At 44.4% G+C, this 71,027-nt stretch overlaps 3 protein-coding genes and 1 long non-coding RNA gene across 9 annotated transcripts; 3 read left to right on the top strand and 1 right to left on the bottom strand.

The window, feature by feature from the left end:
- The first annotated feature begins 19,864 nt into the window (after nucleotides 1-19,864).
- On the top strand, nucleotides 19,865-38,373 carry LOC144079085 (trafficking protein particle complex subunit 8-like). Its single transcript, XM_077607636.1, has 30 exons — nucleotides 19,865-20,218; nucleotides 21,094-21,324; nucleotides 21,902-21,985; nucleotides 23,577-23,666; nucleotides 23,748-23,922; nucleotides 24,639-24,804; nucleotides 24,904-24,973; nucleotides 25,702-25,883; nucleotides 25,951-26,078; nucleotides 26,871-27,021; nucleotides 27,118-27,218; nucleotides 28,465-28,570; nucleotides 28,645-28,776; nucleotides 28,958-29,182; nucleotides 31,103-31,208; nucleotides 31,294-31,488; nucleotides 32,967-33,133; nucleotides 34,217-34,282; nucleotides 34,404-34,527; nucleotides 34,600-34,757; nucleotides 34,822-35,231; nucleotides 36,560-36,710; nucleotides 36,787-36,883; nucleotides 36,959-37,027; nucleotides 37,103-37,161; nucleotides 37,242-37,433; nucleotides 37,508-37,609; nucleotides 37,740-37,879; nucleotides 37,970-38,059; nucleotides 38,124-38,373. Exons 1-30 carry the CDS (start codon nucleotides 20,062-20,064, stop codon nucleotides 38,371-38,373), a joined length of 4,374 nt encoding a protein of 1,457 aa, XP_077463762.1. The 5' UTR covers nucleotides 19,865-20,061.
- Nucleotides 38,374-40,557: 2,184 nt separating this feature from the next.
- Nucleotides 40,558-41,808, top strand: LOC144079109 (uncharacterized). Its single transcript, XR_013301421.1, has 3 exons — nucleotides 40,558-40,978; nucleotides 41,324-41,453; nucleotides 41,563-41,808. It is a non-coding gene; the product is annotated as an uncharacterized LOC144079109 (long non-coding RNA).
- A 93-nt stretch (nucleotides 41,809-41,901) lies between these two features.
- Nucleotides 41,902-49,709, top strand: LOC144079147 (nuclear factor 1 C-type-like). Of its 6 annotated transcripts, none has more exons than XM_077607717.1 (11): nucleotides 41,902-42,135; nucleotides 43,188-43,535; nucleotides 43,621-43,804; nucleotides 45,186-45,248; nucleotides 45,314-45,388; nucleotides 45,506-45,638; nucleotides 46,182-46,324; nucleotides 47,470-47,735; nucleotides 48,271-48,376; nucleotides 48,440-48,528; nucleotides 48,847-49,709. In XM_077607717.1, the coding sequence occupies exons 1-11, from the start codon at nucleotides 42,133-42,135 to the stop codon at nucleotides 48,865-48,867; spliced, it is 1,431 nt and encodes a 476-aa protein (XP_077463843.1). In that variant the 5' UTR covers nucleotides 41,902-42,132; the 3' UTR covers nucleotides 48,868-49,709. The 6 variants fall into 6 exon arrangements, 4 of the variants coding, with proteins under 4 accessions (XP_077463843.1, XP_077463842.1, XP_077463841.1 ...); XM_077607716.1 differs by having other exon boundaries at nucleotides 48,437-48,528; XM_077607715.1 differs by having other exon boundaries at nucleotides 48,220-48,376.
- A 2,793-nt stretch (nucleotides 49,710-52,502) lies between these two features.
- Nucleotides 52,503-54,728, bottom strand: LOC144079084 (alpha-2-HS-glycoprotein-like). Its single transcript, XM_077607635.1, has 6 exons — nucleotides 54,561-54,728; nucleotides 54,416-54,500; nucleotides 53,962-54,131; nucleotides 53,501-53,623; nucleotides 52,709-52,789; nucleotides 52,503-52,637 (listed from the first exon to the last, which is right to left on the bottom strand). The coding sequence occupies exons 1-6, from the start codon at nucleotides 54,705-54,707 to the stop codon at nucleotides 52,503-52,505; spliced, it is 741 nt and encodes a 246-aa protein (XP_077463761.1). The 5' UTR covers nucleotides 54,708-54,728.
- Between the last annotated feature and the right edge of the window lie 16,299 nt (nucleotides 54,729-71,027).

The raw sequence follows: 71,027 nt of genomic DNA, 5'->3' as shown, positions 1-71,027 counted from the left end.
AGTTAATAGAATGAGAGTGTCTTGGGCCCTGGAAAGTTTCACCTTATTCAACAAAGAGGAACTACCCAGGGGGGCCGACGCCTGTCTGTTCGAGCCATTGTGTGAGAGTTGCAGGAGACTGTAAAGATGTTATCTCGAAGGGGCATATGGTCATGATCAAAGAACCTTTTGTTACTGGGAGAGAACTATCTCTCCTGTGATCAGCTTGAAACTTCCTGTAACTTGGACACTCCCAAAACACAATAAGAGAATAGGCAAGGGGAGATTTTCTTCAGAGTGTTTTGGAGGGCTGTGACAGTGACAGTCTCTGAACCTCTCATTTTTTGAATAAAGTTAACTCAAATTCTCTGTGATTTCCTTCTTTTCAGGTTGGTGAAACAAATGTCTGGTGTTTGAACCCAACAGAAGTCCTCTTGGCAAAGAATGAGGGAAAACAGGAAAGAATGATCCGTGTCATCGGCTAATCTCACAACGAGATCCTTAAAGCAAAAAGAAAAGGTCAATCAATAGACACATTGCTTACAACTCCCATAAAGCCAACACACATTTTATGTCCAAGAAGAATTCTATTTTTATTTGCAAAATGTTTGAGTCATGATTACAAATAAATAATAATGATACAGTACATGGTATTTCCATATGTAACACAAATTTGGCAACAAGACATGGATGGTTTGAGGTTGCATGTATCTGTAATGTCTGTCACTCATTCATTCTCAACTTTGAAGACTTTTCTCATGACACTTATTTAACATGAAGAGAGTAAAGCACAGGATTTTTGATATATTTTTTATAAAAAAAAATGTTGTACTTACGTGTTTTAGAGGAGTACTTGTGCTCGGCTGAAATGCAATGGTGAAGCGGAAAAGTCCTTTTCTGTAAGTATCAAAGACTGTTTTCAGGGTGGATACAGGAATAACTTCTCTCTACTCTCTATCTAAATAGATTGTTGGCTTAAAAATTCAATAGTGCTCTGCGATATAGAAAAGAATCTATTACAATATTATTCCTATTATACATGATATCAAGATGTCATATAGTGTAGTTATACATGTAGTATTTTGAAATTGGCATCGAATTGACCAGCCACAAATGTTAAATGTGTCAGTATTTTGTGTACTCTACTAATACCTTTCTTTGACTAGTGGTTTTGAATTTGAATCCATAAATGAATGGAAAGTGAATGGAAAACATGTCTGCGTTTCACTTTGTTGTGTGAAATGTTTTGTTTGATGTTTGATTAAATCCCTATTCACCTAATGTTCAAATCTATCAATTGGCAATAACACATCCAATTTCAATAAGATTGTACTTACTTCGAAGTGTTACTTTCATGTGTTTCATGTTTGTAGACTAACTGCTTCTACACACATGAAAGTAAGACTTTCCCCAGGGACTATTTGAACGGTTACCGGCCGGCTAATAGCCACCGCCATTACTTAGACACAGAATTCTTAACGGTTAAATAGCCCCGACACAGAATTCTTAACGGTTAAATAGCCCCGACACAGAATTCTTAACGGCTAAATCGCCCCGGGGACTATTTGAACGGTTACCGGTTAATAGCCACCGCCATTACTAATAATCCAAAATCTAAAAGAGATGGACATTAATCACTTTTTAATTCTTTTTGTTTTGTTTTGTTTACGTAAGTGACGACTGAGTTTGTCAAACGGCTGACTGTCCTAAATTGACAGGTCAAAACTTGACTTTCTTTGCTAAAACAACAATAAGGAGCTCAACAAGTAGGCTTTATCCAATTACAGTGGTACCTCGTCATAAGACCGTTCGTCATACGGAATGCTCGTCTTACGGGGGAAATTTCGATCGAATAATTCGCCCGTGATGCGGTCAAAGTTTCGTGATGCGACCAAGCCAGGTTGCCATGGCATTTTTTTTGGCATATCTTTCGTGTATAACAATATTTACGAGCACCGGATGAGCTATTCAGACCAGGAAACGCACAACGCGCATGCGCGGTGAAAAGAGGGCTTTCTGGGTAATGAAGTATACTCGTGCTCGCAAAAGTATCCCCGGTAGCAACTCTATCATAGGCGCCGTTCGATGGGACGCGAACACAGATGCTACAAGCTAAAAAGGAGCCGCTAGCCAGCGCCCCTGTAGCTCCCATGAGAAATCCGACTCGGATCGCTGCCGCCTGTGCGACGAGGAAACAGAGTCGTCTGAACACTTATGGCTCCGCTGTCCGGCCTTAATGACCGAACGCTACCATCGCGGCTTGGGCAACTCCCTGGATGAACTTATCCGTGTTCCAGTGGCAGCCCTAGCGCTGCTGAGGGTAATCCTCAGGCGCCTGAGGTGAAAAAGAAGAAGAAGAAGAAGAAGAAGAAGAAGAAGATGAGCAGCGGGGCGATCGCTGATAAGACTGCTTGCTGCTCGTTGGCAAGTGGTCGTGCGTTCTCCGATTGTGAGGACATTTGTGTGCATCATTTTCGGAATATTTTGAAGGGAATAGTACGACAGCAAACAGCCCATCGATAGCGAACGTGAGGGTGGAGTGTTTGTTCTGTTTACGAGTGCGTTGTGTGGAGGAAAAAAAAAAAAACGAAGCCCCTCTCCCCTCTGCGAAATCCGGCCAATTTTAGTTAGATTAAACACTTTATTTCTATTAAACCACTCGTTATTTATTACTTTGTCAATATATGGCGAATTATAAGAAATAAAACATTTTTTTTCAATCCAATATCCTGTTTCTGGTGTTTTTTTCAGAGAGTTGGAACGAATTAAATTGTTTCCCATTCATTTCAATGGGAAACTTTACCTCGAGTTACGAGTAACTTGTCATACGAGCTCAGTCCCGGAACGGATTAAGCTCGTATCTCGAGGTACCACTGTACTATGAAGACCCGAATAATAGTAGGCACTGGAATAATAGTAGGGAGTGGAAAATTCCAAATGAATTAGTAATAATAGTAGGCACCGGAATAATAGTAGGCAGTGGAAAATTCCAAAAATAATGAATATTAGTAGGCACGAGATCATTAGTGTCTAAACAGATTCGATGCATAGAATTAAAGCTATGATGGAATATTTATTATAAAATCATAACAAGGACAATCATTATTATTTTAATCAACAGTTTACTAGTAGCATGAAACAAAATACCGGTAATATGTTTAAATTCCACAATTAACTACAAATTAAAGTCATGATGATCGATGACATAGGCTACTGTAAAGAAATAATCAACTGTCAAGTAACCCCATTGTACAGTTGGCTGAACAAATGTTTTCCTCTTTGGATCCCATTTCTTTTTTTAATTTAGCCTTCTCCTCAACCTCTTACAGCAGCTCTTTGTATTTTTTCTACCACATCGGCCAATTTCTCTTTCTCCTCTAAAGTGTACTTTTTATATTTTTTCTCCATGCTAATACTAATGCTAGCAAGACAACGGATAATCGTGTTGCAAAGTTGTATTACAGTTGCAAATAATTGCTGCAATGAATTGCGTATAACGTAACTCTCGTATATATTAGGCCTACCAATACATTGTAATGATGTATACGTATTGCAACTCTACCAGTGGCAATTGCACGTTCTTACTAGTACTAGTACGTTAGTAAAAACAGCACGTGTGCTTGACACGTAGAAAGTTAATGACATAGAACAATGTTGCTGCTGCACGGACTTAATTGAGGCAAAAATTAAGAATCGTAGGCACCCGAATAAGAATCGTAGGCATGCGAAAATTTGAGTTGAAAAAATAATCGTAGGCATACGATTATTCGGGTCTTCATAGTACGTACCTTTCGTTGCGGTCTTGACACCTAACGATGACTTCAAGAAGTTCACTAAAATGGTGGCCATGGGATAAGACAGGCTGCTGGTTAGAAGACATTGTGGGGAGCAACTAAGTACGTAGTTCAATCTCCACGGCAGCATTGAATGCCGGTGGAATGCCGGTTGATATTTGAACACATCTTCTTCGTGTATTTTTTCTTCTTCTTCTTCTTCTTCTTCTTCTTCTTCTTCTTCTTCTTCTTTTGAAGTTGGAGGGGAGGTACGGCAGTTCATTCGCCGCCACCCAAGATGGCCCGAGGACGGCCATCTTGGTACAGATCGCCTGAGGGCGGCCATCTTGGTAGGGGCCACCTTCCCATCCATTTCAATGCATTGATGTTCAAACGGTGGCGGGCCGTCAGGGCCTTCAAGGCCTTCTCTGCTGGCCTAAGAAATATCTGAATCATATTCTATTTTGTCCATCAATACGTACTTATTATTCCAAATGGTCTGTTAGCTTCCTTTCATTTCTTTTCCCCCTGGTTGCACTGCTTCCAGATGTGTCTTTTCATATTGAAGCATTTAACCAATCACATTTCAGCCATGATTTGTTGCCAGATCAGATCTGCCTCAAAGCCTGCACAATCAGTTCTTGCGGGCTCTGCTGCATTCAACTAGACTGTTGCTTTTAACCAATCAGATTTCGAGTTGGCAACCCCACAATGATTTTTCATAGGCATTAGCATTTTGCTGGCTGGGACATGTCATTGCTTTCACAAACTATGATTGGCTAGTAGGCGGGCCAAAGCAGTACCGAGGCAGCCGAGATCGCAAACTCCACCCACTATGGCCTGGCCGACAGAAACAAAAACAAATTTCAGATCCGTGTCATCGGCTAATGTAACAAGGAGATCCTTAAAGCAAAAAGAAAAGGTCAATCAATAGACACATTGCTTACCACTCCCAGAAAGCCAACACACATTTTATGTCCAAGAAGAATTCTAATTTTATTTGCAAAATGTTTGAGTAATGATTAAAAATAAATAATAATGATACAGTACAGACGCTCCCCTACTTACGAACATTCGACTTACGAACAACGGTACATACGAACATGTCTGCAAATTGCGTTTATGTTGAAAAATGTTCGCAAGTTCGATTTTGTATTGCGCGCCTTTTTCCGAGTAGTGCTTCTTTCCGCCGCTAATACCGACGACGCCTGGCGCTGAGAGCGCTCGGCTCACCCAGCATCCACCTTCCTCTGCCCAGTTCGTTGCAGTGCGCAAGTTGCGCAAGTGCGTGACGTATCTCCAGTGCGCAAAGAACCTTTTTCATTTTTATCATGAAATATCTCGTGCAGCCATTATTCAATATGGTTGGTGAAAAGCGAAAGGCTTCTAGTGAAGGAGATGCAAGGAAGAGGCAAGCCATTTCATTTGAAACCAGTGGCAATAATTACGAAGCTTGATGCGCGTGAGAAAGTGGTGAGCGTTGCACGGGAATACAACTTGAATCGTTCCACCGACCGTCGGTACCATTTATAAACAGAAAGATGGAGCAGCAGGACCCAAATATGGAACGTTGCACAAAGTTTGCAAATCAATTGAATGATGCCATACAGTGCTACCGCATCATTTATGATGAAAAAAAGAAGAAAACGGTGCAATTGTCGTTAGATCGCTTCTTTCGGCCAGTTTCTAATACATAAATCTCTCTCTCTCTCTCTCTCTCTCTCTATACAGTAGTGTACATATTCTTCCATTTTATTAAATGTTTTTTTTTCAGTACAAACCAATGCGTGTTACTTATACAAGCCTTAAACATACAAATGCACTTATATTTACCTTCAATATACTTATATCGGCCTTAAAGATAAATGATAATACAAAATATAGCACTGAATCAACTTACCAACTAATTCAACTTATGAACAACCGCTCGGAACCTAACTCCTTCGTTTGTAAGTAGGGGAGCGTCTGTACATGCTATTTCCATGTGTAACACAAATTTGGCCACAAGACATGGATGGTTTAAATTGAGGTTGCAATGTCACTCATTCTCAACAATGAAGACTTTTCTCATGGCACTTTTATTTAACATGAAGACAGTAAAGCACAGGATTTTTGATAGATTTGAAAAAAAAATGCTGTACTCACGTGTTTTTGAGGATCACTTGTGCTCGGCTGAAGTCCCATGGTGATGCGGAGGTTTTTTTTTCTGCAAGTATAAAGGACTGTTTTCAGGGTTGATACAAGCAACTTCTGCAGACATGTAGTATTTTGAAATTGGCATCGAATTGACCAGCCACAAATGTTAAATGTGTCAGTATTTTGTTGTCTACTAATACCTTTGACTAGAATTAAACTAGACACAGAATTCTTAACGGTTAAATAGTCCAAGAAATTGAAAGGTTACCGGGTACATACCTGTCAACCTGGGCCAATTCCTCCCCGTATTAATGATTGGAATCCCCCGTATTAAGCAATAGAAAACCGTACAAATGCAACGCGGCACATATTTACTCACATAGGGTGCACGTGTGCAAGTGTTATGGTCGCGCCGCGTTGTCGTGACGCGACCGTGAATGTATTCGGACCCATAGCTGCTTAAATAACGAAACAGGAAATGATTTAATCATTTCCTGTTTCGTGTGAAAGGGGAATGCGTGTGCGCATATCATGCTTAAAGCATGACAATATTAGCAGTTGACGATGGCGTTTTCGTCTGCTACCAGTGACCGAGACGATCCGGATTAGAGCCGAAATGCGTCAAACGAGATCCGTTTTACAAAAAACGTACTTAAAAAAAATCCCGTACAAAAGTTGTTATACGGCGTACACAATTTGAAATGATCAAAAAACGTATAAAATAAGGGGAAAACGTATAAGTTGACAGGTATGCGGGGAATAGTCACCGCCATTACTTAGACACAGAATTCTTAACTTTAAAATAGCCCCGGGGACTAAATTGACAGGTCAAAACTTGACTATCTTTGCTAAAACAACAATAAGGACCTCAAAAAGTAGGCTTTTTCTCAGATTACCTGTCGTTGGAGCCTTCACACTTAACGGTGACTTCAAAAACTTCAGTCAGTCTCAAAGCCATGGCGATAGATAGCGTGACTTATCGCGAAGATTGCCGGGGAAATTTATACGCTTCCACTTCTTCTTCTTCTTCTTCTTCTTCTTCTTCTTCTTCTTCTTCTTCTTCTTCTTCTTCTTCTTCTTCGTGTTTCTCTTCTTCGTCTCCTCCTAGCGGTTTTGTTGGGAGTTTGCAAACAACTTCACAATGTATCACTACGACTAACCAGAATGGATGATTGATCTTGCAATTTAGTCAAATGACATTGAAAAAGTAATACACAATAATACTATGTATTTATTTGTACCATAAAAAAGACAACAATTGAGAAAAGCATTGATGATAATCCGATTTTATTGTTATTACAACATTAATGATAATAATAATCATAAGAATCCAAATGACAAGAAAGACAAGGCACGACTAAAACACTACCTTGATAACGCTAAACCTGAAGAAAGTTTGGCTCTGATCCGGATAGTCTCGGTCGGTCACTGGTAGCAGACAAAAACATGATCGTCGATTGCTAATGGTGTCAGGCTTTGAGCCTGACATGCACCCGCGCGTCAGTCACTACTGCCCTTTTCACTATAGAAATATAGACAGTGTCAGTAAGCAATGTACATAGACAGTAGTCAAGGTGAATAATGTGGTTTTATTTGTGTGTTTTTTGTGTGTGTCGGTCTGTTGTGGTGTGGATCTTTCACTCTCACAGTGGAACATTTTTGCTCCGTGTCTAACTTTTCCGCCAGCCCTTATTTTGAAAATGTGCTGCAGTTTCACTCCAAGCCAGCTTGGATGTCCCGAGCAATGTGTTCATAAACATGTGTGTCAGGCCCCAGACGAGATTGGTGGCTGGTTGCGCCCGCCACCCAACCACAGGTCCTGCCTCTAATGCAGGGCTGTCAAAGTCATTTGGCATGGTGGGCCACATACGGCGGCCTAGGGAGATGTCAAGTGGGCCGGACCATTAAAATGATACCATGCTCTGCTATAAATAACCCAAATATCATGTCTTTCCTTTGTTTTGGTGTAAAGAAGCACAAGAACATTAGGAAAATATTGAAATGGAATGAACTATCCTTTCATGAAACACCTCATATTTCCTTAGATAAATGTGCAATTGACTTTTATCATTCACAAATAGGCATTGCAACGGATCCCACTGATTGTACAAAGGCACAAAACTTGAATTGGTACTGAAAAATATAGTCATGCACTTTAAGATTAAAAGAGACTTTTAATGAAAGGAATTTTTAAACCACTTACACATACGCATATAAAATCAAAATGTAATCTTTGCGTGCACCTTACAAACTAAGGAGAGTGATTTGAAATGTGTAATGAAGAAAGTTTCTGTCTCAGTGATGCAGCTTGTCTTCTACTCTGATGGAAAGAGTGCGCCCCTTAGCGGATAATCCGTGAATTGCAGGGAATTAAGAATATGAATCCCATGTCTTTGATGCATTTTTTTCCACTTTCAAATGATCCTGCGGGCCTGATCGAACCTCCTTGGGGGCCGGTTCCGGCCCGCGGGCCGTATGTTTGACACCCCTGCCTCTAATGACTCGAGGGCTGCCAGGTGTGAGTCATTAGCCAGTGAGGAGTATTTAAGGCCACCAAGAACAGGACCACACTGCGGGATCGTCTGATCTGCTCACAGTGAGGTACGTACCTGCTTGTATTTTCTCGCCTTCCTTCGTTGATTTAAGACCTCTTGTTTTGCTCCCAGGATTCCGACTACGCTCGGCCTCCACGACCACGGATACGCCTAACGACACGCCGACGCCATCCCGACGCCATCCCCTATGGTGCCTGGCCTTTCACTTGGATCATTCTAATCAAGATTGGAGAAGCAGACTCCCACCCTCGCCTGCTTTGGGCTCTTCCACCCCCGATCATAACAGCACGATCCCGCGGGCGCAGGCCAGGCCCCCTCCGACCCAATTTGGCAACATCTTTGCCTTTGTCGGCCATCTTGTTTTTGGACTGGGCGTCGTTCTTCTTCCTGTGGGGCGCCGGGCTGAACAAGGACACGCGAGCGGTCTTCGCCACTTTGGTCTCTTGGGCGGGTGCAGGTGCCGTCTTCTTGCCCTTCTTCCTCTGCAGGTAGTCGTCGATGGACTCCAGCTTGTCAAAATGGGCGTTGTGGAGTTTTTGGAAGTTTGGAGTGACCGCTTTCAGAGCAGTCCCTTTGGAACAGCATACCCAAGCTATTGCGTACCTCTGTTCTAAGGTATCGAGCATGGCTGAGACCCCTGGATGACATACGAGCACTACTCAATTCTTTGCCTCATTCACCAAGTGCACAGCTAACCCCAGCCGCTCCCCTGGTAACACCGATATCGCCGCAACAGGGACCTAAGGCCCCCCTACGGTGGAGATCTCGGCGCATGCCGGCGCTTCCTGGTTCAATGGCAGTTGGTGTTTGAACAACCGAGCCTCACCCACACCTCGGACCGAGCAGCTGTATGCATTGCCGCGGCACACTGCTAGAGAGATGCGCTGTAACAGCCATTGACACTCGCGTGGCTCATTTGAAACAGCCACGAAGTTGTTTGCAAACTGCCAACAAAACCGCTAGGAGAAGACGAAGAAGTGGAAGCGTTTAAATTTCAACCGGCAATCCTCGCAACGAGTCACGCTATCTCCCGCCATGGATGTTAAGCATAATGAAGTTTATGAAGTCATCGTTAGCTCTCAAGGCTGCAACGAAAGGTAATTAAAAAAAAGCCTACTTGTTGAGGTCCTTATTGTTGTTTTAGCAAAGATAGTCAAGTTTTGACCTGTCAATTTAGGTAACCGTTCAGAGAGAAGGTCAGCCAGTTTTACACAGTCACTCAAGTTTCTTTGAGGCTCACAAGGGCCTCCGGCGAGCAAGTCAAGGAATACCTGGGGTACCGTGTGACTTTGCTCCAGGTGATGCGTGATTCAACCGTCTCATCCTCTTTTGGCTCATGCGGGCGGGGGGCAACAGCACCTGCATTGTACCACATGTTCATTAACATTGTTCTTTTTGGTTAAAAGGATCTCGTTGTGACATTAGTGGATGTGACGGATCATTCGTTCATGTTTTCCTGCTGTCTTTGCCAAGAGGACTTCCCGAGGTCTGGCTGGGAAGAATTGACCAGCATTGCATTCCATTCCATTCAGTGTGTCATTTTAAAAACACCTTGATTTGATTTTTGTGTGCAGTTTGAAAGCGAGGTATGGCCTTCAAGCTCAATTCGAGTCATTTCCTGAAGCCCTGATGGAGGTTTTTGGGAAATGTGGGAGCGAGCAGAGTTCCAGCGAGTCCAGGTACCCTAGGTTCTCCTCCTTTTGTTTCATCTCCTAAGGAATGTGCACCCCAACAAGTCTTTTTCTCTTTTGTTTTGTTCCCCAGGTATGACTTGGTGCTCTCGTCCGACTCTCCCTCGCTGGACAGCTCTGCCGAATTGAGCATGGTGGCGACCGACGAGTTTTCCGTCGTCACCAAATTGTCTTTGCCGCTCACACGGGCCCCGGTGGAGCAGGTCAATTCCTACTTGAGCAACAGTCTGTCTTTTCTGTCTGCAGAAGTTGCCTGAAAACAGTCCTTTATACTTACAGAACAAAATACCTCTGCATCACCATTGCAGTTCAGCCGAGCACGAGTGATCCTGGAAAACACAAGTTGTTCTGCACCACCAAATTGTCTTTGCCGCTCACACGGGCCCCGGTCGAGCAAGTCAACGAAGAATACGTGGGGGACCTCGTGACTTTGCTCCAGGTGATGCGTGATTCAACTGTCTCATCCTCTTTTGGCTCATGCGGGCGGGCGGGCAACAGCACCTGCATTGTAGCACATTGTTATGATCGGGGGTCGCGTTCCTCCTCGGACGCTCCAGCGCGACCAATTTGCATGGGTTCTGACGTCACCACAGGAGGGGGAGGCGCAGCCGCTGCGGGGGAACCCGAGCAGGAAAATGGACTAACATTGCATCATTGTCCAATGAAACCATATCGTAACGTACATTTGATGATATACAGGCCGAAATTTTGGAATGACTGGTACTATGAAATGATGAATGCATTTTGAGGGGTATTGGGGGGTCATTGTGGGAGTCGTACTTGTTTATGTTGTTGACAACTTATTATGTTGACTACTTATTATGTTGACTACTTATTTATTGATTATTATTTGATATAATTGATTGATTTTTTTATTCGTTTGTTGTTGTTTTTTTGTGGACTTCATTATACTTGTATCATGACAATAAAAGCGTTCAATTCAATGGAATGGAAAAACCACATTTCAGTGCCTGCCATTAGTGGCGATAGATATTAATATTAATCTTACTTCTGCTAACGTAGACAGGTTTCCCCTTTTTTGCCATAAAAAAAACGTCCATAGCACGCAGTTATTGTTCTTGACATGCTCCATGGCCGTGCCGGTCCTCCACGACCTCCTGAGCCGGTAGGAGCGACAGCGTGGTGTTGGTGGGCGGGGCTGAAGGGCGGAGCAGACGGCGGGCGGGTCTCGTCACCCTCTTCGTCCTCTTGGCCACAGACAGATGTTAGCGAGTTAGCCTAGCCGCGCTGAATATCTGCAGGATACCCAGAGAAAAGCCACAGAGAGAGGGCCGGGGAGAACATGCAAACACCACAGCGAAATGTCTGTCAGCGCCCACCAATGCCTCCCATTTGAAATGGATTGGACCTCTTGTAGACAATGAGATTTAAAAAATCCATTTTTTCCACCCTCTGGCCAAGGTGGACCTTCCCACCAGTGTGTTTATCATTGGTAGACGTCCAAATTCATTTGAAGTGGGAGGTCGGCAGCAAACGAACATTGTTTTTGCCCTCCCACGTCAATTGGATCGGAAGTCTAGCACCCTCTAACCGCATCAAAGAAGCTTGTTATGACTTGATTTGAATGACAATGCATGGGAACGTCGCCCCTACCAAGATGGCCGACCGGAGGGCATTTACTAGGTAGGGGGCAAGAAATGTTTCTTCATATCGAACGGGGTAGGGTGGCCGGTTTTATAAACATGTCATTTATTCCCCGCCGCCCGCCCACGCCCGATGGCTTGGACGTCTCTGGCTGTCAAATGAGTCTTTAGAATGGTTTTTTTTCTGAGAAGAATCCTTCTGCCAATAATAATTGTGTCAAGTCCATTTTTGAAAGGATAAAAAGGAAGAAGGAAAAAGCCCTGATTCGGTGTCATTTAAAAATGGAAACAAGAAGGCAAAAAAATACAAAAAATAAAGTCACCTGAGAAAATGACGCAGACGAGACCAAGCATGATGATCCACGTGAGCGACCAGTCGAGGGATTGACGACGAGCGGGCTTTGTCCTGCTTTAAGTGCAAGAAGAGCGTTTGACACCGCCCCCTCCTTCTCATCATCATCATCATCGGCACAGTGGAGGAGGAGGAGGAAGAGGCCAAACGGGTCCTGTAGCGCCCTCTAACGGATGAGCACCGGAAGTGCCAGCATTAGGTGGACGTGTTTTGATTGACGGCTCGACGGTGGTTTGTTGTTGACACTTTTGGAGAAAAATTTTTTCGTGTTCGAAAGAAAAACGGGGAAGGGGGAAAAACATGTTTTTGGCAAGGAATGGCCAATTTATCTCATAATCATATTTATTTCATAAAGGGGAGCAATTCTTCAGAATCCACACCCAAAAAAAGTTCATGCCCATTACCGTTTTTATTCATTTTTCAGTGTATTTACAGAATGTGCGTGGCTACATACGTGCAGGAGGAAATAGAAAAATCAAGTCTTTTTTGAGCCTTCAAATGCGAGGAGGTCAGGGGGCGGGGCTTCACCGGCACTGTCGGATCTCCTGGTAAGGCGAGCGGTACAGGCAGTAATGCTGAACCACAAAGAGCACGTCGAAGCAAACCGAGAAGAGACCCAAGCCGAACTTGGTGGGGTCGCCGAAGATCAGATGCCATTCGTCTGCGAAAAAAAAAAAAAAAAAAAGACTAAAATCATCCAAAACGGGCAAGCATCTGACTCCAAATTGGACGTCCCACGCCAACATCGGTTGAGAAATGAGTTTGAGTTTGATTGAAGCAGATTTTGATGCAATTTCATGAATGGGAACGTTGCCCCATCCAACATGGCCGTTGGAAGACTTCAGATGAAGTCGTAAGTCGCTCGCTACTCAACTGAACTGACTTGGGCGCCAGGCGTCCAATCAAGCGGTGTCCAATCACATGAGTATTTGACTCGATAAAACAAGGGCATTGTCGTCGTATACAAAAAGTACAGAGGTAGCTAGCACTGGTTATGAAATGAATTGGATCCGGCGGAAGTGGTTTGGCAACTTGAATTTGAAATGAAGGTCTAAGCCAGTGGATTCGAATTCTAATGCTCGACGACATACCTCCTCCTCCGTCCGTGTGCGCCAGTTCGGATTTTACGTTGGTGATGGTCGCCTCCTCTTTGTGCCTTGTTGGTCAGATGGTTGTCCCTCAACCAACTTCAGGCGTTCCGCCATCTGCCTGCCTTGCAGAGCAGCCATCTCGAGCTGACACTCCCTCAATATATCGGCAGCCTGAGAAGGTCAGATGGCGTCACTTTTCCAGTCCATAGTAGGTCATCAATCAAGCAGGGTTCCCACATTCAGACAAATGACAACTAAAAACACGACTAACCTTGTTGGGATCGGGAAATGGTAATGCCAGGCATTGCAGCGCCTGTCTGAGATGCTGGTCCACGGTGTCCATTGCCTGCTCCACCTCCGACCGGTGCTGAGTTTGCTGCTGCAAGCAGCTCTGCGCCTATGACGTGGTCCCAACAGAAGGTTTGTCAGCAATCCACAAGATGGCATCGAGCAGGGCCTTACCACAGCCGAGTGCTCAAATTTAGTCCGCAGCTCGTCGCAATGACGGACGGCTCGCTAATGACCAATAGGACATTTGACTCATTCATTTTGTTGTAGCTGTTTCATTTGGATATAGTATTACCACTGTAGGAGTAAAACTATGGTTGTTAACTCGATGACAATGAACAAAAGGTCTACTGTCTGAGTTTGTTCGACGGGACCAGACGGAGTTAAGGAATTAGGGATAGGTGCTAAAACTGCACGTCTAAGACTAGCGATAGCGAACTGGTTTGACTTCTCGATTCCCAGCGCAGACGCGCCAACTCTTCGGTCTTCTCAGAAAGCCTCTAATGGCACATTAGGACATGGACTAGAAACAAAATCTCATCCTCATCCTCTCTGGGCAATGTTAAAGGTTCATTCCAATTTGGTATCTTGACAGTGGACATAAAAACCCACCTGTTCTAAATCCTCCTGTGTCTTCGCCAATTGAACCTGCAGCCTTTTTTTTTCTGCCTGTGACATAAAGACAACATCATACATGTCAAGTGATACATTTTCCCAGTGTTTTATACCTTTTGTAATCATTTTAAATGGTGTACGCCGTATAACAACTTTTGTACGAGAAAAAAATGTTTTTAAAAAAGGGCCGTTATTTGTAAAAAACGCCAGCCCTTATTTTGAAAATGTGCTGCAGTTTCACTCCAAGCCAGCTAGGGTGTCCCGAGCAATGTGTTCATGAACATGTGGTCCAATGCAGGTGCTGTTGCCCCCCGCCCGCATGAGCCAAAAGAGGATGAGACAGTTGAATCACGCATCACCTGGAGCAAAGTCACACGGTTCCTCAGGTATTTATTGACCTGCTCGACCGTGGCCCGTGTGAGCGGCAAAGACAATCTGGTGACGGTGGCAAACTCGTCGCTCGCCACTATGCTCAATTCGGCTGAGCCGTCCAGCGAGGGAGAGTCAGACGAGAGCACCAAGTCATACCTGTGGAAGAAAACAAAAGAGAAAAAGACTTGTTGGGGTGCACATTCCTTAGGAGATGAAACAAAAGGAGGAGAACCTAGGGTACCTGGACTCGCTGGAACTCTGCGCGCTCCCACATTTCCCAAAAGCCTTCATCAGCGCTTCAGGAAATGAGCCGAATTGAGCTAGAAGGCCATACCTCTCTTTCAAACTGCACACAAAAATCAAATCAAGGTGTTTTAAAATGACACACTGAATGGAATGCAATGCTGGTCAATTCTTCCCAGACAGACCTCGGGAAGTCCTCTTGGCAAAGACGGCAGGCAAACAGGAAAGAACGATCCGTGTCATCGGCTAATGTAACAAGGAGATCCTTAAAGCAAAAAGAAAAGGTCAATCAATAGACACATTGCTTACCACTCCCAGAAAGCCAACACACATTATATGTCCAAGAAGAATTCTAATTTTATTTGCAAAATGTTTGAGTAATGATTAAAAATAAATAATAATGATACAGTACAGACGCTCCCCTACTTACGAACATTCGACTTACGAACAACGGTACATACGAACATGTCTGCAAATTGCGTTTATGTTGAAAAATGTTCGCAAGTTCGATTTTGTATTGCGCGCCTTTTTCCGAGTAGTGCTTCTTTCCGCCGCTAATACCGACGACGCCTGGCGCTGAGAGCGCTCGGCTCACCCAGCATCCACCTTCCTCTGCCCAGTTCGTTGCAGTGCGCAAGTTGCGCAAGTGCGTGACGTATCTCCAGTGCGCAAAGAACCTTTTTCATTTTTATCATGAAATATCTCGTGCAGCCATTATTCAATATGGTTGGTGAAAAGCGAAAGGCTTCTAGTGAAGGAGATGCAAGGAAGAGGCAAGCCATTTCATTTGAAACCAGTGGCAATAATTACGAAGCTTGATGCGCGTGAGAAAGTGGTGAGCGTTGCACGGGAATACAACTTGAATCGTTCCACCGACCGTCGGTACCATTTATAAACAGAAAGATGGAGCAGCAGGACCCAAATATGGAACCTTGCACAAAGTTTGCAAATCAATTGAATGATGCCATACAGTGCTACCGCATCATTTATGATGAAAAAAAGAAGAAAACGGTGCAATTGTCGTTAGATCGCTTCTTTCGGCCACTTTCTAATACATAAATCTCTCTCTCTCTCTCTATATACAGTACTGTACATATTCTCTCCATTTTATTAAATGTTTTTTTTTTTTTTCAGTACAAACCAATGCGTGTTACTTATAAAAGCCTTAAACATACAAATGCACTTATATAAACCTTCAATATACTTATATCGACCTTAAACATAAATTATAATACAAAATATAGCACTGAATCAACTTACAAACAAATTCAACTTATGAACAACCGCTCGGAACCTAACTCCTTCGTAAGTAGGGGAGCGTCTGTACATGGTATTTCCATATTTAACATAAATTTGGCAACAAGACATCGATGGTTGAAATTGAGGTTGCAATGTCACTCATTCTCAACAATGAAGACTTTTCACATGGCACTTTTATTTAACATGAAGACAGTAAAGCACAGGATTTTTGATATATTTAAAAAAAAATGCTGTACTCACGCGTGTCATGTTGCCCGGCTGAAGTGCAATGGTGATGCGGAGGTGTTTTTTTCTGTAAGTATAAAAGACTGTTTTCAGGGTGGATACAGGAATAATTTCTCTCTACTAAGATGTAAATAGATTGTTGGCTTAAAAATTAAATAGTGCTCTGCAATCTAGAAAATAATCTAAATAATATTATTCATATTATACATTATATCAAGATGTCATATAGTGTAGTTTTACATTGGATTGGATTGGATTGGATAACTTTATTCATCCCGTATTCGGGAAATTTCATTGTGACATTAGCAAGAAAAGTTAGCATAGTTATAAGTTAGACAGTACAGTCAAAGGCCACAGAACAACAAAGCAAAAGCACAAAGCACAAAGCAAATCAAAGTCAATGGGATCATTAAGAATCACCAAATCATTATGACAAAAAAGCAGCAAAAACACAAAAACGAGCTGCGAGTTTCTGTAGCAAAAACGGATAGACTCAAAAAGACGTTGTAAAGTTGGACAAAAACTGAAACCACACACAGGAAGTCTTCCACATGATGGGGAACTTCTGCAGACATGTAGTATTTTGAAATTGGCATCGAATTGACCAGCCACAAATGTTAAATGTGTCAGTATTTTGTGTACTCTACTAATACCTTGGACTAGAATTAGACTAGACACAGAATTCTTAACGGTTAAATAGCCCAAGGGACTATTTGAACGGCTACCGGCTAACAGCCACTGCCATTACTAATAATCCCAAATCAAAAAGAGATGGACATTAATCACTTTTTAATTCTTTTTTTGTTTGTTTACGTGAGTGATGACTGAGTTTGTCAAACGGCTGACTGTCCTAAATTGACAGGTCAAAACTTGACTATATTTGCTAAAACAACAATAAGGACCTCAACAAGTAGGCTTTTTTTGATTACCTTTCGTTGCAGCCTTGAGACCTAACGATGACTTCAAAAACGTTAGTAAGAGGGTGCTCATAGGATAAGACAGGCTGCTGCTGCTGCTGCTGCCTAGAAGCCATAGCGGGAGCAACTACTAGTCCAAGTTTTCTGTCGTACCCGCTCCGCGCAAGGTTTTGCAGTTGATATTCGTCAGTACGTCGTAGTGGTTTGTTGTTGACAGCTGCCTTGAACGCTAATGACGTCCGTCGGCCTGTTTCTGCTTCACTCCTGCCGATGGAGACATCATACCTGTCAACTTATACGTTTTTCCCGTATTTTATACGTTTTTTGATCATTTCAAATTGTGTACGCCGTATAACAACTTTTGTACGGGATTTTTTTTAAGTACGTTTTTTGTCAAACGGATATCGTTTGACGCATTTCGCCTCTAATCCGGATCGTCACGGTCACTGGTAGCAGACGAAAACGTCATTGTCAACTGCTAATATTGTCATGCTTTAAGCATACGTTGAGCACGTACGTTACCATCACATTTTAACTTGATGAAAAGCACGCAAATAAATAAACACTGCTGTACGTTTTAAAATGCGATGATGAACTTATTGGCTGCCAATGACGGCGATGGACGTCCAATCCATTTTGACTGAGACAGAGAACTGACGGCTATCATTTGCTACTTTGGCTCTTCGAGTCAAAATGAATTGGACGTCTAGCGCCGTCAATGGCACTGAATTATGGGCATTCCAGGCCAGTAGTTCACAACGCAAGCCAACAAAAGTAACCTAAAACACATACGTGCATTAAAACCAATCGTAGAATAAATACTACATTCATATGACATGATGAAATCACTCGCAAGACTTGAACTAAACAAACAAACTACTTGTTTTTTTAACATCTGTATGTTTGTTGCCAATGGAGCTGTCGACAGACAAATTGAGCGTTACTACTATAATTCGACTTGATATGTTCAAGTTAAAAGATCCCTGAAAGAGCAGCCTTGACTGGTCGTGTATGATAGGGTTAAACCATGTAAATGAGACAAGATAGCGGTCACCATGAGGATACGCCGGGGTTCTTTGTATCGGATGTTGACGGTGGAGCCGTCGGGTCGCAGCATTAAAACCGTGTACAAGCGTTCGTATTTCTGCCGACTGCAGCGAACCACCGACGTCTTGTTGGAGTTGAGGCGATTGGACACTGTTTGCCTCCAGAAAAACCTTTAAAAAAAAAAAAAAAAAACACCATGCGGTCATACATTTGAGGAAAAATGACATATACAGAAAAATACATCAAACATAAAACGTTCATGTTTGCAAAAAAAAGAGACGGATTATTTTTGTAATAAGAACATTCTTTAAAAAACTATAGAATAAAATTGAAAACAATTGCAAAAATGTATTTGCCGAAACAAAATCGCCCGAAATTAGGTATACGTATAAAAATCTCTAACGGGTTATTCCCCTTAAAAACGTAAACAAACGTATAAAAATCTCAAACGGGTTATTCCCCTTAAAAACGTAAACAAACGTATAAAAATCTCTAACGGGTTATTCCCCTTAAAAACGTAAACAAATGAAAATATAACATTTCCTCAATGCAATAAAATCAATGTTTAGAATATAAATTGCAGCGAGGTACAGTGCAATTCGAACCAAAATACTAGTCACATCATATAAGTAAATATTAGCAGCGTTTTTCATACGAATTATAAGTGCATCTGTTGCCCCACAAATAATATGATAGTTCATGACATCCAATTCAAACTGTAACTGTGCAGAAAATTAACTTTAACGACGTCGTCCGGTGACTCTCTCTACATTTAATAAACCAAAAAAAGTATAACCTAACACCATAAAAGTAACCAAAGTCACCTTACCGGGAAAGTAAGCGACCTGTATTGTTTATTAGCGACATGTTCTCGACTATGCTAGCTGCTAGTAGCGTGACCCGGATGTTAAACCACCAGGCAGGGTGTCGATATCAGCGTCGCTCTTCCGGAACAAAAGAAGGTACCTGCATAAGTTCCTGCTTTTTTTTAATAACAACTTGTCATGTGACCGGCATAAATTCAAGGCACACCTACCCTTCGGTAAGTCCAAGCGCGCTTCACTCTTAAACGCCAATTGTTTACGAATTAAAGTCCAATTTCGAAGTTTATTTCAACGCAACCGTGTATGCTAACGATATTTACTTGCTGGTGCGTTTAGGGAACCGAGCGGCGTCCGTTAAATCTAACGCGCCGTCATTCCAAGCAATTTGGACTTTATCGGAATGTCTTTAAGTTTGTTACATCATTTGTATATGGAATACGTGTTTGCCATGTGGCATTTAGAAGACTTTTCTTGTTGTATTCGTCTTTCGTCGGGGCAGCAGCACCCGGGGGAGCCACATCTTGTCGCTACAAGATGTGGCTCCCCCGGGTGCTGCTGTTGTGGCAGCTGGCCAACATAGCAGGTGAATCTGTATCTGTATCTGTGTATCTGTAACATTCATAAAAAAAATGAAATCCTTTTTTAAGCCGTTTGAAAAGCGAGTACTATATAGCTATTTTAAAGTACAGCTCTATAAACCGTATTAATGTGAAGTTTAGCGAATGGCACTGTCTCAAAATGGCCGCAAATGTGATGACAGTCCATCCCGTTTGACTTACGGCGCCTTTTCTATTTATCATGTGTGATTTCTACTGTTGTTTTTTCTTCAGGCGCATTCCGGGACAGCCCCTCGTGCGAGTCACATGACTCGCGCCATCTCCCATAAACAGGAAGAGCGAGCGGCGCGGCTGTCAGTCAGTAGCCGAGTAGGCCGCAAGCACCAGCGGGAGCCCGCCGCAGTTCGCCCCGCCCCGAGTGCAACGGTTCCGCACGATGTGACGGGACGGCCGCCGACCGAGCACCGGAGCTTTCGCCGTCACTCCCCAGTCAGTCTGAAGCAGGACCCAGTCGTTGACACACAGCCCCGCCATGGCCCAGTGCGCGCAGTCCGTCCAAGAGTTCGTCCAGGACTCGTTCGTGCCGATGGTGGCCGTGTTGTGCAGCGACGAGGCGGAGAAGCTCACCCGGAAAAACGGCCTGGACTTCGCCGAGCTGCTCGGCCCTTTCTGCCGCCTCACTTCCGAAGGTACGAGCGAACTTTTGCCCGCATTGCTAGTAGCCTAGCTTCATTAGCCACCCCGTTAGCACCGCGACTAGCTTGCGAGCCTAAGCTTGTGGCTGCTGTTAGCTCTTAGCTCCAGCCGGTCGGGCTCGGGGATACCTGTGCGGCGCTCGTTTGACAGCTAACAGGCCCGCGTTTAAATTGAAACACTCGAGAAAGTTGTCATTTCGAGAACGCCATTGTTTTAAATCAGCTTCGTAAAATTGGACCTAGCCGAACTGCGAATAACTCGTTAGCCTGTGTGTTTTTATTTTGTGGCACTGACTTTGTTTTTCGAGCTATCAACTGTTAAACGACTCTGTTCCAAATTTCTGTTGCACCGGTACAATTGGTTGGACGTTTTTTAAGGAGAAAATGTACTTTCCGCCTGTTTAATGCTAAATGACTGCATACCCGTATATTACTAGTGATAACCTGTTGGTGCGAGGTTAAATATTAACCAGAGGAAGACAGCTTTTCATTTTATTTTGAACTCGCTAGCTGTCATTGACAGCACCAGACGTCCATTCCATTTAAAGTGTGTATTGGCCCGAATATAAGACGACCCCCTCTTTTTCAATCATTTAAATGTGAAAAAAAAGCCAAAATTCTATTTTTAATCCTAAAAATAATGAATTTTTGCCTCATTGAGTGAAGGAATCGACTGTGATAAAACAACAAATCTGGCGCCATCTAGCTGTGTGAATGGGTATAACTTCTAGAGCCCGAATGTATGACGACCGACACATTTGCAGTCATTTTTCAATGCAAAAAAATACCGTCTTATATCCGGGCAACCATAGATTTCTGGGTAGTGTGGCACCGTTGACAAAATGTTGACAATTTTATTTGGCCCGCAGGTCACCTGCGCGACCCCAACAACCAACTCCAAGTGGTCAAGAATCTTCGCATCTGCATCAACAAGGTGACGCCGGGCGCAGCCCCGTCGTCGGGCGTCGCCCCTCCATCGGGCGTCGCCCTCAGCCCCGCCCAGCGGCGTCGTCTCAACCGGGTGGTGCTCTCCTGTCAGCCGCCAGAGGGAGCCGTCACCACCGCCGTGGCGGCCGGAGTCTACGACCTCAGCTTCAACGGTAACTCGCATCCGTGTCGCTCCAGATTTTGGCTTTTGTTCGTTTTCTTGTTCTAATTTAGGTCGTAATTTTGTGCCAGATTCTCACAGTGAGTCAATGTCATCAAATCACCAAAAAACTAGCGCAAAAATTTCAGTCGCCGCCCCAAAAATAAAAAAATGCCCCAAAGAAAAAAAATTCATACTCGGGACACAGAAATAACTCTTAAATGTCTTAAAAATTCACTTCCAACTCTTTTGTTTACTTCCCTCACCCCTCCAAACGGATTCGACTTTTAGCGCCGTCAATGGCAGCCGTTGAGCAAATAGCAAATCGTATGGAAATGAAGCTGTCAGGTAGCTCTGACTAATTGATTTACATTTTTTTTAACGTTGCCCCTACCATCATGGCCGCCCCCGAAGCCATTTTGGGGCCTTTTTTCGCTCTTTTGCCGCCACATAATCGCTCCCATTTTTTTCCTTCGTATTGTCCTTTTTTGAAATCAATCAAAGTCCAAGCGGTGGCTAAAGGGTTAAAAGTGTCTCCCAAATAACGCGTGGTGTTTGAAGTGAGGCTGCTGTTTTGTTCTACCTGTCAGATGAAGCTCTTAAATGTAGCGCCCCCTGGTTCAATTCGTGGAGAGACATGCTGACGGAGGTGCGCTCCTCCGACCTCTTCTCAGGTACAGACCACTGCTGGCTCCTCCCTCCCTCCCTCCCTCCCTCCCTCCCTCCCTCCCTCCCTCCCTCCCTCCCTCCCTCCCTCTCCTCTCCCGCCTTGTTGTCACCTCCCCGTAGACTAGAACCCGTAGACCCCGTCACGCGTAGAAGTGGATTCCGGACCACTTCTGGAGCTTCCACACTTTCCCTTCACATGATTTCCCCCAAATTCTGCACAACAACTTTTAGAATTCCTCCTCCGGGTGGCCTCAAAATCAACCGAAATGTTTTTCCTCACTTCTGGTCCACATTTTTTTTTCCTTTCAAATCAACTCGCGCACCACCATTCCAACACCCGCCGGTCAAACTCGATCGGACGTGATCACTCTGTCTAAAATGTTACGATTAAAATGGATTTGGCTGTCAATGGCAGTGAAAGAGTTACGCTTTTAACAACAAAATCATCCTGAGCTATACATTGCAAAATAGATGAGTGATGACACAATAATCAAGGCATTACAGTCGTCATAAAAAAATAGTCTGTCTAAGAGGGGCGGAGCTTTTACCAAACATCCATGATGAGGCGCCCGACGTCCGGTCGGGGTTGACCGCGGGGACTCCCGTTTCCGCTCGTGACCGGACGATTCGCCAAAAGACGTTTGGCCGACGGACGGACGTTTCGCCGACGGACAGTTCGCGGAACGGACGTTTCGCCGAAACGGGATTCGCGCGCTCGGCCCGCCCCCGGATCGTGTGTGTACAAGTTTTTCAACCTCGGCCCGCGGGCCATATACGGCCCATTACAGATAACATTCATTTAGGAATAACAAGGGCATGTACTGCCCCCCGCTGGACATATTTCTAAAAACAAGTACGTACTACAATGTGCTGGCAATTTTTTCTATTTTTTATTTTATCCTTGCATTTAAAGTAGTAGCCATTTGGACACACAATGTAATTTATCAAAGTTGATGTGAGAAAAAACAACACTAGACTAAGATTCTAAGTGCCTTGGACAGACTAGAGAGAGGGCTTAGAGAACTATACCTGGAAATGCCATGGAACACACTTTAACTTCTAGTTTCATTTGAAATCATTTCCCATTATTTTGGGAAATATATATTCCAAATGATTTGCTGAGAACCTTCATTCAAAGATTAATCTCAACGTTTTCTAAGTTTTCTGGAGTAGGATTTCTGGATTTACAATTTCATGACAGTAGTACTTACTGTTACTACTACTTTATTTTCTCCATTTCTTCTGTCAAGTACTGTTCTGCGTGATCTCCAAATGGCTACTACTTTAAACGCATGGATAAAATAAAAAATATCTAAAATTGGCAGCACATTGTAGTGTAGTACGTACTTGTATTTAGAAATATGTCCAGCGGGGGGCAGTACATGCCCTTGTTATTCCTAAATGAATGTTATCTGTAACGGGCGAGCGCGCGAATCTCGATTCGGCGAAACGTCCGTTCCGCGAACTGTCCGTCGGCGAAACGTCTTTCGGCGAATCGTCCGAGTACCGTTTCCGCTAGCCTAGCTTAGCCTAGCGCCGTCCGCCGCATCACCCCGGCTTGCTTTTTTTGTTTGTTTGTCGTTTTTTTGTGTGTAGCCACCACGCCGTGGTTCGAAGCCTACAGGGAGAACTTCCTTCGCTGGATGCCGGCCTCCGAGCACGAGTTTCTCAACCACTACTTGGCTTGTATCCTTTGGCCCCACGGTCCCGCCCCCTCGGCCCCCACCCGCTTCGGTTTCCCTCGCCGCTTTTCCTTGACTCGTCCAGGCCTGCTGGTGGCGTCGTCGGGGGAGGCGGCGCCGGTGGAGCGCTTGGCGGAGCTGTCGCAGGAGCAGCACCGCATCCAGCACAGCGGCGACTACGCCACGCCCAAGTGGTTTATCCCCAACACGCTCAAGTACTACGTGCTCCTGCACGACGTGGCCCAGGGCGACCGGCAAAGGTAACGCCGTCCGTCAAAATGCAGGAAAATCTATTTTCCCCCCAAATCCCCCCCACACAAAAAAATTCAATGGCCAGCTTAAAAAAAACCGTCTCCTGCACCCCTAATATTCTTTACCCCCTACAGAAATAGAGTCCCCCTCAGAAAAATGTGCGCCCCCCCCCCACCAAGACAAAACGTACTCACCCCAAATCGATTACATTTTTTTTTTCATTCATAACTTTATTCATCCCGTATTCGGGAAATTTGGTTGTCACAGTAGCAAGAAGGAGAGGATGCAGAAATAGGAAAGGCATTTTAGACATAAAGAGATAGGTAAGAAGTAGGTTAATAAATAAATACATGAATAAATATATAGATAGAGATATAGGTAGATAGGTAGATGAATAAATATATAGATGTAGGTGGGTGGGTGGGTGGATTGGATGGGTGGGTGGGTGACTGGGTGGGTGACTGGGTGGGTGGGTGGATGGATGGGTGGGTGGACATGCGCATGCATACGGTAGGTCGTAACACTCAGCTTGTACAGCTTGTTGCTGTTCCTTAATGAATTGGACTAATATTTCTCCATTTTGATGGTGAGGATGTTCTCATTTCCCCCTGTATTTTCCAATTTCTTACAATATCCTTATTTATCTGACGATGAATGCTATTTTGTGCAAACGTACTCATTCTGCCGATTCAATTTTTGGTTTTGTGGCGGCTCCTTTTTTTAGGGCGGAGACACTTTACGAGGACATGAAGCAGCGGTATGGCCCATCGGGCTGCTACCTGCTGAGGATCAACTCCCGGGAGCTCCCCGCCGCCGCCGCCGAGCAGGAGGTGCAGCAGGAGCCCGTCCCCGACCCGTGGAGCCGCTTCCTGCTCCGGCCGCAAAGCCAGGTGGCGCCCGAGCTTGGCGGAAACGCCCCCTCCCGCCCGCCCGTCCGCCCGCCTCCGACGACGACGACGACGCCCATCGTCCCCCTTGTTGTCTTGCAGGACCATGATGACGTTCCCGCCGAAGAAAACCACGTGGGCCCCGCGGAGGATCGGCGTTCGGTGGACACAGGTAGCGTACTCTACCAAGTATTTTTCCTTTAGCGTCGTCGCTAAGTGGGTTGGTACACGGTCAATTGGTCGCCGGTCTTTCGGTCGCCGATCTTTCGGTCGCCGGTCTTTTGGTCACCCGGAAGGTTATTGATAATGACCATTGAAATGGTTGCTCAAATTCCCTAAATACAAACTGCCAATGACTATTTAGTCATACTTAATGCCCTAGTAATTATTAGGCTAAAGAAAAGCTCAAAATTTCCCAGACTTGTATTGTTTTTTTGTTGGAGAACTTGTTAAGACCCTGACGGACTGATGTAGCTTCTTAAAGGGACAGCAACGCATGTACATACAAACTCTTGTACACTCACACGTCGGCTCAGTGAAACGGCTCATGGTCATTGTTGGCTTTTATTCATGCGTAGAACGTGTTGTTTTACCTTGTTTTGGCGCTGGTCTTTTGGTCGCCCGTTGTCGCGGTCGGGGCGACCAAAAGACCGGCGACCAATCGATCCCACACGAAGTGGGTTGATTGCCAGTGGACAGACGGACGTCCAATCCGTTTGAAGCGGGAATCAGCAGTCCAATGCTAGCTGTCAAGGGGGTTTTGGGTTTAACGAGTTTCGGTTGATGAAAAATAGTCTTGATATAATGTCGGAGTGTTTAGTCATCAGATTTTAAGGGCGTTGTGTGTGGCAAGCCATTGAAGCGGCCTTCTCTTCTCTTCTCTTCTCTTTTCTTCTCCAGCCGGTGGCGAAGGTAGCTGCCCGCAAGGGGACAACGTGGACGGCGAGGAGAATAGCACGGGGCCCCGCGGCGCCCACCTGACGCCGGACGACCACGAGCACATCGGCCAGTTCGTCCAGGAGTTCGCCTTCCGGGCCCTGCTGCCTCACATCGAGAAGAACATCCGCCAGCTCAACGACCAGGTCGCCGTCAACCTACAATCTCCTAATGGATTTCCTACCAAAGATTTAATGAATGAATTGTTTTCAGGTGGTGTCCCGAAAAGGTCTGAGTCGCTCCCTGTTCACGGCCACCAAGAAGTGGTTCGGCGGAGGCGGCGGCGGTGGGAAAGCGCCCGAGAAGAGCGTGGGCGAGCCCAAGAGTGGCGGGGGGCTCCTGTGAGTCATTTTTCATTTTGGCCTTTGTTTCATTTGCTTTTCGGGCTTCATATTTTTTTTTAAATGATATATACCGTATTTTCACGACTATACGGCGCATCGTATTTTTAGCCGCAGTGTCAGTAACGAGTGCTATATCTGTATTTGACACACACAAAGGACGCACCGTTTTTATAGACGCAGCCAGGCATGGCAAAACATACACCAGCTTAAACATGCACGCTACACCCTCACGCTAAAAACACGTTTTTAAAAAGGCAACGGAAGCAAAACGGAGTTGGGTTGTACTTTATTTCGCCATTTGACAATGTACTCCCGTCATCATCACCCATAAATCCATCAAAGTCCTCATTTTCTGTGTCCCAATTGAACAATTGTCCAAATGAGGCATCGAAAACGCTAAGTTTTATATGGCCACAATCCATGCGCAAATAGTAGCTAGCGTAACTAGCCCGACGCTGCCTGCCACCCTTTGTAAAGCTGTGTTGATGCCGATCGCCAGGCCAGGCCAGGCCACAATCCATTGGGTGTATTAAGAACTCTATATCCCAGCAGTCATTGTGCAGTAAGTACTTCATCTACGGGAAAATAGTAGAATCGGGGGCTGCTTGCCGTAGTTGTCCTATCGACTGATTTATTTGATTTTATCGTGATAACAATTTTAGTAGTGGTCCATATATAAAGCGCACTGGATTATAAGGCACCCTGGCTATTTTGGAGAAAATTGAACACTTGTGTGCGCCTTATAGTTGTGAAAATACGGTATTATATTTTTGTTTTTGTTTTTGTCAGCTACCCCCCAGAGGCCCCCGAGCTGCAGATCCGCAAGATGGCCGACCTGTGCTTCCTGGTGCAGCACTACGAGCTAGCCTACAGCTGCTACCACACGGCCAAAAAAGACTTCCTGTCCGACCAGGCCTTGCTCTACGCCGCCGGTGCCTTGGTGAGCTAAAAAAAAAAAAAAAAGACAACTTTTTTTCCCTTAGAGTACTCATGAAAATTTGAGTACGGTGACAGCAGCACTTTTTCTCTGGCCCAGGAAATGGCGGCGGTGTCGGCTTTCCTTCAAGCCGGATCGGCGCGACCGTACCCCACGCATTACATGGACACGGCCATCCAGACCTACCGGGACGTCTGCAGGTAGGCCTTTGTCGCCGATGCACTGCGGTTCAAACGTTTTTTTTTTTTTTCAACTGGCTACATCTAGTGTTAAAGATGAGAAACGCAGCTGCCGAATTTAGGATGTACAGTGGAACCTCAACATACGATTGTAATCCGTTCCGAGATCGTATGACGAGATTCTCGTCACTCCAATGGACGTTTCCCATTGAAATGAATGGAAAACAAATGAATTGGTTCCAACCCTCTGAAAAAACACAAAATTTTACTCGTATCTCAAAATGCTTGTATGTCAAGGTACCACTGTATTTCCCATTGTTTTTTGTTGATATTTTCATCATTTGCGGGCCGCACTTTGGACAACCCCGACCGAACGGATTAGACCACAGATGTCAAAGTGGCGGCCTGGGGGCCAAATCTGGCCTGCCACATCATTTTGTGTGGCCCGGAAAAGAAAATAGATGTATATTAAATTTCCTGATCCCCCCCCCCCTTTTAAATCAATAATTGTCATTTTTTAATCCATTTTTTCTGTTTTTAGTTCAAAAATCATTTTGTAAAATCTAAAAAATATATGTTTAAAAAAGCTAAAATAAACATTGTTTCAGATCTATAAAAAACGGAATATTCAGGTCATTTAATCCAGTTCTTTTAATTCATTTATTAAAAAAAAAATCTAAATATATCTAAAATGGTCCGGCCCACGTGAAATCGAGTTGACGTTAAAGCGGCCCGCGAACCAACCCAAGTCTGACACCCTTGCCTTAGGCCACTGCTGTCTAAGTGGTGGCCCGGGGGCCAAATCTGGCCCGCCGCATCATTTTGTGTGGCCCGGGAAAGTCGATGATGAGTGTCGACTTTCTGTTTTAGGATCAAATTCAAATGAAGAGTATAGATGTATATTACATTTCCTGATTTCCCCCTTTTAAATCAATCATTGTCATTTTTTAATCCATTTTTTCTGTGTTTTTAGTTCAAAAATCATTTTGTAAAATCTAAAAATATATTTAAAAAAAGCTCAAATAAACATTGTTTCAGATCTATAAAAACACGGAATATGCAGGGCTTTTAAACCAGTTCTTTTAATCCATTTATTTTAAAAAAATCTAAATATTATATCTAAAATGGTCCGGCCCACATGAAATCAAGTTGACGTCAAAGCGGCCCACGAACCAACCCGAGTCTGACACCCTTGGATTATATGAAAAGGTTTTTGTTTTTTTTTTAAACGGCGCCGTTCATCCCCCCCCCCCAAAAAAAAAAACAGGAACGCGGCACTGGCCCAACGTTGCGCTCTCCTCAGCGCCGAGATCCTCAAGAGTCAGGGCAAGTACTCGGAAGCCGCCACGCTGCTCATCAAAATGACCAGCGAGGTGAGAAGGGGGAGGGACTTGAAATGGTTCTTTTTAGGAATCCAATGGTTAATTTCTTCCCGCCGCCCACGCAGGACTCGGACTTGCGCAGCGCCCTGCTATTGGAGCAAGCGGCGCACTGCTTCATCAACATGCGCACCCGCATGCTACGCAAGTTTGCTTTTCACATGATTCTGGCCGGACACCGCTTTAGCAAAGCCGGACAGGTGGGTAGCTAAAGGACGGACCATGCATTTGAAATGGCGCCACGCCCGTGACCGGACGATTCGCCGAAAGACGTTTGGCCGACGGACAGTTCGCTTCGGCGAACTGTCCGTCGGCCAAATGTCTTTCGGCGAATCGTCCGAGTACCCGCCACGCTAACGGGGTCTTTTTCTCCCGACACAGAAGAGACACGCCCTCCGCTGCTACCGTCAGGCCATGCAGGTGTACAAAGGGCGGTCGTGGTCGCTGGCCGAGGACCACATCAACTTCACCATCGGGCGCCAGTCGTTCACGCTGGGCCAGCCCGAGCGGGCGGCGCAGGCCTTCAAGCACATCCTGACCAACGACGGGCGACAGACTGCCGCCCAACAGGGCGCCTTCCTCAGGGAGTACCTCTACGTTTACAAGGTTACTTCAGCTATTATTTTTTGTCTTTTTGTCAATCGTACAATCTTTGCTCTTTGTCCATCTCTTTTTGTTTTTGAAATGTACAGCATCGTTTAAAAAACAACAACAAAATTCTTTAAAAATACAATTTTCAGTTGAATTCTTTTGATAAAACATGCGTTTCCATTTTCCTAGCTGTTTACATAAAATAAAAACTATCGAAAATTGCCAGCACATTGTAGTACGTACAGTGGTACCTTGAGATACGAGCTTAATCCGTTCCGGAACTGAGCTCGTATGACCAGATTCTCGTCACTCGAGCGGACGTTTTCCATTGAAATGAATGGAAAACAAATGAATTGGTTCCAGCCCTCCCTCTGAAAAAACACCAAAAACAGGATATTGGATTGGAAAAAATGTTTGATTTCTTCTAATTCGCATAACTAGTGTTTTAATAGTAATAAAATGTGTTTAATCTAACTAAAACTGGGCAGATTTCGCCGACGGGAGACAGAGACGTTTGGGGGTGTGGAGGGGTGGTGTTCATTTTTGTTTCCACGACAACGCACTCGTAAACGGAATAAACAAATTTAAATTAACTTGGATTAATATATACAGACACTCAAACATACGTTTAATGTAACTTTACAAAAAACTGAATTCTAATTTTGTTGTAATCTTTTGTTACCTTCGTTCTGGCCGGGTTGGCGGTTTGCCACGCCTCCATCCTCACGTTCGCTATCCATGGACTGTTTGCTGTTGTATTCCCTTCAAAATATTCCCAAAATGATGCACACAAATGTCCTCACAATAGGATAACAACGCACGACCACTTGCCAACGAGAAATAGTCTTTAAGGAACGATGGCGGGACCTTTCCTAAGAAAGAATAACAGGAAATAACATAGCTGAGCTTCCCACGTAGTGATTGTGGGTAATGAAGTTTTATTCTGAGAAAGGTCGCCATTGCCTATGGGTCGGTGTTGTGTGCACGAGTATACTTCATTACCCAGAAAGCCCTCTTTTTGCATGCGCGTTGTGCGTTTCCTAGTCCTAGGAGGAACTCGTCTGAATTATTCGTTCCGTGCTCGTAAATATTGTTATACACGAAAGATATGCAAAAAAGACCTGGCTTGGTCGCATCACGAAATTTTGACCGCATAACGGGCGAATTATTCGATCGAAATTTCCCCCGTAAGACGAGCATTTTGTATGACGAGCAGTCGTATGACGAGGTACCCCTGTACTTGTATTTAGAAATATGTCCAGCAGGGGGCAGTACATGCCCTTGTTATTCCTAAATGAATGTTATCTGTAACGGGCCGTATATGGCACGCGGGCCCAGGTTGAAAAACATGTACACACACGATCCGGAGGCGGGGCGAGCGCTTCGGCGAAACGTCCGTTCGGCGAACTGTCCGTCGGCCAAAGGTCTTTCGCCGGGGGTTCATTTTATTTATTTTTATTATTATTTTCATTAAATGAGGAAAATTTTCATGGGTTATTTTCTGATCTGATGTTCCTTTTTCTCTATTTAAGAAAAATAACTACAAAGCATGTTTACTTTTTTTATACTTTACTCTTATTTATTGATAATGAAATTAATGATGTAAAAAATCCTGACATTGTAAAAAGAAGAAACACATTATTATCAAAAGGTAATTTTTTTTTCTTATAAAATACACATTTCCTTAGGTAATACTTCTGTTTACAAGGTAAATAGGCTTATAGATCTTAAAATTATAGAAATTAAAATAGGCTAGTTTTCCCCTTTGTCTCTCTTTTTCAATTAAAAAATGAAATACAAGAATATTTTCTTGTATTTCATTACCGTTTATTTTTTTTAAATCAACAATATAATAAATGATGTAAAAATGATGAGAAAAAAAAAGTATTATTATTATGATTTTTTAATGTAATTTATTTATTTTTTTGCCCCCAGACGGTGACCAATCAGAGCGGCGCCAGTCTCGCCAACCTGCCGTTGCCGTGCATCCACGCCGCCGCCACACGGGTCTACCTGGGCCACGAGCGAAGGCCGGCCGAGGGTGCGTCCCGACCGACCGACCGACCGACCAACCGACCCGCCCCCTTCGCTCCCCTTCCTCCTTTCTGACGTGTCGCCCTCTACAGGCGACAAGCAGGCCGCCACCCACGTGTCGCTGGACCAGGAGTACGACGGCGAGCAGGCGGCGGTGTGGCGGCGACTGGAGGAGCGGCTGGCGGCCGCCGCCAACGGGGGCGCCCTCCCCGCCAACTTCCGGCCCAGCCAGTGCTACCTGGACGGCCGCACCGACAACCTGCGCCGCCCGCTGGCCGTGGTGGAAGGTGAGCGCCGACCGACAACAACAATGGCACCCAATCGGATACGTCACGTGTCAAAGTGGTGGCCCGGGGGCCAAATCGGGCCCGCCGCATCATTTGGTGTGGCCCGGGAAAGTCAATGATGAGTGGCGACTTTCTGTTTTAGAATCAAATTCAAATGAAGAGTATAGATGTATATTACATTTCCTGATTTTACCCCTTTTAAATCAATCATTGTCATTTTTTTAATCCATTTTTTCTGTGTTTTTAGTTCAAAAATCGTTTTGTAAAATCTTAATATATATATATATATATATATATATATATATATATATATATATATATATATATATATAAAGCTAAAATAAACATGGTTTTAGATCTATAAAAAACTGAATATTCAGGGCTTTTAATCCAGTTCTTTAAATCCATTTATTAAAAAAAAATCTAAATATTATATCTAAAATGGTCCGGCTCACGTGAAATCGAGTTGACGTCAAAGCGGCCCGCAAACCAACCCCAGTCTGACACACTTGGTATAGTATATAGCACTGGTGTCTAAGTGGCGGCCCGGGGGCCAAATCGGGCCCGCCGCATCATTTTGTGTGGCCCGGGAAAGTCAATGATGAGTGGCGACTTTCTGTTTTAGAATCAAATTCAAATGAAGAGTATAGATGTATATTACATTTCCTGATTTTACCCCTTTTAAATCAATCATTGTCATTTTTTTAATCCATTTTTTCTGTGTTTTTAGTTCAAAAATCGTTTTGTAAAATCTTTATATATATATATATATATATATATATATATATATATATATATATATATATATATATATATAAAAAGCTAAAATAAACATGGTTTTAGATCTATAAAAAACTGAATATTCAGGGCTTTTAATCCAGTTCTTTAAATCCATTTATTAAAAAAAAATCTAAATATTATATCTAAAATGGTCCGGCTCACGTGAAATCGAGTTGACGTCAAAGCGGCCCGCAAACCAACCCCAGTCTGACACACTTGGTATAGTATATAGCACTGGTGTCTAAGTGGCGGCCCGGGGGCCAAATCGGGCCCGCCGCATCATTTTGTGTGGCCCGGGAAAGTCAATGATGAGTGGCGACTTTGTGTTTTAGGATCAAATTCAAATGAAGAGTATAGATGTATATTCCATTTCCTGATTGTCCCCCTTTTAAATCAATCATTGTCATTTTTTAATCCATTTTTTTCTGTGTTTTTAGTTCAAAAATCAATTTGTAAAATCTTAAACTATATATAAAAAAGCTCAAATAAACATTGTTTTAGATCTATAAAAAACTGAATATTCAGGGCTTTTAATCCAGTTCTTTTAATCCATTTATTAAAAAAAAGAATGAAATATTATATCTAAAATGGTCCGGCCCACATGAAATGGAGTTGACGTTAACGCGGCCCGCGAACCAACCCGAGTCTGACACCCCTGGGATACGTGAACCGTTTTTTTTTTTTTTGTGCCCTGGCAGAGCCCGTGGTGGTGGAGGTGACCTTCAGGAACCCCTTGAAGGTCCCCCTGGCGCTCTCCCGCCTCTCGTTGCTGTGGAAGGTCGGGCCCGACGAGGACGCCGCCGAAGACAGCGAGGAGGAGGAGGAGGAGGGGGAGGAATCGGCGAGGGACGCCGAGGATCCACGGGTAGCGTCATGCGTTCATTTCCGGCTGGTTGGAGTTGTTTTTCTGTCTGCTCGAGGGTGACTTCCTGTAGATTTGAGGTCGTTTCCTGTGGACCTTGATCACTACGTGAAAAATAGTGGCTCAAAGTACACAAATGGCAATTGGAGAAACTCGCATTGGATTGGCCCAAAAAAAAAGTACCGTATTTTCACGACTATATGGTGCATCATATTTTTTGCCGCTGTGTCAGTAACGAGTGCTATTTCTGTATTTTAAACACACAAAGGACGCACCGTTTTTAAAGACTCATATATATTATATATGAATATCTAACCGCAATTGCGCTGGCTACCGGAAGCAACCTATTTCCGGTTTCCGGTGCGCAGTGACAGCTGGGATATATAGTTCTTGCACGCTACACCCACACGCTAAAAACACGTTTTTAAAAAGGCAACGGAAGCAAAAGTGAGTTGGGTTGTACTTTATTTCGCCATTTTACAACCTTCTCACGTCATCATCACCCACACGTCCATCAAAGTCCTCATTTTGTGTGTCCCAATTGAACAATTGTCCAAACGAGTCATCGAAAACGCTGAGTTTTAGACGTTCGTCCAGGCGGCCACAATCCATTCGTAAATAGTAGCTAGCTTTTAGCTAGCGTAACTTTTCCAACGGTGCTTTCCATGCTTCGTCAAGCTGTATTGATGTCGATGTATACAGGCCACAATCCATTGGGTGTATTGACAAAAGAACTACTACATATCCCAGCAGTCACTGCGCAGTACTTTGTCTACGGGAAAATAGTAGAGTCGGTGTACCCTATCGACTGATTCATTTGATTTTATCGTGATAACAATGTTAGTATTGGTCCATATATAAAGCGCACTGGATTATTAGGCGCACTGGATTATAAAGTACACTGGATTATAAGGCGCACTGGAGTATAAAGCACACTGGATTATAAGGCGCACTGGAGTATAAAGCGCACTGGATTATAAGGCGCCCTGTCTATTTTGGAGAAAATTTAAGACTTAAGTGCGAGTGAAAATACGGTACTGTCATTACCCAAAAAAAAAAAACCTAAAAGTTGTGACTCTTTCGCAGACGGAGCAGCCGGTCACCGCCGAAACCATCCTGGACTTCCACTTGGCGCCGGAGGAAACCAAGACGGTGAGCGTCTCCAAATAGCGTACGAAGTCGGCGCTCGGCGCCCCAACCGAGCACCATGGCGTTCTCCGCGGGGCGTCTGCCCGCCACGCTCAACGTGCGCCGTCTGTCGGAACGAACGCAGGCCCGCCTCGGGCTGCTGCCGCGCCAAACGGGCCGTCTGAGGGTGACGGGCGTGGCCTACGACCTGGCCGCCGCCCCTTGGTGGCCCGAAGCACCGACGACGACGACGGCGGCGGAGGAGGAAGGTGAGGCTCGGGCGCCCTTTTGGCTCCGCCCACCCCGGTCGATTGACGCCCCTCCTCTCCGGCCGGCCACAGGGCCGCAGAAGGCGGAGAGCGTGACGGTGAGCGGGAAGCAGGACCTGAAGATCCGAGGCCCGCGACTGAACCGCAGCAAAGAGGACAAAATGTTGGTGCGCTACGGCGCCGACCGCCGCCTGGAGCCCCTCGTCCTGCCGCCGGCGCCCCTCCTGGAGGTAGGTTGGCCGACGGACCGCTCCAAATTTGCGTGTAAAGCGCTAACCGGGTGCCCCGCGTCAGCTCTTCTTTTTGCAGTTCCCCACGGCGCTGCTGTGTGGCGAGATCCGCAAGTGCCACGCCGAGTTCCGCAACGTCAGCGGCGTGCCCCTGCGCGGCCTGCGCGTGGCGTCCAGTCACCCCGACTTCTTCACCTTCGGCGAGCCCGCCGTCGGCGACTGGCCCGACGCCGACTCGGCGGCCTACGCCACCGTCGCCGGCGAGTCGGGCGAGGCCCGTCTCACGTGGGCCTCGCCCGCCCGCTTCGGTCCCGACGCCCACGTGACGGACGTGCCCCTGGGGGGCGACGGCGAGCTGCGGCCGGGCCGTTCGGCGTGCCTGCCGCTGTGGCTGCGAGGGCCCGACCGCGAAGGCGTCCACCAGATCAGCTTCCTCTTTTACTACCAAAGCCCGGAGAAAGGTCACCCCATCAGGTCAGTCATTGGAGGGGGGGGGTCATGAGTTGGTTGGTTGACGAAATGACGGTTATTTAAAAACCCCCAAAAATTGAAAGGATTATTATTGTATTTACAAAATATGTTTATACAGTGGTACCTCAACATACGATCGTAATCCATTCCGAGACTGAGATTCTCGTCACTCCAGCGGACGTTTCCCATTCAAATGAATGGAAAACAAATGAATTCGTTCCAGCCCTCCCTCTGAAAAAACACCAAAAACAGGATATTGGATTGGAAAAAATGTTTGATTTCTTCTAACAAAGTAACACATAACTAGTGGTTTAATAGTAATAAAATGTGTTTAATAGAAGTAAAATTAGACTCATTTCGCGGAGGGGAAGGCAACGACACATTCGGGGGGGACTTAATCCACGGCACTCGTAAACGAACAAACCAATTTTAATGAACTTGGATTAATATATACAGACACTCAACGTTTAATGTAACTTGACACAAAACTGAATTCTAATTTTGTTTGAATCTTTTTGACCTTGGTTCTACGGGTTGACCCCACCCACCCCGACGTTCCGCCGGAGCCTTCAAAACGAACGCATCAAGAGTTGTTTGGAACTTGCCGCTTCCCCGTGTCTCATTACCCAGTGTACATATATATTCCAGATCTTTTCTTTGCAAAACTCTGCCCATCCATTGTTTACCTGCTATGACCAAAGTGGGGGGGATGCAAAGTCCACCCAGTGCTCGTAGATATATTATTATACACGAAAGAGATGCAAAAAAGACAGTGCCATGGCCACCTGGCTTGGTCGCATCACCAAATTTTGATGGCATCTCGGGCGAATTATTCCATCGAAATTTCCGTCGTAAGACGAGCGGTCGTATGACCAGGTACCACTGTAGATACATTTATCATTAAATACAATGTTAATAAATCTCACTTGCAAAATGCTCTAACCAGTGTTAGAGCTCCAAAAACACTCTAAAGTTATTTTTTTGAGATAGTGTTTAACTTGTATATGTCCAAATCTATTTGACTGGGAACCATGAATGAATGAAAGTTCATTTTTTAAAATGGATTCATTCAACCTTTGATTGAACGGCAATTAGAAAAACTAGACATCAAGTTTAACACATGACCCCAAAAATATGGGGAGCGTGCTTTTCACTTTTCCAACTTCCCGACAGTCTTGAATGCAGCTCAACCTGCTAAAACTCGCTTTCTGCTGGACGTCATTTTTAAAATAAAGTCAATATTGCCGTTCGGCCGAATGAACGACGTTCGGCCGAACGTCCGTCGGCGAATCGTCCGCTCACGCCGTATGTACGTGTGATTTGTTCCGCAGCCACCGGGTGGTGCGTCACTCCGTCTTCATCTGCGCCAGCCGATCTCTGAGCGTGCGGGCGTCGGCCTGCCCCAGCGCCGTCCCTCCCCGGCGGCGGCGGGACGGCGGCGGCGGCGCGCTGGTCTTCGTGGATGTGGAGAACGTCAGCGCGGTGAGCCGGCCGGCCGCCCGGCCCACGCCGCCGTCGTCGTCCCCGCGCCCCGCTTGACGACCCTCCCTCCCCCCAGAGCGAAGGCGGCCCGCGCCACTTCCGCGTCGTCCAAGTGTCCGCCGCCAGTCGAAGTTGGAGCCTCAGCAAATGCGTCAACCCCGCCAAGGAGAAAGGTATCGATCGTCCTCCGCCCGATTCTGACATCCGTCCGTGTCGTCCGTGGCCACCACGGTCCGCTTGACTTCCAGATTGCAACGTGAGCGGCAGAGAACGAGCCAAACTTTGCTTCCGAGCCACGCCGCGCAAACCTCCGCCGGGTACGCCGACCTGCCGCTGACCGATGTCGTCGGATGCACACGGACCTTTTATTTATTTTTGCTCTCCGCTCGCAGACGTTCCGGACGACGCCGACGTCTTCACTTTCTCCGACGTGGGCATGGGCCATGAGATGGTAGGCCGGGGTGGGCGGGTGGGCGGCCATCGTTGGGCGCCGCTGTAGCTCCAATCTTGTTTTGTTTTGGGGTTTTTTAGATCGTCAGTTCGGCCAAGCCCTGCGGCGACTTTTTCTTCCGATGCCGGCGCTCGTCCGAGTCCCGGCGAGCGGACGTCGGCGGCGGCGGCGGCGGCGGCGGCGGTGGTAACCATGGCCAGGCCGGAGAAGAACTGCTGCGCCTGGTGGACGAGTGCGAGCGGCTGGACTTGGACATCGTGGTCATCTGGAAGGCGAGCGCGCAAAAAAAAAAAAATGTGGGGAAAACCCTGAAAATCAAAATAAAAACAACCCTAACTCCATCCAGGCATCGGTGGTGGAGGACAACCGAGAGCTGACCCTGGAAGGTCAACTCCACGTGGCGTTGGAGGCTTTCGGCAAGGAGGCCACGTCCCTGGCGCCCAAGCAGGTCAGGCATGCACGCCATTTTGGCTCTTGGCATCCGCTCCGGAGTCAGACGACACGATCCAACGGAACGGAAAGTGGCGGCCATTCGTAACAAGCCTCCCCGCCGCTGCCGCCGCCGCCGCCTCCATCAGGAACCTCAGGAAATGGTCCTGCTCAAGTTTAAGACGGAGCCGCCTCCCCCGGCCGCCCTGCCGCCGGCGCGACTGGCGCGGCTGGTCAAGAGCGACCTGCACTTCCCGGAGACGCACCGGCACGACTTCTCCGACCACAGGTGGCGACGGCGACGGCGCCACGCGCTCGCCGGCGTCGTGACGGCGGGCTTTTCATTTATTGTTTTTCCCCGCCCGCCCGCCCGCCGCAGCGTCTGCGTGGTTCCCGTGGAATTGACGCTGTCCAACCGCTGCCCGACGGACGTGGACGTCACCGTCGACCTCGGCCTCAAAACCATCAGGTGAGCCATCGACAAAGGGGGGGATTTCCGTCCAATCACGATACGCCGCCGCCCTCCGCCGTAGCCGGGATGGGGACGAGCGTTCCTTCGCCTGGGTGGGCCAGACGCGCCACCGGCTGACCCTGGCGCCCCGCCAAAGCCGCCTCCTGCCACTGCGGGCCTGCTTCGTCCGCCCCGGCGTCTACGACCTCAACACGCCGGCCGTGAGCGCCGCGCCCTCGCCGCCCTTTGCCGCCGCCGCCGGCGACCCCGTGGCCCAGCGCACGGGCGGACCGGCGCTTCTCCTGGTCGCCGACCGCCGGCCTTCTCTTTGAGATCGACGTATATATATATATTGACCACACATATCATGTACATAGAAAATAAATGAGGAATGGTTCTCTGCTGGGTGTCCCTCACGTACGAGTAAGGCGAGGGACGGCAAATTTATTATCCGATGGAATCTGGTGAAAGCGCGTCAGACAACAAACCAACTTGAAAGTGTTACACCCTGCATTTAATCTTAAAACACAGGGAAAAATAATCACAACAGTGATCCATTGGTCTTTCTTCAATCCGACTTTACTGAAATCTTATCAACACAAAAACCCATAACACAATTACACCCATATATATATATATATATATATATATATATATATATATATATATATATATATATATATATATACATACATATGTATATATATACATATATATATATATACATACATATATACATACATATGTCTTCAATCCGACTTTACTGAAATCTTATCAACACAAAAACCCATAACACAATTACACCCATATATATATATATATATATACATATGTATATATATATACACATATGTATATATATATATATGGGTGTAATTGTACATTATTTGGGTTCTAATATATATATATATATAATCTAATATATATATATATATATATATATATATATATATATATATATATATATATATATATATAATCAACACGTTAGAACCCAAAACAATGTACAATTACACCCATACATATATATATATATATATATATATATATATATATATATATATATATATATATATATATATATATATATATATATATATATATATATATATATATATATATATATATATATATATATATATATATATATATATATATATATACACACACACATACAAACTGCATACCTTAAAACACGGAGAAATAATCAGAACAGTGATACGTTGTTGTTTCTTCAATCCAACTTTACTGTAATGACAAAAAATGTCCCGTGCCTGAAGCTATGTGCTAAGACATCAATAATCGAAAACCGATATTCTTTAACATGCCACACACTTGCCACATGGATCAAAGGATCAACAATGGAACACCGATAAACACATCCAATCCAAACTCGTTGTACATTCTCAACATGCAATCGTTAAGAAATCAAACACTCTAGCACAGGGGTAGGGGGAACCTATGGCTTGGGAGCCACATGTGGCTCTTTTGATGGGTTTGCTGGCTCTTCGCTAACCTGTGAGCTAAAATATGGAAATGGCTGGTGACAGAACTGAGATACTATTACATTTAGAACTGCTTTAATCCTCTTCTTTTTTCGCTTTAATCTTCTTCTTTTTTTTGCAGTAGACTCTTCTGGAATGCATCCTCTCATTGATTAGAAACAGCATAAGAATCTTTGAAAAAAATATTCATTTTTTTCCACTTTAAAAGTGGTGAAATTACAACAACAACAAAATGAAAAGTTACTCGTTTTCATGCATGTATTTTGACTTTTAAATTGGTGGTATGGCTCACAAGGAATAACATTGGAAAATATGAACTTTGTTTGTGGCTCTCTTGGTCCAAAAGGTTCCTGACCCCTGCTCTAGCATGTCACAAAAGCGTCCAAAAAAACAACACAAATGTTCGTTTGTGCCTCATTTGTCTTATCTAACCCTTGAAAATAGGAAAAAAGAGTCCATTCTTTTTTGGCCCCCCCTTTCACGGTCATAAAATACACAAAGTGGACACGTTTAACTTGAGGCTTGCTTTAAAAAAAAAAAAAAAAAAAATAGTCCCCCTTGAAATCCTTCCACTTTTATTTTCTTAGGCCAGACCTTTTTGACAGAGAGAGCCATAAACAAATCATATTTTCAAATGTTCTTCCTTGAGAGCCATACTCCAAATTTAGATGTCAAAACACATGAAAATGTGCCCATTTTTTAGTCATTTTACCACTTTTAAAGTACTAAAACACTCTGAATTCTTTTGACAACATTGTTACGCCCTTGCTAATCAATGAGTATCAATGACGGTATGCATGGAGAAGAGTCATAAATAAAGAAGAAGAAGATTAAAATGGCGCTAGAGGTCGTGTCAACGCCACAGTGCCTACTGACCCTCCTATTGGTGCGTTTGGGACTCGGCGCTTTCCAGATTTGAGCTCACGGGTTAGCGGAGAGCCTCGTGTGCCCATTAAAAGAGTCTCATGCGGCCCCCGAGCCATACGTTCCCTACCCCTGTCTTAGACGATCACAATCTTATCCACAGTGCTTTAAAATGCATTTTCATTCTTCACTCATTGGCCGCTATTGAGCGTCCAATCCAATGTTGACCGGGCGGCCGGCCGGTCGGTGGCGAGTTCCTGCTTGAAAAAGGCATTTTAAAAACACCTTTTGTAGGCCATTTTTGATCTTCTCTGACAGTCCAAAAACACGTTATTCAATGGAAATGAACCCGATGCCAATCCAGCCCCACGCAAGGCCATAAAATTGAACACGTGACCACCGCCATAGGAATTTCTCGAACTTTGAACTGCCTCGCCTCGTAAAAGCCCAGACCAGGACCAGGACCAGGACCAGGACCAGGAGACGACCCGATCGTTTACAAGAATGTCCCGGTGGGCTCTCACCTTGGCGTTGACGTTGGCGTTGGCCCGGGCTCCCACGGTCGCAGGTAAGCTTCTTCCATTGCTTTTTAAACAGGGGAAAAGGTACACGGTCGATTGGTCGCCCGGAAGGTAAGTGATAATGACCATTGGAATGGTTGCTCAAATTCCCTAAATACAAAGTGCCAATGACTATTTAGTCATACTTACTACCCTAGTCATTATTAGACAAAAGAAAAGCTCCAAATTTCCCGGACTTTGATGCCATTGCAGGGGTGGAACTTAGGGTGGCGCCCTCTTGTGGGGCTCCCTTTTAGGCCCTAAAGAGCAATGAAAAGTAGAATTTCAAATCACTTCCTTTTCCAAGACAGAGCCGTCATGTAACTCCCGTTGTTTTTTTTATTTTGTGAGAGGCTCCGCCTCCGCATCGTCGGGGCTTCGGCCGGGGCTTCGGCCGTGGTTGACGGGCCTGAGCGCCGTGGTGGGCTTCCTCTTGGTGGTCTTTGTCTTGGTCCTCCTCAAACGACTCTTGGGGAAGCAAAGGTCAGAAACAATGTGTGCAAAGTTGTTGTTTTTTTAATTCATCCATTGACACCCTCCAAAAAGGTTTAGACACCCCATTCCCAGATGAAAGACATTTGTTACTTTACAGAGAAGAAGATGAAGGCGAGGATGAGGAAGAAGAGGAGAAAGTGGAACGCTTTTGATGGACAGCACCCAAATGATGTCGTGTAACGGAGACGGACGGCTACCACTAACGACGTCAAGTCGTCAAAGTCTCATTAAAAATTGTTTATGGAAGAAAAAAATGGGTTAACCCCCCTTTTTGAATGCTCTTTTCCAGGGGTGTCATGAAAAACGGCGAACGTGGCGACTATCCTGCTCTGCCGCAGCCTACCGGGAGAGGGAGGGGGTGAGCGTTGCCGGTAGAGTGGAGGGGGAGGAGGGGGGGGGGGGGGGGAGGGAGGAGAAGGAGGAGGGGGGTGCGCTGGGCATGGGGGGGGGGCTGGCCGGCCGGGGCCCTGTTCGCGGGACGGCGAGGTGCTGCTTTTACTGGATTTGCCCCCTTACTGCCGCGGTTCCGGTGTCGGCCCCGACCATGGAATGAGAAGGAAGCCAAGGCGGCTGGCTAGCTGGCTAGCTGGCTGGACGGCTGCACCGACCAACCGACTGACGACGACGACGACGACGGACATGGGCCGCCGTTGACTTCGGTTCGGACATGGTAGGACAATAACAAGACGGAGACAGAGAGAGGGAGGGCGGTTTAGGCAGACTGATGGAGCGAGAGGGAGGGAGGGAGAGAGAGAGAGAGAGAGAGAGAAAGCAGTTCCTGTACCGAAACGCTCGTTAAACATTCGTTACAAATAGCCCTTTTTCAAAAAATGTTACTTTGGAAGCCCCTCGCTTGGGACTCGTGACGTTGGCCAGTCCGTCCGTCCGTCCGTCCCTCCGTCGCCAAACTTTATTGAAAATAGCACCGGTTTCACGGCATGTGCCCATGGGCGGACACCTGGACTTTTTACAGCCTGGCGGCCAGTCCATTGGCACATTTGACACTCTCGACTAGCGTTCGGGCTTAGAAAGGACAGCGAAGCGCGAGTTTTTGCCCTTTGAAATGCCAAAATTTTCCACTTGAGTCGCTGTCAACGGCTTCCGTCCAACGGTCCAGCCAGGGCGGAAGTCGTCGTCGGCGGCGGCGGCGGCGGGCGCCGGTGCTCCAAACCGACACCCAATCCACGCGGAACACGGCGTAGTTATCTGAGCTAATGACGATTGAGCCAGAATGGCGGTTTTCGGAAGGCCACTTCGGCTCGTCGCTCGCACGGACGCTTCCGGCATTGGCCGGGCTCCGGAGGCTCGCCCGGTGTTGACAGGCCGCTCGAGCCAACTTCAACTTTCTCCCGGCCGAGCCCGCTCACTCGGAAGAAAATGGCCGCGGTGGGAGACGGCCGCCTGGCCCGGCCGGGCCGGGCCGGGCGACCAAAAGACCGGCGACCAATTGACCGTGTACCGTCCGGCCCACGTGAAATCAAGTTGACGTTAAAGCGGCCCGCGAACCAAGCCGAGTCTGACACCCTTGAATTAGAGTCACCAGTGGCATTTTGAATCCATTGCTGCGCCAATGAAATGACAATTGATTATATGAATTGTTTCCCACCGCTGGGGATAGTCGTCGTCGAAGGGGGCGTGCTCGATGGGGTCCCGCTGGGGCTGGGGCTTTGGGGTCCGGTTCCGACTCCGGCCGTTGGTTGAGCGTCCGTCTCTTTTGTCCAGGACGAGTTCCACCCGTTCATCGAGGCGCTGCTGCCGCAAGTGCGCGCCTTCGCCTACGCCTGGTTCAACCTGCAGGCCCGCAAGAGGAAGTACTTCAAGAAGCACGAGAAGCGCATGTCCAAGGAGGAGGAGCGGGCGGCCAAGGACGAGCTGCTGGGCGAGAAGGCCGAGGTCAAGCAGAAGTGGGCCTCGCGCCTGCTGGCCAAGCTGCGCAAGGACATCCGCCCCGAATTCCGCCAGGATTTTGTGCTCTCCGTCACGGGCAAGAAGGCGCCCTGCTGCGTCCTCTCCAACCCGGACCAGAAGGGAAAGATGCGCCGCATCGATTGTTTGCGACAGGCCGATAAGGTGAGTGAGTGAGTGGGGCGCCGCCGGTTGCCACTGGCCACGCCCACCGTCCGGAAAGGAAACCACCTAACCTCCACTTTGTCAGGTCTGGCGCCTGGACCTGGTCATGGTCATCCTCTTCAAGGGCGTCCCGCTGGAAAGCACGGACGGCGAGCGACTGGTCAAGGGCGTCCAGTGCGCCCAGCCGCTGCTGTGCGTGCAGCCTCGCCACATCTCCGTCTCCGTCAAGGAGCTGGACCTCTACCTGGCCTACCACGTCCACCTCAAAGGTCAGGCCCCCGTCCGTCCGTCCATTCCCCCCTCCCTTTCTTTCCGCGTCCCGTGACCGAACGACCGATGGCGGCGGCGGCGGCCCATCCGCCAGCTCTTTTAGTTCCAATTTGGATTGGCGATGGCGAGCATATGGCGCTGAGTCCTTGCGCCCAAATTCCATGAAATGGACTGGCGACCAATCCTAGTTTTTTTTTGTTTTTCCAGAATGTCCTGATGTGGACTGGACACCAAACGGTGGCGGCTTTTTGACCTGACATTGATGGGTCATCCAATTCCAATTTGTCCTCGTCTCAATGTGGATTGGCGACCGATCCGGTACACGGTCGATTGGTCGCCCGGAAGGTTATTGATAATTACCATTGGTATGATTGTCATACGCAGTTTCTGGGTGTGATGACAAGTAGGCTTTTTTGTTGTTGATAATGACGACAGGGCCTATGTCCAATTATTATTATTATTATAATGACCATTGAAATGGTTGCTCAAATTCCCTAAATACAAACCGCGAATGACTATTTAGTCATACTTCATGCCCTAGTTATTATTAGGCTAAAGAAAAGCTCCAAATTTCCTGGACTTTGATTGTTTTTTGTTGGAGAACTTGTTAAGACCGACTGACTGACGTCGCTTCTTAAAGGGACAGCAACGCATGTACATACAAACTCTTGTACACTCACACTTGGGCTCAGTGAAACGGCTCATGGCCATTGTTGCCTTTTATTCATGCGTAGACCGTCTTGTTTTACCTTGTTTTGTCGCCGGTCTTTTGGTCGCCGATCTTTTGAGCACCGGTCTTTTGGTCGCCCGGAAGGTTATTGATAATTACCATTTAAATCGTTGCTGAAATTCCCTAAATACAAACTGCGAACGACTATTTAGTCCTACTTAATGTCCTAGTTATTATTAGGCTAAAGAAAAGCTCCAAATTTCCTGGACTTGTATTGTTTTTTGTTGGAGAACTTGTTAAGACCCTGACTGACTGACGGAGCTTCTTAAAGGGACAGCAACGCATGTACATACAAACTCTCAACAACACTCACACGTGGGCTCAGTGAAACGGCTCATGGCTATTGTTGGCTTTTATTCATGCGTAGACCGTCTTGTTTTACCTTGTTTTGTCGCCGGTCTTTTGGTCGCCCATTGTTGCGGTCCGGGCGACCAAAAGACCGCAACCAAAAGACCGCGACCAAAAGACCGGCAACCAAAAGTCCGGCGACCAATCGACTGCACACGACCGATCCGTGACTGCTCAGACACGGACCGACCGGCATCCGTTCCGTGTCTGACTCACGAGCAGCCCAAAGCTCATTTGCACGCCGGCCGGTGGACATTCGGCGACCAATCTGGGGCAATGACATCCGCTCCTCCTCTGCGCAGAAGCCGAAGAGAGCGGGAGTCCCGGTCGGCCGGCGTCCGAGCAAGAGGACGGCGCGATAACGGGTAACGTGACGGCGTCTGGGCGTTCTCCGAGCGACCGATCCGAGCGTCCGCCTTCCGCTTGACAGACGAGGCCGAGTTTCACGAAGCCTTCGCCACGTCGGGGGTCTTTGGCGTGGACGAGCTGGTGCGGGTGTCCAGGAGTAAGTTGCTCAAAGAGCGTCCGTCCCTCCGTCCGTCCCTCCGTCCGTCCCTCCGTCCGTCCCTCCGTCCGTGGGACGTCCCTGAAGGCGGTGGCGTGCACGTGCGTCTGTGCGCAGCACCCGTGGTGTCGGGGGCGGGGCCCGCTTTCTCCATCGGCGAGCTTCACGGACACCTGGCCTACGACCTCAACCAGACGCTCCAGCAGCCCGTCAACATGCGACGCGCCCTGCTCGCCGCCCACGCCGGCGGGTAAAAAATAAGTTTTTTCCCCATTTCCTTTAGGCAGCGGTGTCAAAGCCAGTTTGGTTGGCGGGCCACATTCATGGTCCGGCCCACATCTCATGTGGGCCGGACCATTTTAGATATAATTTTTAGATATTTTTTTTCATAAATGGATTAAAAGAACTGGATTCAAAGCCCTGAATATTCCGTTTTTTATAGATCTAAACCAATGTTTATTTGAGCTTTTTTTAAATATATTTTTAGATTTTACAAAATGATTGTTGAACTAAAAACACAGAAAAAAATGGATTAAAAAATGACAATAATTTATTTAAAAGAGGGAAAATCAGGAAATGTAATATACATCTATAATCTTCATTTGAATTTGATCCTAAAACAGAAAGTCACAAGGCACTCAACATTTACTTTCCCGGGCCACACCAAATGATGCGGCGGGCCCGATTTGGCCCCCGGGCCGCCACTTTGACATATGTGCCTTAAGGGATAGAATAGTCCCCGCCCCTAAAACGTCAGGTGGACTAAACCGGTCCAAAAAAAATGTCCGCGCAGGAGCAAGCGTCACAAGTCCGGCTCGGCGGACGAGGAGGCGGCGGCGGCGGCGGCGGCGGCGGGCAGTCCGGCGACCGACTATTACCACTCGCCGTCCTCTCCGGCCAGCGGCTCCCGAAACTGGGCGGACGACGTGGAAGGAGGTAGGGGCCCGTCTTGTCCCTAAACGCGGCCACGTGGAAGCAAACCGTGGCGTGGTCTACCAAATCCAAGACTTTGAAAACAGACCGTGACCAAAGTCGCCAATTTCTAATTGATAGGTTCATTAATAGTTATACTTTCATAAAAGAAAGACATCGGAGCACATCATCCAGCGTTATCTTGCAAGTCCCCGTCACAGATGGTTCTAAAGAAAGACATCCTCTCCTGTCTGTCCATTTAGTTGCATTAGAATCAAAACAATTAAGCTTATCTTCTTTCAAACAATTGCATAACCGTTTAACCCAGGGGTGGGGTCGGGAACCTTTTTGATGGAAAGAGCCATAAACAATTCCTATTTTTTTTTCCACGACAACGCACTCGTAAACAGAACAAACAAATTTAAATGAACTTGGATACAGACACTCAAACATACGTTTAATGTAACTTTACACAAAACTGAATTCTAATTTTGTTGTAATCTTTTGTTACCTTCGTTCTGGCCGGGTTGGCGGTTTGCCACGCCTCCACCCTCACGTTCGCTATCCATGGACTGTTTGCTGTTGTACTACGTATTCCCTTCAAAATATTCCCAAAATGATGCACACAAATGTCCTCCTCACAATAGGATAACAACGCACGACGACCACTTGCCAACGAGAAATCGTCTTTAAAGAACGATGGCGGGAGGGAGCTTCTTTCCTTAGAAAGAATAACAGGAAATACAATAGTTGAGCTTACCCACGTTTTATTCTGAGAAAGGTTGCCATTGCCTATCGATCGGTGTTGTGTGCACGAGTATACTTCATTACCCAGAAAGCCCTCTTTTTGCCCGCGCATGCGCGTTGTGCGTTTCCTGGTCCTAGGAGGAACTCGTCTGAATTAATCGTTCCGTGCTCGTAAATATTGTTATACACGAAAGATATGCAAAAAAAAGACAGTGCCATGGCCACCTGGCTTGGTCGCATCACGACATTTTGATCACATGACGGGCGAATTATCCGATGGAAATTTCCATCGTAAGACGAGAATTTTGTATGACGAGGTGCCGCTGTATAATAATATCCCAGAATAACCCCAACACTAACTAACTAACTAACTAACTAACTAACTAGACGGCAGTGATCCAATCCCCTTCCCGTTTGGACAGGAGCGTCCCCTCCGGCAAAGAAGGCGGACGGCAGCCCCTCGGCCCGGGGGGGAGGGGACTCGCCCGGGCCGGGCTCCTTCACCCAGCACCACCGGCCCGTGATCGCCGTGCACGGCGGGCTTCCCCGTCCTCACCAGTCGCCGTCCTTGCACTTCCCGTCCTCGTCCTACTTCCCGCACGGGGCCATCCGGTACCCTCCGCACCTGGGCCAGGACCCCATCAAGGACCTGGTCTCCCTGGCCTGCGACCCGGCCAACCAGAGCTCGGTGAGCTACTTCCTCTTGCCTTTTATTTTGGAAACTCTATTCCCGCTTCCCGTTGATTTCTTTTTTTTCACGTGGGGCCGCATTGGCTCACTTTTGGGGCCGTTTGAGGTCACTTCCTGTTGATTCGGGGTCACATTCTATCGAGTTTGGGCAATTCTGGGTCACTTCCTGTTGATTTGATGTCAGTTTCTATTCATTTCATTCAGTTTGGGAGGTAGTTGTATCAAGAAGGGGCCACCCTGGGTCACTTTTTGTTGATTTTTGCGCACTTTCTGTAAAGTTGTGGCCATTTTGAGTGAACACTTTCTTCCGATTTCATGTCACTTTCTATTGACGTTGGGCCACATCTGGGTCACTTGCTGTCAGTTTCCGGGTCATTGGCTCATTTTCTGTGAATTTTGGGGCACTTCCTGTTGATTTTCTGCCACTTCCTGTCAACTCGGGGCAACGGCAGTGGTTGAATTGTCAACGTTTGCGTCTGCAGCTAAACGGCAGCAACCAGTTGAAGGCCGGCGGCCATTACCTCTCCTCTCAGATGCTGGCCCCCTCCCTGGGGCTGCCCCGGCCCACCCTGCCGGCGGCGGACGTCAAGCCCCCCAGCACCTCCTCCGACGGGGCCGCCGACTCCCCCGCGTCGCCCAGTAAGTGCCCGGCCGGCCCGTCGAGCGCCCGACGGTCCGCTGACGCTGCCGTCGCCGCAGCAGCGTACTCGGCCCCCGGCACCCCCCCCGGCGGCCGCTCCTCCTTTGTGGGCATCGCCAATCGAGACCCCGCTGGACTCTACCAAGCCCAGGTACGTGCGCTTATCATATAGGTATGCCTACCTCTATGGAAGTATCATTTCAATAAGAACAAATGAATGACATTTGGCAAGTCAGCGTAAATTGGGCTTCATCTGCTGGCCAATATTTGAATTACATCAACAAGTCTATTTCCAGCCCTGTTGATAGTAAGCATGTGAAATCCAAAATAAGGTAGTTTGTTCCTTTTTTTTTCTCCCTTGTGTGTGTTCACCACTTGGCGGGGGTGCTGGAGCCAATCCCAGCTGACTGTGGGTTCAAGTCGTATCTATTTGTTTAATCACGTGACCTAACGCCTGCGTACGTTTCAGTCTTGGTACCTCGGCAACTGAAACACTACGCCATCCCATCCGAACGGCTGTGAAGATTGGTCGCCCGGAGGAATTCCCAGAAAGGACTTCAATCAAGCCTTTAACCCCGCCCCCTTGCAGGTGCTGCTTCTCATATATGCAAATAAGGCTCGCTTTTTTTTTTCCGGACTCACTTCGAGAGAGGACGAGACTCGTCTTTTCATTCAAATTGGAACTTTTTGCCCCCCTAAGCCCCGCCCCCAAGCCCCGCCCACTCTCTTCCCACCGCCCCAAGAGAAAAAATACTGAAAAATACTTTGATGATTGACAATCACGTGTGCTCTTAGCTCATTGGCTACCATTGACGGTGATAGACCAAGCAAATAAAATAAAAAAAATGGTACTTTGAGGACATTAAAGCTTAAAAACTCATTAATACTATAGAAATAATTTAAAGGATTGTATAAATCAACCTTAGAATGTGCTATTAGTAGCCATTAACAATATTTATTTGTGTTTTTGTCCATCTTAAATGCCAGACTTTGTGAAAAAGCCCCCCAAATCCACAGGAAATAACCCAAAATGATCAGAAAGTGAGCCGATATTGACAGGAAGTGACGAAAATGCCCATAAAATCAAAGTTTAGTGCCCCCAAAACGTGCAGGAAATGACCCAAAATCCAACAAGTGATGTGAATTGCACCAAAGTCAAGCAATAAACAGGAAGTGACCCAGAATCAAGCAGAATTGAGTTTCTTGAGACAGAAATGCCACCAAAATAAACAGGAAGTCAACCAAAATAAACAGGAAGTGATCATTCATAAACGCCCCAATATTTAAATAAAGTATTGGTACTGTTTAACCATCAATAATTCATGACTGTTAATAAAATGAAGACTTGGTTTTAGCCCTCTGGTCCAAACGGATTGGACGTCTATCGCCGTCAATGGTAGAAAGCAGTCCACTTTCCCCTTTCACCAATGGTCATTTTAAAATTAGCATTTTAAGGTACCGTAAAACGTGGAAAAACTATGAGAAAATCCCCCAATTTTGCGTAAACGGTGGCCAAAGGGATTTTTTTCCCCCTCCTGACCTTCCAGCCACGCTGAATGAACTTTGTTATTATTATTATTATTTGAGTTTTTTATCATCTATTTTGCACGAAATGTCTGAAACACAGAATGTGCCTTGCCTTCAGTTTGACGACAAGAAAAAAAAAACATAGAACACTTTTAACGGTACCCTTTGCAGCAAACGAAACCAAAACAAAAAAAAACAAAAAAAGTTGCATGCGGGATGGATGACGTCACTCATGCTAACTAGCTAGCGGTAGCGGGTTAGCGCTTTAATGTCGGAAGTGTCCAAAGGCTCATTTCTACCCAAAATGAATCCAAATTTTTGCTTTCTAAACGCAATGGCTGCCATTGACAAGCGTGTTGATGAACAAACTCTCACCTGAGAAACTTTCACTCCAAAATTTTCAGTGCCATTGACGAGGCCGGACGTCCAAAGTCGGTTTAAACGGAAATCCATCACCATTCATAAAAATCTCATTCGTTCATTTTCTGAACCGCTTTATCCTTACAACGGCTGCAGGGGGTGCCGGAGCCTACAACTGACTCCAGGCACCGGGCAGGGGAGGGACATCCTGAATAGATGGCCAGCCAATCGCAGGGCACAAGGAGACAAACAACCATTCTTGAAAAAACATCTGTCCAAAATGTTTGAAAATAATACTTTTTTTTTAAACAAAATCCCCAAATATTAAAAAGAAAAACTCGCCCCATCGCTGTCCGCCCTCCCGGTCGACATAAATTGGACTTCTATCGCCGTCAATGGCAGTCCGAGATGATAACGGCTAATAACGAGAGACGCTAATTCTGTTTAGGGAACCAAAACGTTGAGTCATCGATGCTAGCTAGCAAAGTGGGCGTGACCTTGCCCACACCAATGAGCCTTTGGCGCGTGGCCGCCCTTCCCCCGGCCGGCTTAGCGCTTTTATTGTCGGGGTGCCGGTGCAATTTCCGCACTCATAATAATCTATTTTATAATTTTGCATGTACGTTTGTAGCGCTTCTTCTATAACGGAAAACACGAGTGTGTCTAAATATTTTGAATGTATACCAAACGTTGGAGCGTGGCCGAGCCACACGCGCGCAATGCTAACAATGCTAAAGCTAACCTCCGTCGGGAGGATAAACGTTTTGTTGGTGCGGCGGAAATGGGAAGAAAATCCAGAGCTAGATGGCAACAAAAATGATTTGGACGCCATCTTGCTTTTGCCTTAAAGGCCTTTTTTCATTCCCCAAAACCAAAGCTAATCTCCTAAAGAATGTTATTTCTTTCCTGTTTGTGTCTGCTTTGTTGACATTTTTGCCCCATAGCATGCAAACAATGCTAAAGCTACAGCTAGTTTGCCAGTGTCGGTATCATGAGCAAAAATCAAATCTTGTCTAATTGTTGTCGTTTGTCTGCTCTGACATCTTTTGGGGGCTAGCGACATAGCATGGAAACAATGCTAAAGGGTTAGCTATGTGGTACGCGTCAAGAAGCTCAAGCAAATCCCCTAAAGAATGTTATTTCTTTTGTTTTTGTCTACGCTAACTTAATCTGTGGCTAGCAGTGTTTCACATGGAAACAACTTTTACCAGCATCATGACAGGATATCAAATCTCCAACAGCATTATTTTGATTTCATTTTGTCATTTTTGGCTAGTAGCGTGTAGCACGAATATGACGCTAAAGCTTTTGCTCGTTTCAAAAACAAGCAAATGAATCTTGTAAAGATGTCTTTAAATTTCATGGGTCTACTCTGACGTGATTTTTGGCTAGTAGCTTTAAGCGTTGGCATCATTAGCCAAAACGACACACACGCAGACAAAAAGCCGCCCCGAGGCATGCTGGGAATTCCAGCCTTCATCGCATTGCTATTGTTTCCCTGCCGCTCCCGCTCGCGTGCTAGCGCGTCACGCGAACGGATGGATTCGTTTTGATTGTCTTCACGCAGCTTCGCGGTGACAAAGAAATGTTTTTTGTTATTTTTGGAAGGCCTTCCCTTTTCCGCAGCTCGCGTCCGCTTTTATTAAGAAGAGAAATAAATCGAAAGGATGGCAAAAACGTTGATAAGCAATCTTTATTTGCATGACGCGTCAGTTGTAAGAGGACGGGACTTCCTGTGGTCGTCGCGTGATGATGATGTCATTTGAACACGCTGACCGATTCTTTAAGAGGACGGGACTTCCTGTGATCGTCGCGTGATGATGATGTCATTTGAACACTGACCGATTCTTTACTTATAATATGATTGCCTATGCAAAAATGAAGCATCAATAAAGAAGCTATACCACAATGCACTTGGAACTCATCGTGTACGTTTACGAGAGGAAAACTTACGGCAGAGGAGAGTCAAAAAGCTTACGTTGCTAAATGGGCTGGGGCGGGCGTCCATCTTGGATAGGGACACATTCTCCATGTTTATTTGGTGTTGTCTTGTGGAAGGGTTTAACATATTTTCCTCTGGTTTAGGTATTTTTAAAGGTGTAGTCTTTATTTATTCATGTAGTTATTCATTTATTTTTGCAGTTTTCAAAGTTTTGACAATTGTGTGTGTGTGTGTTTTTTTTTTTTTTTGCCAATTATTTTTGTTGCTATTTTTTTGTCTTGGCTATTTTTGCATGTTTACGCCAAGGAGGTGAAGGGGCAAATCTGGTGCACGTCTTTGTGGTGGACTTGCAACTGACGGTGGCAGGCTTCGTCTTCCGGACTACCGTGGAACAGGGTGCACGTTGGCTCCACTGCTAGTGGTGTGATGTCCTGCCCACGACAAATGGCCACCGTTAGCCGTTAGCCGCCCGCGCGCTCATCTTTTTTTTTGCCAGACTTACTTTTGGGGGGTAAAATTCACATTCCAGCTCATCCACTTCTCTTCCCCTGACCTTGTACGTCGCTTTGCAAAAGATGTGATGCTTTAACACAAAAAAACAGGCGCTCATCACGTTTCGGTGCCGTTCAAGTGGTCCAAAAATCCAATTATAACGATACAACTATTTGTCAGAATAACAGCTGTGAACTCAAGGTACTTGAAAAGCAAAAAAATAGACGTATATTAAGAAAAAAAAGACAGCTCGGTAAAAAAAAGGAAAAGAAATTTTCAACAAATGGAAAAATAGTCAGTTATTGAGATGAATATTCTGAAAAATGACAAAAAGGCACTATACGTTATTGCGAAATATTCAGAAAAAAATACTACAAAAAATGGGAAAAAATAAAAATACTACAAACATGGGAAAAAATACCCTAAAAAAATACTACAAAAAAAATGGGAAAAAATACCCTAAAAAATAAAAATACTACAAAAAAATGGAAAAAAATACTAACCCTAAAAAATAAAAATTCTAATAAAATAAATAAAATCTAAAGTAAAAATTAAACCCTCTATCTCATCACTGGGCAGCTAATGAATAGCAATTATTCTATTTAAAAAAAAGTCCATTTTACTGAATTAATTTAATACTTAAAGTAGTTGTAAAACCAATATCTTTTTCAGCGTGGGACGTGGGACTATGAGTTGTCCAGATAGTTTTAAAAAAATCATTTTAAAAAATCTGAAAAAAAAGAGGCCACGAGAAATGAGTTCTTTTTTTTTTTTTTCCCGATCGGCGGAGGATTGGACTCACGGCTCGGTCGGGGCAGCGAGGCGAGCAGGCCTCCAGCACCATCCTGGAATCTTTGCGGCACGCCGTCTCCACCATAGCGAACTCCAGCCCCATCATGGTGCCCATGCTGGGAGCCGGGATGTACTGTGCGAGGAAACGCGTCTCGTCAAGCGGCGCTCGTCTCCATTGAAGGCCAAAGCCCTGAAAAAGCTTTCCTCGCCACCACCAAGATGGCCGCGTTCCCATCAACGTCGATGTCGCCGTGAATATCACTATATCAATCTATTTCAAGCCGTTAGCTGCCGAGATTGTCCTCGGGCGCCTTGGGTGAATCAACCACGAGGCATTGACTTTGAGGGGACCGTGGCACCGGGGCGGCCATCTTGGTAGGGGCGAGGAAAGGTCTCATCCCTCCCGCTTCAAACGGACGAGACGTCGACTCAATCGCAAAACGACGACGAGAGGATTTGGTCGGTGCTCACGTAGGACGTCAGCTTGGAAATCTCCATCAGGCCAAAGTAGTTGAGGTGATTGCTCTGCTGGTTGTGCTGTCTGACGGCCGCCTGAACCGCCGTCAGGCCAATTTCGCTGTCCAAGGGCGACAAGCCGGGGCAGTCGGGACAAATCATGGCCATCTCGGAGTTGTTGGGCTCTGCACGGGAGAAGAAGAAAAAAAACTATCAACTAGAAAAAGCCCCGTTGATAAACTTCCTGTTGACTTTGGGTCACTTTGCTTTGATTTTGGGGCATTGCAGCAGGGTCACTTCTTGTTGCTTTGAGAGCATTCCCAGGTCACTTTCATTTGCATTTGAGTGAAGAAAGGGACCAAAAAGATGCTGCCGCCGTGTCAAAAACAAATAATCATAGACAGCAAACAGCCCCTAAAATGGATATTTGATCAAAAGTGAGGCCAAAGAAAAGGAGCAAGCCCCCAACCTGCTTTGGTGTCGCAATTGTAATGGACCACGTTGGCCACGCCCCCTGTGACGGACAGCCGGATGTTGCAGTTGGCAGAGGCTCCCTGAAAGCAAACACTCTGGTTAGCTTAGTTTAGCACGCAGGCTAGCGTTTTGCTACTCACCCGGTCGCTAGGCGCCATGACCTCGCAGTCCTCGTGATATTTGGGATTGCTCACGTGACATTTGGTCTGCGACAACTTCAGCTGCAGGTCGATGACGCAATTGTCGGACACCTGGAGGGAGGAGCCCAAAGTTTTTCCCTTATTCATATCCGGTCCCGAACGCTAACGCCATTCGAGTCAAAAACGAGCACCACAACACAATGACATTGCGTCTTTGCAGGACTTGCTTTCAATAGAAGGTTAGGCTTTTAAATAAATTCAATACATTAGCACTGTTAAAGGAGCGCATTTTACGTAGCATGTTAGGGCTAAAAGTTAAGGTTAGCCGCTACGCCTGCTCAGCCACTCAGTGACTTGGAAGCAAAGCTCTTGAACTGATCCCATTCCGAGCTAAGAATCCAATCTGATAGTGGGAGCCTCCATCGACCTGGCCACGACGACTCCAGCTCGGTGACCATTTTCTTGGGCAACAGCCACCCCTTCTAGTGAGTACTTTGAAAGTGACTTCTTTTTTTATATTGGGGAAAACGCCAAAGTCGAACCGCCAAATGGCGAGGGAACACTACATTTGGACAAATTTACCAAAGAAAACACAAGAGATGCTCCTAGACAAGATTATTTTTCAAGCCATTCATTTTAAAAAGCCATGTAAAACGGCGTGCTAGCGAGCTAGCTTGCCAGGCTAACCGGTTGCTCAGCAGTTCCGCCAGCCGAAACTTGTAGCCGTGCTTGTGGTGCCCGTTGATGTGTCGCACGGCCAATTGGGCCGCCGCCGTCGCGCCTTCCGGCTCGCACGTGGCCAAGGGGGGAGACGTGGCCCCCAAGAGGTCGGGAAGAACCAAGGCCAAGCACAGCAGAGCGGCGAACAGGTGAGAAGCCATTATCGTACGAGCGCAGGAACGTTCGGAGAGACTGCCGTCGCCGTCGCGCTTTTATGGACCCCCGAGCGGGAGCCCAAAGGGGGACAAACCGCTGGGGGAGGGGCACGGGGGCGGACGACCACCGCCGACGGCGTACTTTGGACTCCTTTACCCCCCTTGTGTGAAATACATTGCGCTAAAAGTTCAAATCTGAACAAAAAATAGGATAACCTTTGAACTCGGCGCCATTGACCCCGAGAGACGGGGGCGTCGAACTCGACTGTCCCATCGAACCCGACTGTCCCAATGGCTAGGAAGTCTGGCGCCGGCAAAAAAGACAAAATGGCGTCCTCAGTGGATGAATTGGACCTATGTGGTTGTCAATGGGAAGCTCATTTTGGCTGGCTTTTGGGACATTTTGGGCCACTTCCTGTGTATCATAGTTACTTCCTGTCGATTTGTGGGCATTTCCAAGTCACTTCCTGTTGATTTTGGTCAGTTTTGAACTTCTCCCAGGTCCCTTTTTTTAAAATGAATTTTGTGTCGATTTCTCTCAAATTTGGGACATCCTCTTATTTTGGTGACTTCCTGTTGACTTTTGGGATCACTTTGAGGTCATTTCCTGTTGCTTTTGAAACCGGGCACCGGGCCTTTTTTGTTGATTTTGTGTAGAATAGGTAACCTTTTAAAATAGATCCATAAAAGGTAAGTTTCAAGCTTTCGGCTCTAAACGTAAAGGTTCTTTTATGAAGTTCAATTTGAGGTCATTTGATCTTTTTGAATTTTATTGGCGTACTTACAAAGTAGATAAGAGCGTTTTTTATGTGACATTTTTACAGGAAAACCTGCCCCCAGTGGACTTTGGTATTTTGGCAAACAGCAAAGGACTCAATATTTGACAAAACTAAACAAATGCGTCTTTGACTTTCACGCACCCCAAGAAAATCCACAAAATGCAAAAAAACCTCATCTTTATGCTTTAGGGAAAGCATAAAGGTGAGCTGGAAGTGGGTGGAGTCTTCCTGAGGATCTTTTTTCCGGTTTTCACGCGGTTCACGGGCCGCGTTAACGTCAACTCCATTTCACGTGGGGCCGGACCATTTTACACAAAACTGAATTCTAATTTTGTTGTAATCTTTTGTTACCTTGGTTTTCCGGGTTGGCGGTTTGCCACGCCTCCACCCTCACGTTCGCTATCCATGGACTGTTTGCTGTTGTATTGCTTTCAAAATAATATGATGCACACAAATGTCCTCACAATAGGATAACGCACGACGACCACTTGCCAACGAGAAGTAGTCTTGAATGAGCGATCGCGGGAGCTAACAGACTAAGAAAGGAATAACAGCCTACCCTATTGATTGTGGGTAATGAAGTTTTATTCTGAGAAAGGTTGCCATTGCCTATCGGTCGGTGTTGTGTGCACGAGTGTACTTCATTACCCAGAAAGCCCTCTTTTTGCCCGCGCATGCGCGTCTTAGGAGAAACTCGTCTGAATTAATCGTTCCGTGCTCGTAGATATTGTTATACACGAAAGATATGCAAAAAAGACCTGGCTTGGTCGCATCACGAAATTTTGATCGCATGACGGGCGAATTATTCGATCGAAATTTCCGCCGTAAGACGAGCATTTTGTATGACGAGCGGTCGTATGACGAGGTACCACTGTGCATACATGTCAATTGATACATTTTCCCAGTGTTTTATACCTTTTTGTATGATTATTTTAAATGGTGTACGCCGTATAACAACTTTTGTACGAGAAAAAAATGTTTTTAAAAAGGGACGTTATTTGTAGCAGAGGAAAATGGGGAAGACGAGAACGGGTGTTCTCGTCTTCCCCATTTTCCTCTGATCCGGATAGTCTCGGTCGGTCACTGGTAGCATGTTTTTACATGATCGTCGATTGCTAATTGTTAGAATTATTATGGAATATTCTATATGTGTTGTAAGCATTTTTTAATAAGTAGTAAGGCTATAAATCAAGTCATGGGAACATGGACTTTTTCCTCCACATTCGTCTCCTCAAGGACAAAAAGAAAAGTACTTTAGGGGCATACAAATTAAGAATTTAGCCAAAACTTACTGCATTGCAATTATGGGGTTAATACACCTGAATGTTACGGTGATAACGATTGGCAATAACAAGCTTAGATAAAGGGGAATATCTACAAAAAAATCTAAATTCAGGTGGGGCCTTTCATGGTGGGAAACAAGTGATGAAATAATGTCTATGTTTTAAAAATAACATCTCCAAATTATAAAATATCAACCTTGGAGAAATGCTTTAAGTAGATGGGTTGACTAGAATGGGCAAAATTCGATAACATTGAAAGGGGGTGTAACTTAATCCAGAACATGGAGATAAAGTTTTTACAAACGGTTAAAATACTAAAAGGGGGTGTGTGTGTGTTTCAATGTGTCACAACTTTTCCGTTATTGCATTATTGGCGAATAGATAGTTAATCACAGCCACTCGCATGGCAGTCTACATGCTGACTGACTGGGGTAAGGGGCGGTGGCAATTGAACAAATTTCTATTTTTAGATATGTGGCATGTGAATCTAATACATTAATTATCTAGTTTCTTCAGGCATCAATCTTGCGGTTCGAGGATCTACTAATGCGGAGTGGATCCAGACCTTCCGGAGTGTGGAGTAAGGTAGGGTGTCCTCAAGAATTCGTAGGTTTTCTCTGGGTACTCCAGTTTTACTCCAACAAACCAAAATTGTGGATGATTGGGGGAGCACTCCAAGCAAATTCCTTGATTATGAGTGCGAGCGTGGATGAGTGTCTGTCTTTTGTGTTTTAATTGGCTGGCCACCAAGATATATCAATATTCTAATATCAAGGTGGAATATTTCTGAAATCGCTGATAAGCCTTTCGAGGACGGCGGTGGCAGAGTAGAACAGAAACAAAAAGAAAAGAATTTCGTCAAATGAAATTTTTTGATTTCTGCAATGGGAAATTTTGGGAACCTGGGGGACTAAACAATAACAAAAGACTAGGAGGGCTACCATTCTGAGTCATGGTAAATTTCATGCCTCAAAAAAGGGGGAGGTTATATATTCAATCTATATGCAGATATATGGCCAAAACACGGGCGATTCCCCCTTATGTCAAGCTACAAAAGCTACATATCCATTTCACATGAGCATGAGCGAAAAGAGGATGATACAGTTGAATCACGCATCACCTGGAGCAAAGTCACACGGTTCCTCAGGTATTCCTTGACTTGCTCGACCGAGGCCCGTGTGAGCGTCAAAGAAAATTGAACGTTGTTGTTCAGCACTAGGGCCAAATCGGCTGGGCCGTTCAGCGTTGCCACTGGACCACAGTGACTTCTGAAATGATGTGATTGGAAGTTATACCTATCCTTTTCATTACCACAATAAACAATTTGAGAATTGCAAAGAGTGGTATTGAACTCATTCCTGATTTGAACTTGAGTCCACCTGAAGTTCTGACCCATTGTCTTTGCCACTGGACCACAGTGACTTCTGAAATCATGTGATTGGAAGTTATATCTATCCTTTTCATTACCTCAATAAACAATTTGAGAATTGCAAAAAGTGGTATTGAACTCATTCCTGATTTGAACTTGAGTCCACCTGAAGTTCTGACCCATTGTCTTTGCCACTGGACCACAGTGACTTCTGAAATCATGTGATTGGAAGTTATATCTATCCTTTTCATTACCTCAATAAACAATTTGAGAATTGCAAAGAGTGGAATTGAACTCACTCCTGATTTGAACTTGAGTCCACCAGCAGTTCTGACCGTTTGTCTTTGCCACTGGACCACTGTGACTTCTGAAATGATGTGATTGGAAGTTATATCTATCCTTTTCATTACCTCAATAAACAATTTGAGAATTGCAAAGAGTGGAATTGAACTCATTCCTGATTTGAACTTGAGTCCACCTGAAGTTCTCACCCTTTATCTTTGCCACTAGACCACAGTGACTTCTGAAATCATGTGATTGGAAGTTATATCTATCCTTTTCATTACCTCAATAAACAATTTGAGAATTGCAAAGAGTGGTATTGAACTCATTCCTGATTTGAACTTGAGTCCACCTGAAGTTCTGACCCATTGTCTTTGCCACTGGACCACAGTGACTTCTGAAATCATGTGATTGGAAGTTATATCTATCCTTTTCATTACCTCAATAAACAATTTGAGAATTGCAAAGAGTGGAATTGAACTCACTCCTGATTTGAACTTGAGTCCACCAGCAGTTCTGACTGTTTGTCTTTGCAACTGGACCACTGTGACTTCTGAAATGATGTGATTGGAAGTTATATCTATCCTTTTCATTACCTCAATAAACAATTTGAGAATTGCAAAGAGTGGAATTGAACTCATTCCTGATTTGAACTTGAGTCCACCTGAAGTTCTCACCCTTTATCTTTGCCACTAGACCACAGTGACTTCTGAAATCATGTGATTGGAAGTTATATCTATCCTTTTCATTAACTCAATAAACAATTTGAGAATTGCAAAGAGTGGAATTGAACTCACTCCTGATTTGAACTTGAGTCCACCAGCAGTTCTGACCGTTTGTCTTTGCAACTGGACCACAGTGACTTCTGAAATGAAGTGATTGGAAATTATATCTATCCTTTTCATTACCTCAATAAACAATTTGAGAATTGCAAAGAGTGCAATTGAACTCACTTCTGATTTGAACTGGAGTCCACCTGAAGTTCTGACCCATTGTCTTTGCCACTGCACCACAGTGAAGTTGGAAGTTGTATTTATCCTTTTCATTACCTCAATAAACAATTTGAGAATTGCAAAGAGTGGAATTGAACTCATTCCTGATTTGAACTTGAGTCCACCTGAAGTTCTCACCCTTTATCTTTGCCACTAGACCACAGTGACTTCTGAAATCATGTGATTGGAAGTTATATCTATCCTTTTCATTAACTCAATAAACAATTTGAGAATTGCAAAGAGTGGAATTGAACTCACTCCTGATTTGAACTTGAGTCCACCAGCAGTTCTGACCGTTTGTCTTTGCAACTGGACCACAGTGACTTCTGAAATGAAGTGATTGGAAATTATATCTATCCTTTTCATTACCTCAATAAACAATTTGAGAATTGCAAAGAGTGGAATTGAACTCACTCCTGATTTGAACTTGAGTCCACCAGCAGTTCTGACTGTTTGTCTTTGCAACTGGACCACTGTGACTTCTGAAATGATGTGATTGGAAGTTATATCTATCCTTTTCATTACCTCAATAAACAATTTGAGAATTGCAAAGAGTGGAATTGAACTCATTCCTGATTTGAACTTGAGTCCACCTGAAGTTCTCACCCTTTATCTTTGCCACTAGACCACAGTGACTTCTGAAATCATGTGATTGGAAGTTATATCTATCCTTTTCATTAACTCAATAAACAATTTGAGAATTGCAAAGAGTGGAATTGAACTCACTCCTGATTTGAACTTGAGTCCACCAGCAGTTCTGACCGTTTGTCTTTGCAACTGGACCACAGTGACTTCTGAAATGAAGTGATTGGAAATTATATCTATCCTTTTCATTACCTCAATAAACAATTTGAGAATTGCAAAGAGTGCAATTGAACTCACTTCTGATTTGAACTGGAGTCCACCTGAAGTTCTGACCCATTGTCTTTGCCACTGCACCACAGTGAAGTTGGAAGTTGTATTTATCCTTTTCATTACCTCAATAAACAATTTGAGAATTGCAAAGAGTGGAATTGAACTCATTCCTGATTTGAACTTGAGTCCACCTGAAGTTCTCACCCTTTATCTTTGCCACTAGACCACAGTGACTTCTGAAATCATGTGATTGGAAGTTATATCTATCCTTTTCATTAACTCAATAAACAATTTGAGAATTGCAAAGAGTGGAATTGAACTCACTCCTGATTTGAACTTGAGTCCACCAGCAGTTCTGACCGTTTGTCTTTGCAACTGGACCACAGTGACTTCTGAAATGAAGTGATTGGAAATTATATCTATCCTTTTCATTACCTCAATAAACAATTTGAGAATTGCAAAGAGTGCAATTGAACTCACTTCTGATTTGAACTGGAGTCCACCTGAAGTTCTGACCCATTGTCTTTGCCACTGCACCACAGTGAAGTTGGAAGTTGTATTTATCCTTTTCATTACCTCAATAAACAATTTGAGAATTGCAACGAGTGGAATTGAACTCACTCCTGAATGCTGTCGAAACGATCTAAATGCTGTCTAAATGCTGTTGAAACGATCTAAATGCTGTTGAAACGATCTAAATGCTGTCTAAATGCTTGTCAAGTCAACTATGGAGAAGATATGTCTACCCCTCCTCCAGACCAACAGGTGGCAGAAAGGAAAACTCAATCAGACTCTCCTCACCTCATTTCCTGCCTGAGGTCATAGGTCATGAACCAGGATATAAATTCAGTAGGCCAGCCTTGAAAGAAGACAGGCAAAAAAGGTCAGTAGTCCAGCTTTGGAAGAAGACATGCAAAAAAGAAAAAGGAACAAGAACTTACCCTTCAGACCCGATCACACGCAACTGGTAGGATCAAATATAAGCACCACTTAGATGCCAGCTGAATAATGCTTAGTTTGCTTTCTCACAATCATAAGTTGCATTCTTTGTACCTTCCTTTCGTTGAAAAATGTCACATGCTTGCTTCCTCCTTTCCCATTTTAAGGTTTTCAACCTAATCCTTTCAGCAACAGCTAATCACTTCCTATCACCAGAAACTTCAATAAAACTGTAAACTGGAAGGATTTGAGTTGTTACTGCTGTGAAAAGATCGGGGCCCCTTTTCAAGTTTGGGGCATGTTAGGTTCATCCAATTGTACGTTTATCCTTAGGTTTTTCCAATTCAGCTTTCAATAAAAAAGGCATCTGTAGTCACATCACATTTAATTCTTGCAAGAAGAGAACACATCCCGCCGCTCCGCCGACCAAGATTATTCTAAAGAGCGGCATTATGTCCTGCCCATTTAAGGCTTCAAATCAAAACAATTACAAGGTTATCGATTCCATTTGCGTAAGCAAGAAACAAAACAATTCTATAATCAAGCAAACCTAGCGTCATACTAGCGTCACAAATTAAAACAATATGCTTGATAGCCATCCGCTGACCCAACAACAATTTAAGCGTCCTTCACCGATCTTCATTGCGAACTCGCATCTGGGGAAGGGGTTGAGGCGTATCTTCCAGTAATCAGTCCTCGGAGCAAGAACTCCGTGGATTGTTTTATGTCCTTTCGAACTTGTATCTCTCGCTGGACCCAGCTGTCCTGGAGAGCGACCTTGGCGTAAGCGTTTGTCTTCGTTGAAAGCGATCAACACGTATAACTATATTGTTTAATATAGTTACACATTTAGGATGAGCATTGCTATTCCTAATAAGCAAATATATTGATTAATATAGTAAGCATGTATATTATAAGGCTTTATATTCATTGCAAACACATTTATAATAATGATTACCCCAACAGGGCAAAATTTGAAGAAAAGTAGAGATAACTTGACAATGCTGTTGAAACGATCTAAATGCTGTTGAAACGATCTAAATGCTGTCTAAATGCTGTCGAAACGATCTAAATGCTGTCTAAATGCTGTCGAAACGATCTAAATGCTGTCAAAATGATCTAAATGCTGTCGAAACGATCTAAATGCTGTCTAAATGCTGTCGAAATGATCTAAATGCTGTTGAAACGATCTAAATGCTGTCTAAATGCTGTTGAAACGATCTAAATGCTGTTGAAACGATCTAAATGCTGTCTAAATGCTGTTGAAACGATCTAAATGCTGTTGAAACGATCTAAATGCTGTTGAAACGATCTAAATGCTGTTGAAACGATCTAAATGCTGTCTAAATGCTGTTGAAACGATCTAAATGCTGTTGAAACGATCTAAATGCTGTCTAAATGCTGTCGAAACGATCTAAATGCTGTTGAAACGATCTAAATGCTGTCTAAATGCTGTCGAAACGATCTAAATGCTGTCGAAACGATCTAAATGCTGTCTAAATGCTGTTGAAACGATCTAAATGCTGTTGAAACGATCAAAATGCTGTTGAAACGATCTAAATGCTGTTGAAACGATCTAAATGCTGTTGAAACGATCTAAATGCTGTTGAAACGATCTAAATGCTGTTGAAACGATCTAAATGCTGTTGAAACGATCTAAATGCTGTTGAAACGATCTAAATGCTGTTGAAACGATATAAATGCTGTCTAAATGCTGTTGAAATGATCTAAATGCTGTTGAAACGATCTAAATGCTGTCTAAATGCTGTTGAAATGATCTAAATGCTGTCTAAATGCTGTTGAAACGATCCAAATGCTGTCTAAATGCTGTTGAAACGATCCAAATGCTGTCTAAATGCTGTCGAAACGATCCAAATGCTGTCTAAATGCTGTCGAAACGATCCAAATGCTGTCTAAATGCTGTCGAAACGATCCAAATGCTGTCTAAATGCTGTCGAAACGATCCAAATGCTGTCTAAATGCTGTCGAAACGATCCAAATGCTGTCTAAATGCTGTCGAAACGATCCAAATGCTGTCTAAATGCTGTCGAAACGATCCAAATGCTGTCTAAATGCTGTCGAAACGATCCAAATGCTGTCTAAATGCTGTCGAAACGATCCAAATGCTGTCTAAATGCTGTCGAAACGATCCAAATGCTGTCTAAATGCTGTCGAAACGATCCAAATGCTGTCTAAATGCTGTCGAAACGATCCAAATGCTGTCTAAATGCTGTCGAAACGATCCAAATGCTGTCTAAATGCTGTCGAAACGATCCAAATGCTGTCTAAATGCTGTCGAAACGATCCAAATGCTGTCTAAATGCTGTCGAAACGATCCAAATGCTGTCTAAATGCTGTCGAAACGATCCAAATGCTGTCGAAACGATCTAAATGCTGTCGAAACGATCCAAATGCTGTCGAAACGATCCAAATGCTGTCGAAACGATCCAAATGCTGTCTAAATGCTGTCGAAACGATCCAAATGCTGTCTAAATGCTGTCGAAACGATCCAAATGCTGTCTAAATGCTGTCGAAACGATCCAAATGCTGTCTAAATGCTGTCGAAACGATCCAAATGCTGTCTAAATGCTGTCGAAACGATCCAAATGCTGTCTAAATGCTGTCGAAACGATCCAAATGCTGTCTAAATGCTGTCGAAACGATCCAAATGCTGTCTAAATGCTGTCGAAACGATCCAAATGCTGTCTAAATGCTGTCGAAACGATCCAAATGCTGTCTAAATGCTGTCGAAACGATCCAAATGCTGTCTAAATGCTGTCGAAACGATCCAAATGCTGTCTAAATGCTGTCGAAACGATCCAAATGCTGTCTAAATGCTGTCGAAACGATCCAAATGCCTTCGAAACGATCCAAATGCTGTCTAAATGCTGTCGAAACGATCCAAATGCTGTCTAAATGCTGTCGAAACGATCCAAATGCTGTCTAAATGCTGTCGAAACGATCCAAATGCTGTCTAAATGCTGTCGAAACGATCCAAATGCTGTCTAAATGCTGTCGAAACGATCCAAATGCTGTCTAAATGCTGTCGAAACGATCCAAATGCTGTCTAAATGCTGTCGAAACGATCCAAATGCTGTCTAAATGCTGTCGAAACGATCCAAATGCTGTCTAAATGCTGTCGAAACGATCCAAATGCTGTCTAAATGCTGTCGAAACGATCTAAATGCTGTCTAAATGCTGTCGAAACGATCTAAATGCTGTCTAAATGCTGTTGAAACGATCTAAATGCTGTTGAAACGATCTAAATGCTGTTGAAATGATCTAAATGCTGTTGAAACGATCTAAATGCTGTCTAAATGCTGTTGAAACGATCTAAATGCTGTCTAAATGCTGTTGAAACGATCTAAATGCTGTTGAAACGATCTAAATGCTGTTGAAACGATCTAAATGCTGTTGAAACGATCTAAATGCTGTTGAAATGATCTAACTGCTGTCTAAATGCTATTGAAACGATCTAAATGCTGTCTAAATGCTAGTGAAACGATCTAAATGCAGTCTAAATGCTGTTGAAACGATCTAAATGCTGTCTAAATGCTGCTGAAACGATCTAAATGCAGTCTAAATGCTGTTGAAACGATCTAAATGCTGTTGAAACTATCTAAATCAGGGGTAGGGAACCTATGGCTCGGGAGCCACATGTGGCTCTTTTGATGGGTGCATCTGGCTCTTCGCAAACCTGTGAGCTAAAATATGGAAATCGCTGGTGACAGAACTGAGATATTACATTTAGAACTGCTTTAATCTTTTTTTGCTTTAATCTTCATTTTTTTTGCTTTAATCTTCTATTTTTTGCGTTAATCTTCATTTTTTTGCAGTAGACTTCTGGAATGCATCCTCTCATTGATTACCAACAGCATAATAATCTTTTAAAAAATATTCAGTTTTTTCCACTTTAAAAGTGGTGAAATTACAAAGAAAATTGAAAAGGCACTCGTTTACATGTATTTTGACTTTTACAATCGTAGTATGGCTCACAAGGAATAACATTGGAAAATATGAGTTGTTTGTGGCTCTCTTCGTCAAAAAGGTTCCCGACCCCTGATCTAAATGCTGTTGAAACGATCTAAATGCTGTCTAAATGCTGTTGAAACGATCTAAATGCTGTTGAAACGATCTAAATGCTGTCTAAATGCTGTTGAAACGATCTAAATGCTGTCGAAACGCTGTCGAAACGATCTAAATGCTGTCGAAACGATCTAAATGCTGTCGAAACGATCTAAATGCTGTCGAAACGATCTAAATGCTGTCTAAATGCTGTTGAAATGATCTAAATGCTGTCTAAATGCTGTTGAAACGATCTAAATGCTGTTGAAACGATCTAAATGCTGTTGAAACGATCTAAATGCTGTCGAAACGATCTAAATGCTGTCGAAACGATCTAAATGCTGTCTAAATGCTGTCGAAACGATCTAAATGCTGTCTAAATGCTGTCGAAACGATCTAAATGCTGTCGAAACGATCTAAATGCTGTCGAAACGATCTAAATGCTGTCGAAACGATCTAAATGCTGTTGAAACGATCTAAATGCTGTTGAAACAATCTAAATGCTGTCTAAATGCTGTTGAAACGATCTAAATGCTGTTGAAACGATCTAAATGCTGTTGAAACGATCTAAATGCTGTTGAAATGATCTAAATGCTGTTGAAACGATCTAAATGCTGTTGAAACGATCTAAATGCTGTCTAAATGCTGTTGAAACGATCTAAATGCTGTCTAAATGCTATTGAAACGATCTAAATGCAGTCTAAATGCTGTTGAAACGATCTAAATGCAGTCTAAATGCTGTCTAAATGCTGCTGAAACGATCTAAATGCAGTCTAAATGCTGTCTAAATGCTGTTGAAACGATCTAAATGCTGTTGAAACGATCTAAATGCTGTTGAAACGATCTAAATGCTGTCTAAATGCTGTCGAAACGATCTAAATGCTGTCTAAATGCTGTCGAAACGATCTAAATGCTGTCGAAACGATCTAAATGCTGTCGAAACGATCTAAATGCTGTCGAAACGATCTAAATGCTGTCTAAATGCTGTCGAAATGATCTAAATGCTGTTGAAACGATCTAAATGCTGTCTAAATGCTGTTGAAACGATCTAAATGCTGTCTAAATGCTGTTGAAATGATCTAAATGCTGTTGAAACAATCTAAATGCTGTCTAAATGCTGTTGAAACAATCTAAATGCTGTCTAAATGCTGTTGAAACTATCTAAATGCTGTCTAAATGCTGTTGAAACTATCTAAATGCTGTCTAAATGCTGTTGAAACGATCTAAATGCTGTCTAAATGCTGTTGAAACGATCTAAATGCTGTCTAAATGCTGTTGAAGCTGTCTAAATGCTGTTGAAACGATCTAAATGCTGTCTAAATAATAATAATAATCGGACATAGGCCATGTCGTCATTACCACAACACAAAAAAGCCTACTTGTCATCACACGCAGAAACTGCGTGTGACGAAATTGATGGTGCTTCTCCATAAGCTACGTTTAATCGGCAAAAGACCTAAATAAGTGTAAGTTACGGACTTGTAATTTGTCATTACGCTGTTGTGGATACAGGTCGCTTACCTCTCGATTACCGCACACTGTCTGCCACTTACCTTCCTTCAAGTCAGCTAGCAGGAGGCAGATCACCAACCAAACATCTATCCATATGCCGCAGAAGGGAATGTGTGGTATGTTAGCGCGAGTTTAGATGTCTGATGGACCTCTAAACTCGCGCTATTGCGCTAAATGCTGTTGAAACGATCTAAATGCTGTCTAAATGCTGTTGAAATGATCTAAATGCTGTCTAAATGCTGTTGAAACGATCTAAATGCTGTCTAAATGCTGTCGAAACGATCTAAATGCTGTCTAAATGCTGTCGAAACGATCTAAATGCTGTCTAAATGCTGTTGAAATGCTCTAAATGCTGTTGAAACGATCTAAATGCTGTCTAAATGCTGTCGAGACGATCTAAATGCTGTCTAAATGCTGTCGAAACGATCTAAATGCTGTCGAAACGATCTAAATGCTGTCTAAATGCTGTCGAAACGATATAAATGCTGTCGAAACGATCTAAATGCTGTCGAAACGATCTAAATGCTGTCTAAATGCTGTCGAAACGATCTAAATGCTGTCTAAATGCTGTCGAAACGATCTAAATGCTGTCTAAATGCTGTCGAAACGATCTAAATGCTGTCTAAATGCTGTCGAAACGATCTAAATGCTGTCTAAATGCTGTCGAAACGATCTAAATGCTGTCTAAATGCTGTCGAAACGATCTAAATGCTGTCTAAATGCTGTCGAAACGATCTAAATGCTGTCTAAATGCTGTCGAAACGATCTAAATGCTGTCTAAATGCTGTCGAAACGATCTAAATGCTGTCTAAATGCTGTCGAAACGATCTAAATGCTGTCTAAATGCTGTCGAAACGATCTAAATGCTGTCTAAATGCTGTTGAAACGATCTAAATGCTGTTGAAACGATCTAAATGCTGTCTAAATGCTGTTGAAACGATCTAAATGCTGTTGAAATGATCTAAATGCTGTTGAAACGATCTAAATGCTGTCTAAATGCTGTTGAAACGATCTAAATGCTGTTGAAATGATCTAACTGCTGTCTAAATGCTATTGAAACGATCTAAATGCTGTCTAAATGCTATTGAAACGATCTAAATGCAGTCTAAATGCTGTTGAAACGATCTAAATGCTGTCTAAATGCTGTTGAAACGATCTAAATGCAGTCTAAATGCTGTTGAAACGATCTAAATGCAGTCTAAATGCTGTTGAAACTATCTAAATCAGGGGTAGGGAACCTATGGCTCGGGAGCCACATGTGGCTCTTTTGATGGGTGCCACATTTAATCTTTTAAAAAATATTCAGTTTTTTCCACTTTAAAAGTGGTGAAATTACAAAGAAAATTGAAAAGGCACTCGTTTACATGTATTTTGACTTTTACAATCGTAGTATGGCTCACAAGGAATAACATTGGAAAATATGAGTTGTTTGTGGCTCTCTTCGTCAAAAAGGTTCCCGACCCCTGATCTAAATGCTGTCTAAATGCTGTTGAAACGATCTAAATGCTGTCTAAATGCTGTTGAAACGATCTAAATGCTGTCGAAACAATCTAAATGCTGTCTAAATGCTGTCGAAACGATCTAAATGCTGTCGAAACGATCTAAATGCTGTCTAAATGCTGTTGAAACGATCTAAATGCTGTTGAAACGATCTAAATGCTGTTGAAACGATCTAAATGCTGTCTAAATGCTGTTGAAACGATCTAAATGCTGTTGAAATGATCTAAATGCTGTTGAAACGATCTAAATGCTGTTGAAATGATCTAAATGCTGTTGAAACGATCTAAATGCTGTCTAAATGCTGTTGAAACGATCTAAATGCTGTTGAAATGATCTAACTGCTGTCTAAATGCTATTGAAACGATCTAAATGCAGTCTAAATGCTATTGAAACGATCTAAATGCAGTCTAAATGCTGTTGAAACGATCTAAATGCTGTCTAAATGCTGTTGAAACGATCTAAATGCAGTCTAAATGCTGTTGAAACGATCTAAATGCAGTCTAAATGCTGTTGAAACGATCTAAATGCTGTCTAAATGCTGTTGAAACGATCTAAATGCTGTCTAAATGCTGTTGAAACGATCTAAATGCTGTCTAAATGCTGTTGAAACTATCTAAATCAGGGGTAGGGAACCTATGGCTCGGGAGCCACATGTGGCTCTTTTGATGGGTGCCACATTTAATCTTTTAAAAAATATTCAGTTTTTTCCACTTTAAAAGTGGTGAAATTACAAAGAAAATTGAAAAGGCACTCGTTTACATGTATTTTGACTTTTACAATCGTAGTATGGCTCACAAGGAATAACATTGGAAAATATGAGTTGTTTGTGGCTCTCTTCGTCAAAAAGGTTCCCGACCCCTGATCTAAATGCTGTCTAAATGCTGTTGAAACGATCTAAATGCTGTCTAAATGCTGTTGAAACGATCTAAATGCTGTCGAAACAATCTAAATGCTGTCGAAACGATCTAAATGCTGTCGAAACGATCTAAATGCTGTCTAAATGCTGTCGAAACGATCTAAATGCTGTCGAAACGATCTAAATGCTGTTGAAATGATCTAAATGCTGTCTAAATGCTGTTGAAACGATCTAAATGCTGTCTAAATGCTGTTGAAACGATCTAAATGCTGTTGAAACGATCTAAATGCTGTCTAAATGCTGTTGAAACGATCTAAATGCTGTCTAAATGCTGTTGAAACGATCTAAATGCTGTTGAAACGATCTAAATGCTGTTGAAACGATCTAAATGCTGTCTAAATGCTGTTGAAATGATCTAAATGCTGTCTAAATGCTGTTGAAATGATCTAAATGCTGTCTAAATGTTATTGAAACGATCTAAATGCTGTCTAAATGCTGTTGAAACGATCTAAATGCTGTCTAAATGCTGTTGAAACGATCTAAATGCTGTCTAAATGCTGTTGAAACGATCTAAATGCTGTCTAAATGCTGTTGAAACGATCTAAATGCTGTCTAAATGCTGTTGAAACGATCTAAATGCTGTCTAAATGCTGTTGAAACGATCTAAATGCTGTTGAAACGATCTAAATGCTGTTGAAACGATCTAAATGCTGTTGAAACGATCTAAATGCTGTCTAAATGCTGTTGAAACGATCTAAATGCTGTCTAAATGCTGTTGAAACGATCTAAATGCTGTTGAAATGATCTAAATGCTGTTGAAACGATCTAAATGCTGTCTAAATGCTGTTGAAACGATCTAAATGCTGTCTAAATGCTGTTGAAACGATCTAAATGCTGTCTAAATGCTGTTGAAATGATCTAACTGCTGTCTAAATGCTATTGAAACGATCTAAATGCTGTCTAAATGCTGTTGAAACGATCTAAATGCAGTCTAAATGCTGTTGAAACGATCTAAATGCAGTCTAAATGCTGTTGAAACGATCTAAATGCAGTCTAAATGCTGTTGAAACGATCTAAATGCAGTCTAAATGCTGTTGAAACGATCTAAATGCTGTTGAAACGATCTAAATGCTGTCTAAATGCTGTTGAAACGATCTAAA

Source organism: Stigmatopora argus, chromosome 8 (genome assembly GCF_051989625.1).
Source record: "Stigmatopora argus isolate UIUO_Sarg chromosome 8, RoL_Sarg_1.0, whole genome shotgun sequence".
NCBI lineage: Eukaryota > Metazoa > Chordata > Actinopteri > Syngnathiformes > Syngnathidae > Stigmatopora > Stigmatopora argus.
The sequence above is the reverse complement of the archived record's forward strand: the minus strand, read 5'-3'. Positions and strand labels throughout refer to the sequence as shown.

Excerpts from the sequence above, each read along its gene's own strand:
- LOC144079085 (XM_077607636.1), top strand. The coding sequence starts at position 20,062 with ATGGCCCAGTGCGCGCAGTCCGTCCAAGAGTTCGTCCAGGACTCGTTC. Across the intron at positions 29,183-31,102 it reads AGTACCTCTACGTTTACAAG|ACGGTGACCAATCAGAGCGG; the intron begins GTTACTTCAGCT and ends TTTTGCCCCCAG. Across the intron at positions 38,060-38,123 it reads CTCGGCCTCAAAACCATCAG|CCGGGATGGGGACGAGCGTT; the intron begins GTGAGCCATCGA and ends CCTCCGCCGTAG.
- LOC144079147 (XM_077607714.1), top strand. Across the intron at positions 43,805-45,185 it reads CTACCACGTCCACCTCAAAG|AAGCCGAAGAGAGCGGGAGT; the intron begins GTCAGGCCCCCG and ends TCCTCTGCGCAG. Across the intron at positions 45,249-45,313 it reads AGAGGACGGCGCGATAACGG|ACGAGGCCGAGTTTCACGAA; the intron begins GTAACGTGACGG and ends TCCGCTTGACAG.
- LOC144079084 (XM_077607635.1), bottom strand. The coding sequence starts at position 54,707 with ATGAATAAGGGAAAAACTTTGGGCTCCTCCCTCCAGGTGTCCGACAAT. Across the intron at positions 54,132-54,415 it reads CAATTGCGACACCAAAGCAG|AGCCCAACAACTCCGAGATG; the intron begins GTTGGGGGCTTG and ends TCTCCCGTGCAG. Across the intron at positions 52,638-52,708 it reads GTGAATTTTACCCCCCAAAA|GACATCACACCACTAGCAGT; the intron begins GTAAGTCTGGCA and ends TGTCGTGGGCAG.